This window comes from Mesoplodon densirostris, chromosome 8, assembly GCF_025265405.1.
Source record: "Mesoplodon densirostris isolate mMesDen1 chromosome 8, mMesDen1 primary haplotype, whole genome shotgun sequence".
NCBI lineage: Eukaryota > Metazoa > Chordata > Mammalia > Artiodactyla > Ziphiidae > Mesoplodon > Mesoplodon densirostris.
In genome coordinates this window covers 105,937,602-106,009,690 of record NC_082668.1, presented here as the reverse complement: position 1 = coordinate 106,009,690, position 72,089 = coordinate 105,937,602, and positions in this window count along the sequence as shown.

Genomic DNA, 72,089 nt, shown 5'->3' with positions numbered 1-72,089 from the left:
TTCCCTTAAGGATTCCACTGAGGTTTCTGTGCTCAGTGTTTGTTAGGTCGGAGATGCAACCCAACCAATTGTACAGTGAAGAAGATGAACTTTTTGAATACTGCTATTATTTATTCAAGCAGGAAAACCATTCCCTCAGATATGGACCTGCAGTTAACCTTACACTGTGCATTTTCTTGTAAAGAGATGAAACAATTCAAGAAAATGGCTAGGAGGGAGCTTCCAGCAATTCTGACACCTAAATCTTTCAGTTGAAAAGTCGTTGAAGTCTATTATACACATCTGTTAAGTCAAACACATTTTGTGAAATTTAGAAAAAGAACAAAGAGTTTGCATTACTTATGATGTGGGAAACTTTTCTTTCAATTTGCTTTTTCTCTTAACTTTCTTATATTTTAGTTAATTCTCCTCTTGTAGCAAGATTGTAAGTCTGAGCTCCTGAATGCTGTCTCTAACCTCCGATCTCCCAAGAAATGCTTTCTGTTTCTGTTCTGAATAACAATCATTTTCCTACATATGTTCTCTTTAGAGCATGGAATTGTGCAGTGGTTAAGGAATTTCTACGTACATAAAAATCACTTTGAACCTATAATTACAATGCAACTTCCCAGACTTCACTCTTCTTTTCTGAGTCAGGTCCTCAGGATGGTGCCCAAGGACGTTTTAACTCAGATGACTTTCATATACTGTTTATGGGAAACACACCAAATCAACAGTCTAAAACTGGCGTTGACAAAATATGGCTAGTGAGTGAAATCTAGCCTGATGCTTGTTTTTTTAAGCAAAGTTTTATGGAAACACAGCCAAGTTTACTTGTTTACATGTTGTCTATGGCTTCATTCATACTCCAGGCAGAGAGAAGAGTACTTTCAACAAAATCCTTATGATTGCAAAGCTTAACATTTTTGCTCTCTGGCACTTTCTAGAAAAATTTGCTGACTCCTGTTTTAAAATCCTGAAATATATTTGCATTATGCCTTTAGGCTCTTGTACAGAATGCCATCAAATACTACCCCTATCAAAAAATGAAATACTTACCCTCTCAGAGATATTTGTTTCCATGTGGGTCTTCACATTCTTCCAGGGAAGCTTCCCTTGCCATGAAAACTGATCTAAAGGAACTAACATGAGCACAAATATAGCTTCTCCTCATTTAATGGCAAAATAATTGACCAGGTAAGTCTGTGTACATATTCTCTTCCACTCTTCCACTCTAACTGCAATTTGGAAGTTGGTCTGACTCTGAAGGGATTTAGTTGTTCCTGGTCCTATCCAGAGATAAAAGTAAGTAGTTTTAGGGTTGGTAGTAGACTGTCTTTGTGCTTGTCTCCTGGAGTAATCTTGACACTGAAAGGTAATAAACTTTAGAGTGAAGATGTTTTAGCCTATAACTAACCATGGGCTGGGATATATGATGTTATATAATCAGCTGTCTGTGATAACTACATGTTGTTGATTATTCTAATGATCACCTCAATTTCTCAAAGTTTTTAATCATTTAATTTAAAAGTTCTTCTTGACATTCAACCATACCATTTTTAAAAATCATTTATTTATTTATTTATTTATTTATTTATTTATTTATTTACATTTGGTTGTGCTGGGTCTTAGTTGCAGCTTGCAGGCTCCTTAGTTGTGGCATGCAAATTTTTAGTTGAAGCATGCATGTGGGATCTAGTACCCTGACCAGAGATCGAACCCTGCATTGGGATCATGGAGTCTTAACCACTGTGCCACCAGGGAAGTCCCAAACATACCAATCTTTAAGTTATAATTTCAAATCTCATCCACTGCACACTGCTTACCTTACAACCATCCTAAAAATCTATATCAATCAGGACCTTATGTTTGAAATTTAAGTATCTATCTATCCCTATAATTTTATAATTACCCTGACAGGACAACTTAATACTTAGCACAATTAAAAATGCATATATTTTTTAGTCAGAAAAATGGTGAACCAAGCTCCATGTTCTTGTTCCTCCACAGAAACATTGAAAAAACCCGAAGATGTCTGAACTAACTTTGAGCTCTGAAAAATAGTCAGAATTTTACAACAACAAATCAAATATCGAATCAAGATTCTTCTTCAAAATGGCAGGAAACTATTGTGGTATTAGTATTTGTCCTTGCATCAGCTCCTGCATAGCACAGCAGTGGTCTTCATCTTGGGCAGGTGCCAGCCCAGTCCTAAGTCCTAACTTGACCCAAACCTCCTAAAACTACAAAGAGCAGAGCAGAGCATTACTTACAAATTATTGTGTACAGTTGTCATAACTTGCCTGAGGGACACTTGAAAGACTGATACAATATATGTATCTGTTTTGCACAACATGGAAGGCAAGGGAGGAAAGTGACAGGCACTGCTTTTAAAAACTACAAGAGGACTACAAACCAAGAAAAGCTTGGGGCAAGAGAATATGGGTGGAAAAATACAATAGACCATATAAGGCCTGAAGGAAAAGAAAGGATGAGACTTCTGTGGGAAATTAAAACATTCAAAATCAATTGTATATACAGCCACACACATGCCCAAGGAAGTTGCATGCTCATCAAAGCCCTGAGAGGGTCTTTGGCTTTCATCTTGGCCAATCCAGAGGCCCAGAGGAAGCTTAGCTAAGTGAAGAACCAATACAGTGTCCATCTGTAAACACTGGGAGTAGTTGTTCTCCCTTTTAAAAATATATATTGGGTACTTCATCTATGTGTTTGTTTGTTTCATCTCTTGGCAGTCCAGGAAATCACTGTTAAGCCTTAACTGAACACACACAAAAGTAACAGAATTAAGAAATCATATATGACGAGGAAAGTCTCTGTAAAAATAATTTGGAAAAGTCTGAAAAAGAAAGGATTACTACAGCCTTCAAAAACCAAAACCAAATCAAAACTAAAACCAACCAGCAAACCCCAAGGAAGAAGGAAAATCTTATATCCAGAGTAGTCATGTTATAATAGTCAAATACCCAAATCTCAACAAGAATAAAAAATTACAATGCATGCAACAGGAAGAATTACTTAATTCAGAGGAACAACTAAATTGACACACACACACACGTGTGTGTGTGTGTGAGTGTGTGTGTGTGTATTAATATTTATTAAGCAAGCCTAGATATTGGGCCTACTAGTCAAATACTTGAAAACACTTGTCTTAAATATACTCAAAGAGCTAAGGGAAAAAATGGACAAAGAGCACACACACACAAAGAAACAAACAATAAAAAATATATGGAAAAAAGGGGAATATCAACAGAAAGAAAGATATTACAAAAAGTATCCAAACAGCAGTTCTGGAGTGGATATCTACAATAATAAATAAAAACAAACAAACAAAATTACTATATAAACCTGACAACAGGTTTCAACTGGCAGAAGAAAGAATTCGCAAACTTGAAGATAAGACAACTGAAGACACCAAGTCTGAAGAAAAAAAAAAAAATGAAGGTAAAGTACCTAGTGGAGTTATGGGACACCATCAAAGAGACCAATATAAATATTATGGGAGTTATAGAAGAAGAGAGAGAATGAGGCAAAAGATTGTTTGAGGAATAATAGACACAACCTACTGAATTGGATAAAAGAGTTGAATTTACAAATCTAAGCCATGCAACAAATTCTAAGTGGGAAAAACCCAAACAGAACAGATGGAGACACAAATGGCCAAAGACCAAAATAAAGGACACATTCTTAAAAGCAGCAAGAGAGGAGCAATTTATCATATACAAGAGTTTCTCAGTAAGATTATAAGCTGATTTCTCTTGAGAAACCATAGAGGTAAGAAGGTAGTGAGACGATCTATTTAAAGTACAGAGAAAAAAGAATATTGAAGAAAAACAAAGAATTATTCATCCAGTAAAATTGTCCTTCAAAGTTGAGGGAGAATTTAAGATATTCTAAGATTTTAAAAAAGCTGAGGGAGTTTACTACCATTAGGACTGCCCTAAAAAAATAAAAAAAGAATCCATTATAAAAGGATGTTAAAAAGTAACTCCAAAACATATGAAGATATAAAATTTCCAGTGAAGGTAAATACATGGACAAATATAAAAACCAGTATTATTCTAATTATGATTTGTCACTCCACATTCTTTCTATAGGATTTAAAAGACAAATGCAAATATATATATATATATATATATATATATATATATATATATATATATATATATATATATCTGTGGCATCAATAACAGAAAAAGGGAAATGGAGCTATATCAGTTTTGGTTTGAGGTTGAACTTAAGTTAATATCAATTCAAATTAGATAGTTTTAACTTTAGGATTTTATATGTAATCCTTATGTTAGCCACAATTAAAATATCTGTAAAATACTCATGAAAGGAGATGAGACTGGAATTAAAATGTGTCACTACAGGACATCAGCAAAATTAAACTAGGAAGCTCCAGGACCCCATTCCTTATTTCCCCATAAAAATGCCAAACAACAACATAAAGACAAAAGTAGCTTTGTGGAACACTGAAAACAAATCAGGGATCTGCAGCCACCAAGTGAATGCGTAACTGAGACAAAGCCACATTCAAAATGATAGAAAATTTTGTAACATTTTTGCTTACCTTTAGCCCAGCCCCATACCCAAGACAATGTGACATGGTCAGGAAAAAGCCACCTAGTTCCTATCTTCTCCCTCAGGATGGAAGAGAAAAAAGAAACTTGCTTTCAAGTTCCATCTTAAGAACTGGTCAAGAGACTGCTTGAGGGTGTCTGTCTCTCCTATCCCAGAGTGCTAACAGGAAAGGTGGCATAGTATGACTATCATGATAGAGCCCAATGAAAGGGACTGAGACATAAGATTGCTGCAGAGGGAATGCATTACCATAAGTGCCTGAGGTCAAGAGGTTAACCACCCAGGAATACAATAGAACAAATAGCTAAGGCTCTCAGAAGAAGCAAGGATAAGATTGTTAGAAAATTAAGACATTTAAAAATAGCAATGTATACAGTGGAACTGGAACCTAAATACAGGCTCAGATTCAGGGAAGACACATTCCCAAAAAACACTTGAGAAGACCCTGAGCTTTTATAACAGGCTGATTAGCAAAGTCCAGATCACAAAGAATGGGAGAAGTAGCTGTTTTTTCAAATGACCAATTTTCAACAAAATATCACAGGACATCAGAAAGACACACACAAAAATAACACAGAAGGAAAAAAAAGGGAAGATGGTGGAAGAGTAAGATGTGGAGATCACCATCCTCCCCACAAAGACATCAGAAATACATCTACACGTGGAACAACCCCTACAGAACACCTACTGAACGCTGGCAGAAGACCTCAGGCCTCCCAAAAGGCAAGAAACTCCCCACGTACCAGGGTAGGGCAAAAGAAAAAAGAATAAACGGAGACAAAAGGATAAGAACGGGACCTGCGCCAGTGGGAGGGAGCCGTGAAGGAGGAAAGGTTTCCACACACTAGGACCCCCTTCGTGGGCGGAGACTGTGGGTGGCAGAGGGGGGAAGCTTCGGAGCCGCAGAGGAGAGCACAGCAACAGGGGTGTGGAGGGCAAAGCAGAGAGATTCCCGCACAGAGGATCGGTGCTGACCGGCACTCACCAGCCCGAGAGGCTTGTCTGCTCAGCCGCCGGGGCAGGCGGGGCTGGGAGCTGAGGCTCGGGCTCCCGAGTTCAGATCACAGGGAGAGGACTGGGGTTGGCTGCATGAACACAGCCTGAAGGGGGTTAGTGCGCCACGGCTAGCCGGGAGGGAGTCCGGGAAAAAAGTCTGGAGCTGCCAAAGAGACAAGAGACTTTTTCTTGCCTCTTTGTTTTCTGGTGCGCAAGGAGAGGGGATTAAGAGCACTGCTTAAAGGAGCTCCAGAGACAGGCGAGACAGGCTCTCTGCGCGGACCCCAGAGACGGGAATGAGATGCCAAGGATGCTGCTGCTATAGCCACCAAGAAGCCTGTGTGCAAGCACAGGTCACTATCCACACCTCCCCTCCCAAGAGCCTGTGCAGCACACCGCTGCCAGGGTGTCATGATCCAGAGACAACTTCCCTGGGAGAATGCACAGCATGCCTCAGGTTGTTGCAACATCATGGGGGCCTCTGCTGCCGCAGGCTTGACCCACATCCATACCCCTCCATTCCCTGGCCTGAGTGAGCCAGATCCACCGAATTAGCGGGTCCTGTAACCTTGTCCTGTCTGAGCGAAGAACAGACGCCCTCTGGCGACCTACATGCAGAGGCGGGACCAAATCCAAAGCTGGACCCCGGGAGCTGTGTGAACAAAGAAGAGAAAGGGAAATCTCTCCCAGTAGCCTCAGGAGCAGCTGATTAAATCTCCACAATCAACTTGATGTACCCTGCATCGGTGGAATATCTGAATAGACAATGAATCATCCCAAATTGAGGAGGTGGACTTTGGGGGCAAATATATATATTTCCCCCTTTCCCTTTTAGTGTGTATGTGTATGCTTCTGTGTGTGATTTTGTCTGCATAGCTTTGGTTTTACCATTTGTCCTAGGGCTCTGTCTGCCCTTTTATTTATTACTTAAAACATTTTTTTCTGAATAATTATGTTTTTATTTTAGTAACTTTATTATATTTTACTTTTTATTTTATTTTATAATCTTCTTTCTTTCTTTCTTTCTTTCTTTCTTTCTTTCTTTTCTCCCTTTTATTCAGAGCCATGTGGAGGACAGGCTCTTGGTGCTCCAGTCAGACGTCAGGGCATGCCACTGAGGTAGGAGAGCCAAGTTCAGGACACTGGTCCACAAGAGACCTCCCAGCTCCATGTAATATCAAACAGTGAAAATCTCCCAGAAATCTCCATCTCAAGACCAAGACCCAGCACCACTCAATGACCAACAACCTACACTGCAGGACACCCTATGTGAAACAACTATCAAGACAAGAACACAACCCCATCCATTAGCACAGAGGCTGTCTAAAATCATAATAAGGCCCCAGACACCCCAAAACACACCACCAGATTCAGACTTGCCTACCAGAAAGACAAGATCCAGCCTTATCCACCAGAACACAGGTACTAGTCCCCTTCACCAGGAAGCCTACACAATGCACTGAAACAATTTTAGCCACTGGAGACACACACCAAAAACAATGGAAACTACGAACCTGCAGCCTATGAAAAGGAGACCCAAAACACAGTAAGTTAAGCAAAATAAGAAGACAGAGAAACACACAGCAGATGAAGTAGCAAGTCAGAAACCCACCAGACCTAACAAATGAAGAGGAAATAGGCAGTCTACCTGAAAAAGAATTCAGAATAATGACAGTAAAGATGATCCAAAATCTTGGAAATAGAAAGGAGAAAACAAAAGAAACGTTTAACAAAGACATAGAAGAACTAAAGAGCAAACAACCAATGATGAACAACACAGTAAATGAAATAAAAAATTCTCTAGAAGGGATCAATAGCAGAATAACTGAGGCAGAAGAATGGATAAGTGACCTGGAAGATAAAATAATGGAAATAACTACTGCAGAGCAGAAGAAAAAAGAAAATAACAAGAATTGAGGACAGTCTCAGAGACCTCTGGGACAACATTAAACACACCAACATTAGAATTACAGGGGTCCCAGAAGAAGAAGAGAAAAGAAAAGGGGGACTGAGAAAATATTTGAAGAGATTATAGATGGAAACTTTCTTATTATGGGAAAGGAAATAGTTAATCAAGTTCAGGAAGCACAGAGAGTCCCATACAGCATAAATCCAAGGAGAAACACGCCAAGACACATATTAATCAAACTGTCAAAAATTAAACACAAATAAATCATATTAAAAGCAGCAAGGGAAAAACAACAAATAACACATAAGGGTATCCCCATAAGGTTAAGAGCTGATCTTTCAGCAGAAACTCTGCAAGCCAGAAGGGAGTGGCAGGACATATTTAAAGTGATGAAGGAGAAAAACCTACAACCAAGTTTACTCTATCCAGCAAGGATCTCATTCAGATTTGATGGAGAAATTAAAAGCTTTACAGACAAGCAAAAGCTAAGAGAATTCAGCGCCACCAAGCCAGCTTTACAACAAATGCTAAAAGAACTTCTCTAGGAAGGAAACACAAGAGAAGGAAACGACCTACAATAACGAACCCAAAACAATTAAGAAAATGGGAATAGGAACATACATATCGATAATTACCTTACATGTAAATGGATTAAATGCTCAAACCAAAAGACATAGACTGGCTGAATGGATACAAAAACAAGACCCATATATATTCTATCTATAAGAGACACACTTCAGACCTAGGGACTCATACAGACTGAAAGTGAGGGGATGGAAAAAGATATTCTATGCAAATGGAAATCAAAAGAAAGCTGAAGTAGCAATTCTCATAACAGACAAAATAGACTTTAAAGTAAAGACTATTACAAGAGACAAAGAAGGACACTACATAATGATCAAGGGATCAATCCAAGAAGAAGATATAACAATTGTAAATATTTATACACCCAACATAGGAGCACCTCAATACATAAGGCAAATACTAACAGCCATAAGAGGGGAAATTGACAGTAACACAATCATAGTAGGGGACTTTAACACCCCACTTTCATCAATGGACATATCATCCAAAATGAGAATAAATAAGGAAACACAAGCTTTAAATGATACATTAAACAAAATAGACTTAATTAATATTTATAGGACATTCCATCCATAAGCAACAGAATACACATTCTTCTCAAGTGCTCATGGAACACTCTCCAAAATATATCATATCTTGGGTAACAAGTCAAGCCTCAGTAAATTAAAGAAAACTGAAATCGTATCAAGTACCTTTTGTGACCACAATGATATGAGACTAGATATCAATTACAGGAGAAACTCTGTAAGAAATACAAACACATGGGGGCTAAACAACACGCTACTTAATAACCAAGAGATAACTGAAGAAATCAATGATGAAATCAAACAATACCTAGAAACAAATGACAATGAAAAGACAATGACCCAAATCCTGTGGGATGCAGCAAAAGCAGTTCTAAGAGGGAAGTTTACAGCAATACAATCCTACCTTAAGAAAGAAGAAACATCTCAAATGAACAACCTAACTATACACCTAAAGCAATTAGAGAAAGAACAACAACAACAACAAAAAAAAAAACAGAGTTAGCAGAAGTAAAGAAATCATAAAGATCAGATAAGAAATAAATGAAAAAGAAATGAAGGAAATGATAGCAAAGATCAATAAAACTAAAAGCTGGTTCTTTGAGAAGACAAACAAAATTGATAAACCATTAGCCAGACTTACCAAGAAAAAAAGGGAGGAGACTCAAATCAATAGAATTAGAAATGAAAAAGAAGTAAAAACTGACACTGCAGATACATGAGAGATTACTACAAGCAACTCTATGCCAATAAAATGGACAACATGGAAGATATGGAACAAATTCATAGAAATACACAAGCTTCCGAGACTGAACCAGGAAGAAATAGAAAATATGAACAGACCAATCACAAACACTGAAATTGAAACTGTGATTAAAAATCTTCTAACAACAAAAAAAGCCCAGGACCAGATGGCTTCATAGGCAAATTCTATCAAACATTTAGAGAATATCTAACACTTATCCTTCTCAAACTCTTCCAAAATGTAGCAGAGGGAGGAACACTCCCAAACCCATTCTATAAGGCTGCCATCACTCTGATACCAAAACAGAAAAAAGTGTCACAAAGAAAGAAAACTAGAGGCCAATATAGATATTTGAACATAGATTTGAAATATAGATACAAAAATCCTCAACAAAATACTAACAAACAGAAACCAACAGCACATTAAAAGGATCATACACTATGATCAAGTGAGGTTTATCCCAGGAATGCAAGGATTCTTCAATATATGCAAATCAATCAATGTGATATACCATATTAAAAATTTGAAGAAGGAAAACCCTATGATCATCTCATAGATGCAAGGAAAGTTTTCAACAAAATTCAAAACGATTTATGAAAAAATTCTCCAGAGTGTAGGCATAGAGGGAACTTTCCCCAATATAATAAAGGCCATATATATGACAAACCCACAGACAACATCATCCTCAATGGTGAAAAACTGAAACCATTTCCACTAAGATCAGGAACAAGACAAGGTTGCCCACTCTCAGCACTATTATTCAACATAGTTTTGGAAGTTTTAGCCACAGCAATCAGAGAAGAAAAAGAAATAAAAGGAATCCAAATTGGAAAAGAAGAAGTAAAGCTGTCACTGTTTGCAGATGACATGATACTATACATAAAGAATCCTAAAGATGGTACCAGAAAACTACTAGAGCTAATCAATGAATTTGGTAAAGTAGCAGTATAGAAAATTAATGCACAGAAATCTCTAGCATTCCTATATACTAATGATGAAAAATCTGAAATTGAAACTAAGAAAACACTCCCATTTACCATTGCAACAAAAAGAATAAAATATCTAGGAAGAAACTACCTAAGGAGACAAAAGACCTGTGAGCAGAAAATTATAAGACACTAATGAAAGAAATTAAAGATGATACAAATAGATGGAGAGATATACCATGTTCTAGGATTGGAAGAATCAACACTGTGAATATGACTCTACTACACAAAGCAGTCTACAGATTCAATGCAATGCCTATCAAACAACCACTGGCATTTGTCACAGAACTGGACCAAAAAAAATTCACAATTTGTATGGTAACACAAAAGACCCCGAATAGCCAAAGCAATCTTGAGAAAGAAAAACGGAGGTGGAGGAATCAGGCTCCCTGACTTCAGACTATATTACAAAGCTACAATAATCAAGACAGTACGTTACTGGCACAAAAACAGAAATATAGATCAATGGAACAGGATAGAAAGCCCAGTGCATGCACATATGGTCACCTTATATTTGATAAAGTAGGCAAGAATATACAATGGAGAAAAGACAGCCTCTTCAATAAGTGGTGCTGGGAAACCTGGACAGCTACATGCAAAAGAATGAAATTAGAACACTCCATAACACCATTCACAAAAATAAACTCAAAATGGATTAAAGACCTAAATGTAAGGCCAGACACCATCAAACTCTTAGATGAAAACATAGGCAGAACACTCTGTGACATAAATTACAGCAAGATCTTTTTTGACCTACCTCCTAGAGAAATGGAAATAAAAACAAAAATAAACAAATTGGACCTAATGAAACTTAAAAGCTTTTGCACAGCAAAGGAAACCATAAACAAGATGAAAACCCAACCCTCAGAATGGGAGAAAATATTTGCAAATGAAGCAACTGACAAAGGATTAATCTCCAAAACATACAAGCAACACATGCAGCTCAATAACAGAGAAACAAACAACCCAATCCAAAAATGAGCAGAAGATCTAAACAGACATTTCTCCAAAGAATATATATAGATTGCCAACAAACACATGAAAGAGTGTTCAACACCATTAATCTTTAGAGAAATGCAAATCAAAACTACAATGAGATATCATCTCACACCGGTCAGAATGGCCATCATCAAAAAATCTAAAAACAATAAATGTTGGAGAGGGTATGGAGGGAAGGGAACGCTCTTGCACTGTTGGTGGGAATGTAAATTGATACAACCACTATGGAGAACAGTATGGAGGTTCCTTAAAAACTACAAATAGAACTACCATATTACCCAGAAATCCCACTACTGGGCATATACCTTGAGAAAACCATAATTCAAAAAGAGTCATGTACCAAAATGTTCATTGCAGCTTTATTTACAATAACCAGGACATGGAAGCAACCTAAGTGTCCAACAACAGATGAATGGATAAAGAAGATGTGGCACATATATACAATGGAATATTACTCAGGCATAAAGAAGTACGAATCTCAGTTATTTGTTGTGAGGTGGATGGACCTAGAGACTGTCATACAGAGTGAAGTAAGTCAGAAAGAGAAAAACAAATACCATATGCTAACAGATATGTATGGAATATACAAAAAAGAAAAGAAAAGAAAAAAAATGTTCAGAAGAATGTAGGGGCAAGATGGGAATAAAGATGCAGACCTACTAGAGAATGGACATGAGGATATGGGGAGTGGGAAGGGTAAGTTGGGACAAAGTGAGAGAGTGGCATGGACATACTTACACTACTGAATGTAAAATAGATAGCTAGTGGGAAGCAGCTGCATAACACAGGGAGATCAGCTCTGTGCTTTGTGACCACCTAAATGGGTGAGATAGGGAGGGTGGGAGGGAGGGAGATGCAGGAGGGAAGAGATATGGGGACATATGTCTATGTATAACTGATTCACTTTGTTATAAAGCAGAAACTAACACATCATTGAAAAACAATTACACTCCAATAAAGATGTTAAAAAAAGTAAAAAATAAAAATTATCTGCAACTAATATTATATTTTTAATGTATAGCAACTATTTAGACTTTCCAGCTGACCCATGTGAAGAAAGCACTGTAAAAATTAATAAATCTAGATAGTATTAAAAAAATAAATAAGGAATAAAGACCCATTCAAATAAATAAAATAAATCTCCAATACATAAACAAAATGAGAATATAAACAAGAGGTAGAAATTAATTTAAAAAGAACTAAGCCCAAAATCCTAAAGTTGAAAAACACAATAACTGAATTGAAAATTTTAATTCAGGGGGTTAAACAGCAGACTAGAAGTCTCAGAAGTAACACTCAGGGAATTGAACTCAAGTCATTTGAAATTATTGAATCTGAAGAGAAAAAAATAACAATAGTTTAACAGAGACTAAGGGACTTATGAGACACCACTATGCAGAACAACATATGTATATAGGCATTCCAGAAGGAGGATAGAGTGTGAAAACTGAAGAGCTTATTTAAAGAACTAATGGCTTAGAATTTCTCAAATTTGGGAAAGACAAGTAAAAAATACAAATGCAAGAAGCTAGCACAATGCAAGAAGGAAAAAAATATTCCAAAAGGACTCACAATGAAATATATTATGATCAAACTGTTTAAAGTCAATGACAGAGAGTAAATCTTGAAAGCGCAAAAGTGACTTGTCATATACATGGGAGCCTCTGTATACTTATCAACTGATTTCTCAACAGAAACTTTGCTGAGCAGAATGCAATGGAATGAAATATTTAAAGTGCTGAAGGAGAAAGGTAACATAAAACAACTAATTCTACATGTAGCAAAACTGCCCTTCAAAAATGATGGATAATTTAAGAATTTCCCAGATAAGTAAAAGCTGAGGGAATACATTACATGGTTTCTGTTCATGGGAGTCCTTTCAGTTAAAACAAAAGACAGTAGACAGCACTTAGAATGCATAAGAAAATATAAAGTTCTCTGATAAAGGTAAATATAAAGACGAATATAAAAACCTGCATTAGTGTAAATTTATTGTTAACTATACTTTTTATTCTTTTATAGAATTTAAATGACAATAGTATACATAATAATTTTAGATCTATGTTAACTGATACACAATATATAAAGATGTAACTTGTGATATAAATGACAAAATAGGGAAGGGACAAGACTGTGAAAGGGTAGAGAATTTTTATGTCATTGAAGTTAAGTTGCAGAGTGGTTGTTTAACGAGTACCATTTCCGCCTGAGATGATGAAACATTTCTGGGAATGGTTAGTGGTGACAGTTATACAACATTGTAAATGAACTTAACGCCAGGGAATTTGACACTTAAAATGATACAATGGTAAAATTTATATTATGTATATCTTACTAGTAAATTAAAGTAAAACACTTCATTAACAGGATGAAGAAAAACACATACATGATTGATATAGTGAAAGCATTTGAAAAAAATTCAATAAGCTTTCTTGACAAAAGCAATCAATAAACTAGTAATAGAAGTAAACAACCTCAACCTAGTAATGGCCATACATGTAAAGCCCACAGCCAGTATCATATTCAATGATGAAAGACTGAAAACTTTTCCTCTAGAATTGGGAACAAGATAAGGGTGCCCATTTTCACCATTTCAACACAACATATTACTGAAAGTCCTAGCCAGTACAAATGCACAAGAAAAATAAATAAAAGCTATCCAAGTTGGAAAAAAAAAAGTAAAATTATCTGTTCATAGACCACATGATCTTATATGTAGAAAAATGTTCCACAAAATAAAATTAGAACTAATTAAAAAATGCAAGTAACTTATAAGATACAAAATAAGAAAAAAAATAATGCCTATATACATGAACAATATAACAATTAAAAAATACAATGTAATACCACCTCACACACATTAGAATGGCTACTCTCAGGAAAGAAAAAAAAAAGTGTGGTGGTTCCTCAAATAATTAAAAATAAATTCACCACATGATTCAGCAATTCTACTTCTCTGTATATACATAACAGATATAAAAACAGAGTATTGAAAAGATATATGTACCACCACATCTATAGCATTATTACTCATAATAGCCAAAAGGTGGAAACAACTGGAGTGTTTACCAACAGATGAATAGATTTTTAATATACAGTACATACATACAATGAAATATTATTCGGCTTTAAAGGAATGGAAATTCTGACACATGCCACAATATAAATTTGAGGACATTATGTTAATTGAAATGAGCCAGAACAAAAAGACAAATACTGATGACTCCATTTATATGAGGTACCTAGTGTAGTCAAAATCAGATATGGTAGGTAAAAGGGTAGGGGGAGGTAAAAGGAATGGAGTGTGGTTGTTTAATGAGTACAGTTTCTGCTTGAGATGATGAAAAATTTCTGGGAATGGTTAGTGATAACAGCTGTACAACATTGTGAATGAACTTAATGCCAGTGAATTTGATATTAACTTCACTGGCATTAATAAATTACATATTATGTATATGAAATTTCATATTATGTATATCTTACCATAATAAGAAATTAAATGAAGGAGAGAAAAAAGGAAAGTAAAGGAAAGAATGAAGGAAGCAAGGGGTAGAATAAGGGGGGGCAGAGGGAAAGAGCAGAGAAAGATAGAAAGGAGAGAGAATTCCTTGGCTTGAATCCTAGTTAGGCTACATATTATATGTAAGTTTTTAGAAAGTTACTTGACCTTTCCCAGTCTCATTTTCTGCTTTTTAAAAATATCTAGTTTTTAAGTTTATTTAAATTTTGTATTAAATATGTATGTAATTTATCAGTCATCATACTAACGAACAAAATCAGTTGTTTCAAGATTTTGTGGTAACTTACAAACATAAAATGCACAGTTAAATTAAACCTATATTTTAATGTGTTTGTAAGATTGTACACAGCTTGATATAGAGAACACATTTCATAATTTCTTTCATAACACTTAAACACTTAGTTCACTAGGTGTTTTGAATTTTATTTGATCCAGAGTGGCTTACTCAATTTTACTAACTGAAACAAAAAGAGGTTTAGGAATAACTTAGAGAATTCAAACTATTGCAACATTATCTGTTTCTAGGTTTTAGTTTAATAAATGGAATCCGTTTACTTAAAAAAAAAGTCTTCAAGAAGATTATGATCTCCACAAAGTTATGTAAGAACTAAAATGGGAGACTCCCAAGGATGAACAGAGAAAGAATTTGAATATTCCTAGGACAAATATAGTACTGTGGTACTGTGCCTGTCATTGAAAATACACAGAAAAAAAATATGACTGTATCTTCCAAAACTCGAAAACACTGAACCAACTGGGAACCCGAAGAAGTGAAATAATGTTGTTAGCAGCCTCCAAAATATCAGATTCACCAAGATTAACAGGAATCTCTACAGGATGACTGTGGGGAATAACTTGCCAGTGACACTCAGAGCCAAAAATGTATTGAACATGTCAGTGTTGTCTTAAAGTTATTATTTATTTTAATTCAGGCACAAGTGCCAAATTCTTATTGAAGAAGACCCATTTGTAATATTTGCATCTTATTCCTGGAACAATTTAGCTTTTTATTGCCACTGTTTACATGAAATGTACTATGATAAAAATGGCTTTCATAAAAGTTTCAAACTTCCAACCACCTGCTGTGTGCTGACAGCAGTAGCAGCAATTCTGCTCCTATAAAATAAAATTCAATTGCAATATCTACTGTCAGATCCACAAATTGTTTTCTTAGGTTATGTGGTTTTGTTGGAATAAGACCATACTTACTAATTCTCCTTTGCCATCTCTCAGTCTTCCCAGCATTATTCTCCTTGATTGATTCCACCGAGGTATGGGGTAAGCAGAAATGAGATCCTGTTTGGAAACCTCATTTTTCTGCAGTTCACATGGGGAGCAGCAACTGGAAATTGTAAGGTTGGAGAATCTGCAGATGGAAATAGGCCCAATGATAGAACGTTCACTTTAATATGGAAATGTCCTCCTGCCAGTTCAACTGTTTCTGTGCCATTCTGCAGGCAATGTTTCATTACAAAACTTGGAGTTGATGGACTGAGATGTCAGAAAGAAAGGGCTTAAGAAGCCCCCAAATTAATTTGGTGGGAGGAAGTACTTGTGTGGATAACAAATATTTTCTCCATATACCAATGCATCTTATTATTTAGAGGAAATAAAGAGGAAAAAGAAAGGGAGGGGTAGATTATCTTCAGTGAAATTTCTAAAGCACAAATCCTCCATTGGTGATCACGGAGCAGCAGTTAAAGTGGCATATGTCCAAAGGGGTCCTGAAGCCAATAAAAATGGTTTAAGCAATCCAAGAATATGTGCCTAGATGCATATGGGGAGACCACTGGGAATGGTATTTGCCCCATTGAAAGGATGCAATTGCTTCTCAGCTCCTGCCCATCATTGCCAAATTAGTATGTGTCCACATTCCAGGTGCTCAGATATTTTTTCTTCTTTTATAAAAGTCAGGAATTTTTAATTTTATGTAAAGTATTCCAAAATTCCAAGCCAAAGGTCAAGGCAGCCTGGGTGCTACAGCCGGAGAATAGAGTCTTCATGGGCACAGAATAGAGAAGAGTAAAGAATATATTTGCTGCTTCCATGTCCTGGCTACTGTAAATAGTACTGCAATGAACATTGTGGTACATGACTCTTTTTGAATTATGTTTTTTTCAGGGTATATGCCCAGTAGTGGGATTGCTGGGTCATATGGTAGTTCTATTTTTAGTTTTTTGAGGAATGTCCATACTGTTCTCCATAGTGGCGGTATCAATTTACATTCCCACCAACAGTGTAAGAGGGTTCCCTTTTCTCTACACACTCTCTAGCATTTATTGTTTGTAGATATTTTGATGATGGCCAATCTGACTGGTGTGAGGTGACACCTCATTGTAATTTTGATCTGCATTTCTTTAATTATTAGTGAAGTTGAGCATCCTGTCATGTTTTTGCTGGCAATCTATACATCTTCTTCAGAGAAATGTCTGCTTAGGTCTTCAGCCCGTTTTTAGATTGGGTTGTTTGTTTTTTTGATATTGAGCTGCTTGTAAATTTTGGAGATTACTCCTTTGTCAGTTGCTTTGTTTGCAAATATTTTCTCCCATTCTGAGGGTTCTCCATCAACAGATGAGTAGATAAAGAAGATGTGGCACATATATATAATGGAATATTACTCAGCCATAAAAAGAAATGTGATTGAGTTTTCTGTAGAGAGGTGGATGGACCTAGCCTGTCATACAAAGTGAAGTTGGAAAGAGAAAAACAAATACTGTATGCTAATAATGTATATATATGGAATCTAAAACAAACAAAAAAATGGTTCTGAAGAACATAGGGGCAGGAGAGGAATAAAGATGCAGGCATAGAGAATGGACTTGAGGACACGAGGAGGGGGAAGGGTAAGCTGGGACAAAGTGAGAGACTGGCATGGACATATATACACTACCAAATGTAAAATAGATAGCTAGTGATAAGCAACCACATAGCACAGGGAGATCATCTAGGTGTTTTGTGACCACCTAGAGGGGTGGGATAGGGAGAGTGGGAGGGAGATGCAAGAGGGAGGGGATATGGAGATCTATGTATAAATATAGCCAATTCACTTTGTTATACAGAAGCAACTAACACAATAATGTAAAGCAATTATACTCCAATAAAGATGTTAAAAAAATAAAGAATATACTTGCTGGATTGGAGGGTTGTGTATGGGGGGGGTGTGACAGGAAACAAATAATGAGGAAAACACATACTAATTTCTCATTCCTTTAAATGTTAAGGTGTACTTTCTATCTCCACCTTCCTGGAGGAAAAAAGGAAGCCATTTATAAAGAAATTCAGTCAATATTTGAGGAAGTAGATATTACAAACCCAGTGAACAACATATCTTAAGGCATGGGTATTTAACGACCATAATAAGTTCCATAAAGTATAAATATTTCAATATGGCTAGAGAATAGAAGGAACTTATAAAATAATTCACAAAGAAGGAAAGACCAGGTCATGATTAGGAATCTGGGTTCCATCTTGTAGGGGATTCATAGCAATAAAGTTATGTTTTAGAAAAGAGCTAAATCTGTGCATTATATGTGCAAAATATCCCAAGGTGAGCATGCTAATGCAGATGGACTCGTTTAGATCTGAATGAAAAAACACCTTCAATACCCTTCAAGGATACACAAATTAGTCTAGGGTCCCAGCCTCTTGTCTGTGATTTCTATAGGAAATATGACAAATAGCATACTGATGTCAACAGAATCTGTTCACTCAAAGTGTCCTGATCTTTGTCATCTCAATATGTCCTAGTTCTGAGTGAGTCCTGTGATATGCAACCAAATCTTAGTCCTTTTCAAGATGATTTTCTTTACATACACACACATACACACACACACACACACACATACATAGAGCACAGAGTGCATTATTCAAAGTATGACAGTGTGTTTGTGTGGTAAAATAATAAAATGTATAAGTGAGCGACATGTGCTCTTGGTATAGTAGGACAAAAAAAGAGATGTAGGTTGGCATGGCTCGAGAAATCTTTTCAGAGGAAGTCAGAAGTGAAACAGAGCTTAAAGAATAAGAAAAAATTAATTAAATGAGAGAGAAATAATTTTCAGGCAAAGAAAATTTCATGAAGAAAGATTTGGAATGAGGGTTGAGTAGGCAGAGGGAGGAGTTGTGTAAGGTTCTTAGGAGAGTGACCAGAGCATTGAAAGGGTTCAAAAAGTATTAGTTGTAGAATCAAAATCAATTATGTTGAGGTTTTTGGGTAGTAAAGTGTGCTGGGACATCCTGAATAGTGCAACATGAGGAGATTGATAAAATGCAGATCTGGGCCCTCCAACCTAAACTTGCATCTCTTGGGGTGAAGTCTAGGGATTTGAATTTTTAAAAAGATATACATAATTATAGTATATCTGCTGAAGTTTAATAATTAATCTATTATGAAAAGCCTTGAACTAATTAGTGATTAAAGACTAATGCCTGAAAATAAATCACCTTGTTTCTATAAAAAAGAAGTTGATGTTAGCAGAGTAATCAAGTGAAATAATGTGGTTTTGGTGTTAGGCAAACCAAGGCAATTGGATTAATTTTTATATTTTGGTTCCCTCATAAGATGAAATAAAACAGATAAAATTATTGTTTAAATTGTATTAAAGAATATAATAATATTTTCCTGTAACTTCTGAATGAAGGTGAAATGAGATATGTCTCTTGCATATAAGTGGGTATTAAATAGGGGTTCATTATTATTTGGGGATATTTTGTGTGAAATAAATGATAAACAATATTTAGGAAAAATTAATTTAGTATTAATATTTTAATATTTAGGGAAAATGTTCAATGATTAGACTATTTAATGAGCTACTTTTTTTTCTTTTTGCCACACCATGTGGCTTGTGGGATTTTAGTTCCTTGACCAGGGTTGGAACCCAGGCCCCAGCAGTGAGAGCACTGAGTCCTAACCACTGAACTGCCAGGGAAGCCCTAATGGGCTACTCTTTTAAAGTTACACCCCCTCCATACCATCTTGCTATTTAGAAATTAGACAGTAGTTGAGTTAGAGCCTAAAATCAAAAAAATTTCTCAACTTTTAAGGTGGAAAGGATTAGTTTCCATTCTTTTTCAGCAAAATTTAATGTTGGGAGTATTTGAAGTACTATTATTTCCATAAAGTATGGGGCCATTTTACGATATAAATCATATTTTACCCAGAAAAGTTCAGATCCACTTTAAACCTAGAGTGCCAGTTTTCTTTGTTAGATTTAATTCTAAAGATAAAAATGAATATGTGAAGGCTCTGAATATTAAGCAATATAAAAAATAGTCCTATTAAATTTTCATCCCTATCCCATTGTCTGTTAGAAAATTCTCCATCCTGGACTAAACCATCTCTGTTAAGTGTTTATATATTTTCTATTTCCTTTTGCACTTCCCCAGGCTTCATCTTTATAAGGCCAAAACAAATGTTCAATTCTGTTTAAAAATAATGAGAACCAAGGTTGACAAAGTAAAATCTGACTGGTTTTAAAGATTGAAGTCAGTAAAAATTCTAGTTACTTTGAGTACATTTTAGTGACAGATTAGCCAAAAATCATTAGCCAGTTAACTTGTCTATTGATTGAATAGAATGCTATTAATTCTTATTAATAGAGAAATAAACCAGCTTTTTTAAAAAGAAAGTTTGGACAAAGGGAGTAAATGTGGCAATATTGTAGGTTTTCCTAATTTCCACTTAAAATGTACTGGACCAATAAAGGGGGTTGATTGTATTTCAAGTACCATGAATATTATCTAGTTCCCATAATTTCCTGAGTACTGTTAAGCCATAGACTCCAGAGGAAATTCAAGACACTTCAAATTTTCACAGAAATCCAGGAAGATTAATTCAAGTCAGGTAGGCTGGTCAGCACCTTGTACATGACCAGGAAATAAGAATGCATTCAATTGATATGACTCTATGAACTCCACTGGGAGAAGAGAGATATCACCTGAAGGGGGGAGGGGGGCATATATTGCTTGCAATTAACTGTTGAGCTTTTCTATATCATGGCTTTTTATAGTCTTTTGGGTCCACAAAAAGACTAAAAGTCATGATTATTAATAACAAAATAATTATAATAACCTGGTTCAGTATTTCATGTAAACATTTCATTGGATTATTTAAAACTTACAACAAACTATATCACTGATTACTATGTTTTAGGGGAAAAGTAAAATATTAATAGTCAGCATGCAATGGGTTAATGGCACGGATGGAAGAAAACTGTAGAGAAGATTCAGAATGTGTCTTTGACTTTTGTGACTCCTCTGGATCCCCAAACCATATTTGACTTGTTTTGTTATACAGCAAACATCAGTTTGCTTATTTTAAAAAATACTGCAATGGTTACTTCAGGATGTTACATCAAGATTAATAAAACAAAGTACCTAGAAGAACACCTGATTCATAGTATATGATGAATAATTTAATTACCAGTTCTAGTCCTTTCTCTTCTGAGGAGAGTTATGTCATGCTCTCTTGCTGCATTTTAGTTTGCCTTGTACTTCTCATGGCATTAACATTGTCAAAATTTTATTCAGCATAGATTGGAGCCCAGTCCTTGTGTTAACTCTTAGCTCAGCCACATAGCAAGTTAATACCAGACATGTTATATAACATGAGACTCTTATTTTAATTGTCAGCAAAACAGCAGTAAATGAAAGAACATGAATAAAAGCAGAATTAGCAGCATCTTAATAACTCTTTATAGCCAGCCTCACCTTGCAACCTTCCACTGTTACCATCTGTCACATCTGTGAGTAGTCCCATACACAAAGGAATTGAGTATTAACTAATAAATAAGATAATTAGTTTTCTTTTTATATGTTAGCTACTAACTCATTTTTTCAGATGCTATGTTATTATTTCTTTACTAAAATGTAAAGGTTACAGGCTAATTATTCAAATGGTAAGAATTTCGGACTCCAATCTGGGGTGCTGCAAAGGGTAAAAGAGGGTTTATTAGGAAACACACTATGTGATTGGTGATTAGTTGGTGTTGCCTCCTGGTGAATTTGAGCTTTGGAGTGGAAATATCACTGGATAGAAAGAGGGATGACTGTGTAAGAATTGATCTTCAGGGAAAGATAGTGAAAAGCAAAGACTCCTTTTCAGTGCTTTCTGGTTCCTAGAGTGATTAGGAATGGTAAGTGCCTGGGTTTCCATTAAGGAACTGAAGAAAGAGGCAGGGAAGACAGCCACAATTTGACCATATTCTCAAGAAAACAAAAACAAAAACATTGTTATTCATCCTTTGCAAATCATTTGATATGATATGATTGAAAGAGCAAGTTCTTGAGCATCACAGAGAATGTGCTTGAAACCATGCTTCACTATTGTATGGCCTTGGTGAACATACTCTTCCTGCGTAAGACTCCTCATTTAGGAAGACTCAATCCTGGATGTGTGTGGAAGGGGGAGCGGGGAGGGGATGATGTCAGCAATATGGCAGAATAGAAAGCCAATATTCAAATTTTTGAAAATTTGATTAAAATGTGTCCTAGTGTATACTTTTTAAAATTCATTTTATTTGGAATCAACTGGGTTTTTAAAGTCTGGATATCCATTTTCTTCACCAGATTTGGAAAAAAAATTTGGTCATTATTTATATAAAAACCTTCTATCCCTTTCTCTGTCTCTTCTTCTGAGACTCTCAGAATGCATATATTGGTTCTTTTAATGGTATCCCATAAATACCTTATTGTTTCTTCACTCTTCTTCATTGGACACATACTCTACTCTTCTCTTTCCACTGAGGGAGAGTATGACAAGTTATATTGGCCTTTGTAATACGTACCCAAGGTCCCGTGGAGCAATAGCATTCTGCAAAACCTACTTTATTCTCAGCAACTTCCCAGGCCTCTAGTTGTTCCTACCAGGGCTCTTAACAAAATGGAAGTAGCAAAATTTTTCATTTTAATTATTAGGAAGGTTCAGCCCGAATATAAGGATACACCCTACACAATGCCTGAGACATAAATACTCATAGATTTTGGACTATCTCACCTAACTTTTCTTTATTTACATGTTCCAAGAAAGGGGACTGAACTTAATTTTCTTTTAACTTTGTATTTATTTATTATTAGTTTATTTATTTATTTTACTGAGGTAGATTTGATTTACAATATAGTGTTAGTTTCAGTTTACAGCATAGTAAATTCATTTTTTAATGAATTCATAGTGGTTCATTTAAAATTTTTTTAAATGAATTCATAGTGGTTCATTTTTATTTGAATTATTTTGGCAGATTATATTCCATTATAGGTTATTAAAAGGTATTTAGTTAATGGGTATAATTCCCTATGATATATAGTAAATCCTTGTTACTTATCTATTTTATGTATAATAGTTTGTATCTATCAGTCTCATATTCCTAATTTGTCTCTCCCCTGCCATCCCTTTGGTAACCATAAGTTCATTTTCTATGTTTGTGATTCTGTTTCTGTTTTGGTATATATAGTCTTTTTTAAAATTATTTTTGGATTCCACATATAAGTGATATCATATAAGGTTTGTCTTTCTCTGACTGACTTATTTCACCAAACACACTATTCTTTAGTTTTATCCATGTTGCTGCAAATGGCAATATTCTATTCTTTTTTATGGCTGAGTAATATTCCACTGTATATACATATATCACATCTTCTTAAGTCAATCATCTGGTGATAGGCACTTGGGTTACTTTTATATCTTAGCTCTCATAAATAGTGCTGCCATGAACACTGGGGTGCATGTATATTTTCAAGTCAGAGTTTTGGGGTTTTTTTCTGGATTTTAACCAGGAGTGGAATTGCTGGATCATATAGTAATCCAGTTTTTAATTTGAGGAACCTCCATACTGTTTCCCATAGAGGCTGCACTGATTAACATTCCCACAAACAATGTAGGAGTGTTCCCTTCTCTCCAAGTCCTCTCCAGCATTTATTATTTGTAGACTTTTTGATGATAGCTATTCTGATCGGTGTGAGGTGATACCTCATTTTGGTTTTGATTCGTATTTCTCTTATAATTAGAGATGTTGAGCATCTTTTCATGTGCCTGTTAACCATCTATATGTCTTCTTTGGAAAAATGTCTATTTAGATCTTCTGGTCATTTTTTGAGTGGGCTGTTGGTTTCTTTGAGATTGAGTTGTATGAACTGTTTGTATATTTTGGATAATAACCCCTTGTTGGTTGCATCACATTGCAAATATTTTCTCCCATTCCATAGGTTTTCCTTTTGTTTTGTTGATGGTTTTCTTTATATCTGAAGCATCTGGAACAATCTCTAGTACTTATAAAAGATCTCTTAACTAAAATTTGTAAAAATTCTCATTTATTAAAATCAACACTCTCAGATATGGGTTAATTTTGGCCATGATTGTGAAAGGAAATGGAATCAACTTTGCAAATTCATTTCCTTTGTTGACTTGTCTGTTTGAATGCTCTACAAACAATACGTCATTTAGTCCTTACAATAAACAGATGTGGTTGATATTAAAGTTTTTGTTTTTCTTATGAATGCTCAGAAAAGTTTTGATAATTCCTTAATTTCACTTAAAATTTGCATACTCTATACTTTAATATCTTAGAAGTTTTGATCAATATACCACTAAAAACTTAGTTCCAATATTTGGGAAATAATTTGAAATAAAATTTTTATTCATAGTGAATGCTCCTCTCGATGTTTTTCCTCTTCATATTCTCAAGTTCATTCGGTCAACCCCTCTTGAGCATTTTCCTCTAAATATTTTACAAACTCATTCCCTTTTCTCCCATTTTATTATCAGTAAGCTGATTCAGACTCTGTCATCTTTCTCCCACACTTCTTATGTAGCCCTCAAATCTTGACCTCTTTACAGACAGCCTCACTCTCTCTAATTCATCTTCAATACTTTGCCCAGTGTGTCTTACATAATAAAAATCATGAATAAAACCACTAAATGATCCTCTTCCTTTGGAAATAAGTACTCTTATTTTTAGAAATCACCTCTTCTGGATTAGACTGTTTGAGAAGGGATTTTTTTAAATTGAGGATATGGTATTGAAGGTTATATTTGGGATCTGGAAGCAGATAAAATATATTTGTACTTGAATTCAAATACTCAACCCTACACTAGCTGTGTGCTCTTGAACAAATTGCAAAATTTTATTGTCCTCACTCCCCCACCCATTATAAATAGAGACAATAATAGAATCTACCTGTCCAGAGTTTAACTATGCTACTCCATTATATTGTTGACTTGGCATTCATATTGCTTGGCTAAGCAGTCTACTGGGGCCTTAAAATTACATAGCCCCTCATATAAGTTCATGATCTAGATAGAAGCTCACAGAGATACAAGTAAATGTAAGTTCCCAATGTGACTTCCCTACAGCCTTTGGGATAAAAACTCTTCCCTACCTTCCAGGGCCCACCCCTCTGTGCTTGTTAGATAGGACCCCCATGGAGCTTATCATAACCTGCACTTTTTCGTTTGAATTGACCAATCCAAACTTAGACTGAGAATTCCATGGCACTCCACCCACAGAGCTTAATAAAGACATGTGCCCTGGGCCCTGCCATTGTCTCTGACTGTACCTTTGTTTTGACCTCCCTGTGTGGCCCCTCAAGGCATGGCATGTACTTTCTCCAGAACCAGTGAGTAGTAAATTCTCTATTTCATTTCCTTGTGGTCTTTTTTGAACCAAAACACACCGTCTGGCACCCTGGAGCTCTACTTAACTTAAATGTTAATTTAACAAAGATCACAGCAGTACTTAATAAAAGTTTTGTAATAATTAAGATTATTCACATATCACCATAGAAGACTGTCTGACACCCCAAAAATTTAAATAGGTATTAGCTGTTATACTGTAATTCTGGCTATTAGAATAGTGAGTCACAATATGGTAATGAGTGGCACAGTTTTGGGATACAACAAGTAATAGAAATAATAAATATAGATATAGTAGCCTTCATAATTGAAAAAATAATAATAATCATGTCTACTTCTTTAAAGTACTTGAGTATCCAAGCATATAATTGTTCTATGATCTTAGAAAAGTTGTCCCCATTTACCCTCTCTATTCCAATTCTTTTATGTGAACCTTTATTCTATGGAAATAAGCTCCAGTGGCTGGCTCAGAATTAGGATAAGAAATTGAATCTCGGGACATTGCATTACTACATACTCTTCAAGAGTGGTATTCACTAAGTTCAAGCTTTACAAAGAATTATCTCTTAAGTGATTAGATATATGTTTACTAAACTTAAGGAAGCATATTAAAAAAAAATTCTCCAGGAAAAATAAGAAATAATAAAAACAAAAGCAAGAAGGTTAAGAATTGAAGCATAATGGTGTAGATAGTGGAAATACACCGCAGTAAGAACGAGCCACATAAATCACCAAAATTACATGTTGATTTCTGTTAAGTCTCCAAACTATGATAATTATTAGTCTTCTTAAAAAATCATGCCATTCTCATTGTGTGATTGTTTTTGTTCCTGTTCCATAACTATTATCTCTCTACTCTTTGGCAAGTAATTCAAACCTTTGAGGTTTGACTTTGTAATCATACTCTCTAGAATTTCATTAGATTCAGTTTTGTGCCTGTCCTAAAAATGGTACTTTTTAAAAGTGTTGCTTCCCATCTACTGAAGATCAAATGCAGCAAAACCCTCTGACCTTTGAAAATGTGGGTGTAATAGTCAGATTGAAGGACAGAAATCAAACAGGAGATGGATGAAGTAAAATCTGTTTTATGACAAGCATTGATATTTTCTGTAGCTGCAAATTCCCAGGAAAGTTTTCCTTGATTTCCAAGGTCATTAAGCAACAGAACAGAAACAAAGTCAAACTGACTCTATCTTCCATTCTGAGTGAAGATTTTCCATTAGTCTGGCAGCTCAACTACATATCAGGTGTGTGACTTTGGGAGAACTTCTCTTTCCTCTTTAGGAAGTGTGCGACTGTTCAGTTTGATAATTTTTTTCAAAGGGATTTCTATTTCTAGGATTACATTTTAGGAGCTGGTCTATGACAAGGGTTCTAGGAGTGATTAACAACCTTTTGGATACCATGTCCCTATTGGAGAAGAGGAGAAGAGGGCATGTAGTAGGCAGAAGGAGGCTGATCTATAAACATGAATAGATTGGTCTATGTCTCCAATTCCTCCCTCCAATCTTATAAGTTGGTTTTATGGCTTGTGCATGTTGCTTTTTCAAAGCATTTATAACTACATGAGCAGAAACATGTGAAGGATGTTCTTTTTTTTTTAATTTTTGGATGTGTTGGTTCTTCATTGCTGCACGCAGTTTTTCTCTAGTTGTGGCTCGTGGGCTCTAGAGCACAGGCTCAGTAGTTGTGGTGCATTGGCTTAGTAGCTCCACAGCATGTGGGATCCTCCCAGACCAGGGCTCGAACCCATGTCCCCTGCATTGGCAGGCAGATTCTTAACCACTGTACCACCAGGGAAGCCCTGAAGGATGTTCTTGAGAGTTTCAGAATTATTGTCATAAAGAAGAAAGTGTTAAATGACTCCCTCCTGTGCCAAACTCCTCTCTCCTGGGTACAAGTCTTCATGGGGCAGGCCATGACTCAGAGTATGTGGAAAGGATTGTGGAGATCTGGGTCACTAGTGTGTGTTGAGGGGAGGGTGTGCTAGGTAGTGCTGAGGTTAAATTAACATAGATGATAGTAGGGAAAGGGAAACAGATGTGGGCTTCATTGCCTAGAAGCAGAGCCAGATGGGTGTTGGAAACCTCAAAAAAGATGAAATCCAAAAATTGTATGTAAGATTGGGGTCTCAACTATTAGCTCTTAGCTGTATGATTGCTTTAGTGGGTAAAGCAGTTGGATGGATACTAACTATAGTTTTATTGATATAAAGTTATCTGGTAATTAACTATAAAATATCTCTTCACTTGTGCATTGTCTGAGAGGCAACCTAGTTCCCAGCAGATCCTCATTTAAAATGCAAATGCTTTAGCTTATCCCATCATTTTTATCCATTTCTCTTTATGAGTTCAAAACACAGAATAACTATTATTATGGAAACACTAACAGACTTGGGGCCCAAAAAAGAGATCTACCAGGTACTAGCTATTTGACATTGAGCAAGTTAATTCACCTCTATTACTTTATGTAATAATTGGTGTTATAATGTCTTTTTCACAATAATATATATTAAAAGCTACTATTATGTTTACTACTACAGAATTGGTATATTCAACATATTAGGTGAAACTTTGAAAGAAAGCAGATATGATTGTACAGGACAAGGCATTAGTTGGGTGAGAAAGAGGGTGTGTTACTCTAGCCAAGAGCTAGAGAAGAAAAGATGGCCACAGAAAGACCAGGAATGTGCCAAGAGGGAGCAACAAAGGTGGTCTTGAAACCAAGCAGGAACCTGTGAGGCTCCTGGGCATGAAAGCCTTTCTGTGTCCCCCATTTCTTGTTTGTAGGAAATAGGCTTCAGCTTCTATGATTTTCCCTGAGTTCCAAAGGGCAGGTTTAAACAGTTGCTAATCAGGGAAGGAAGGGGATGCAGAGACAAGGAAGGAGCAGCCAAGAAACAATAGTGCAGCCTTGGGGCAGGGTCCTGGTTCCCCCTCAAGGGATACACATAACAATATCTTTGAGCTCTTCTGCAAAACAAACCCCCCCACCTAATAGAAGTTAACTAGTTGATAAAGCATTCTTCATTCCAGAAAAGGTCACAGCTTGATAACCTCGAGAACCAGAGACATTCATCAGGAGACCATCTGAGGTCAGATTAAAGAAGTGCAGGCCCTGCACACACCCTGATCCTTATCAGCAACCCCACCCTTGAACTAGGTCCCCATGGGTTGGGACACACAGTTTTGAGGGCACGACCCTGCTGTATCCCCCTTTGCCTGGCAAAGCAATAAAGGTATTCTTTTCTACACTCAAAACGCTGACTCCAACATTCAATTCAGCACTGGTGCACAGAGGCCAAATTTTCAGCATCAGTCTTACAATGAATACAATGCAACTTCCAAACTCATGGGCATTCTGTCACATATTTCTTGCAGTTTGACCTTGGACCACAACTGTCTCATAGAGTGACTGAAGAATTGAGTTTGCCATATTTTGGCTAATATGCAGCTCTAGTCTTTGACATTATGGTAAGAAGTTTCCTGTATGATAGACTAATAGTTTTACTTGAAAAAACTGGAATCCAATTTCTATCTCTGCATTGACCTTCAGGATGTCCATTAGGAGTTAAGTTGTATATTGTTTTGGAGAGTTGGCAATAAATTAGGAGATAAGAGTAAGGTACTATAGTTAAAAGAGAAAATAGTGAGTGAGCAATAGAGTAATTTCATTCTGTGGTTCACTCCTCCATATATCCTTCAAACACTAATTAACAAAAGCCATAGATTTACCTTGCTTGATGGAACAGTTCAATTAAAGTTCAGCTATAGTTTAAGACTAATGAGTGGTTTAAGACTGGAGATTTTGTGACAGGACACCATTTTAATATTCGAGGGAGATGAAATAAAGTGCAACCAATTCTCTGTCATAATGGGCTTATTTATAATAAATCCTTAGGAAACCTCATTTCAGTTTACCTGCACTCTTAATGAATAGTGAGCAAGTATAGTTTCCTAAAAGATAGTATTGGAGTCACTCAATTTCTTCCAATGATATTTGGCACTTCACACTATCTGAACTTAGAATGTTCACTAGAAATATCTAGTGATAATAATCATTCAATACTCATGTAAAAATATCTAGTATTTAGCAGTTCTCTTTCTTTCATTGTGGATCCAGGTAATAAGGACTCTCCCTCAAGAGTTAGTGATAGTGAGGAAAGCAGGAAGTCATAAAGAATTAATAGTGAGGAAAAGTTGTTGTTGTTGTTTAATATTGTATATGCATAGAATAGAAAAGTCATGGAGGAAGAAACACCTGTGTTGGAGTTTGGAAGATGAAGTATAAACAGAACTTTATGAACATTATGGAGAGCAGGGAATAGGAGGGCAGGAGAGAGAAGTAGGAAAGAAAATTTCAACAAATGTAAAGGTGGATTAGATAAGACAACACAGAACATAGCAGCAGACTCCATTAACTCTTATTCATAAAGAATTATTCACTTTTTGATAATTTTACTGATACTTTGCAAGATCTATGTAAGGCATTTATAAATCGTATTTATTTGTTAGGTTTTGTGATGTGTAACAGTGCATCATAACATGATATCATGAAAATAAATTTGATTTATCAAATCCTTGAAAATTGAATAACTATTGAATAGCTCCAATAATTGGCATCATATACAAAATCATTAAAATTGTATGTTATTGGAAAAGCTTCATGAAATAAAGGTTCAGAAAACTAAGGTCTAGTCATACCTTAAAAAGCTGGTAAATGCGATGACAGTAATTCACTCTTCTAGTAGGATCACTGTGTGGAGAGAGAGAAAAGAGAAAGAAGGAAATAATGCTTGTTTGGGTAGGTATAAAGCAAAGTGGTTTCAGAAAAGCACCCATATTGCTCTGGCCTTCATTCTTATAAGCAGGGAGTAACTGCTACACTTTAGGAAACTTCTAGGTAGAAATTAACAAAGCTGATTTATCTTTGGGTCCATAAATCTCAGTAGACATGGCATTGAGCCTGGTTAGTCAGAAGGTATGCTCACCCATCCCATCTGTGCTTTGGATATATTTCCAGTCCTTAATGCACTTTGATCATCTTATATCAATATAAAGTTCTTATTTATTATGAAATATAGCTTCTATGAATACTATTTTAATTTCTGTTTTAAATTTTAAATATTTATCATTTCATGGGCTCTGATCTAGGAACACAGAACTGTAAAATGGCCAACCCAATCAGCTATTTAGTTACTGAAAATTTACATATTAAGGAAAAGAAAGATTTGGGGGAAGCCATTAAATGACTTTTAGGTGTCTATATTTGGAAGACGTCAGAAAAGGAAGTTTTCTTTATTTGCTCCCACTATATCCCACCCTTTTTCCTCCACTATGTCAATACCTTTTATCACAAAGATAATGCCAAATATTCTTAATGTATTACAATTAAAGTATTTAAAATAATGTCAAATAAAATATTTTTTAAAACCTTGATCTAATGAACAGTCCATTTATCCTTCAGAGAGGTTCTATAACTCTTTGTAGGTAGCAGACAGTGATACTCTCTTTTCTTCAGTAACCAATGAAGGCTAATGGTTGCATTTAAACTAGAATTTAGATTCGCTCAGTGAATTGTCCTGAATTGTCCTGACATTGTGCTGAAGGATATTTAACTGACCTTTGAGGGTCATAAAATAATTACTAGTGAGAGATCGTACAACAGAACTGCCTGCATGAGGCTCAGAAGGCAAAAGAAATGCTTTTTTATAGACCCTCAGTTATGTTAATTAAAGACTAATATATTCTTTAAACTTCTTGAGGTAATACTTCTTACTATTTTGGATGCTGGTGATGGTGTTGTTTTAATACCTGAATACTGAAAAATTTTGTGGCATTTAGAAAGTGATGTCTGTATCTTAAATTGTAAGTGTGATTTTTGTTAAATTTAAACTTTTTTAATGAGGACTATTTCCTCTGCATTATCCTCAAAGAGATTATAGAAAATTGGTAATAATTCTTCTTTAAATATTTGGTAGATTCACCACGAACACATCTGGGCCTGGTGTTTTTGTTTTCAATAATTAATTACAGATTTAATTTCTTTAATAGATATCAGTCTATTCAGATTGTCTATTCCTTCCTGTATAAATTAAGGCAGATTATGTCTTTCAAGTAATTGGTCCATTTCATTTTAGGTAATCTAATGTATGAGCATAGAATTGTTCATAGTATTCCTTTATTACTGTTTTAATTTACATGGGGACTGTAGTGATGTCATTTCATTTCTGATATTAGTAATTTGTTTTCTCTCTCTCTCCTTAGTATGGCTAGAAGCTTATTGATTTCATTGATCTCTGCAAAGAAACAGTTTTTGGTTTTGTTGATTTTCTCTACTGATTTCCTGTTTTATTTTCATTTATTTCTTCTTTCATTTTTATTACTTTCTTCAACTTACTTTGGATTTAATTTTTTTTATCAAAGGTATAAGCTTTGATGACTGATTTTAGATCTTTCTTCTTTTCTAATATATGCATTCAAAGCTATAAATTTCCCTTTAAGCACTGTTTTCACTGTATCTCACAAATTTTACTAAATGTGTTTTCATTTTAATTTAGTCCAAAGCATTTTACAATTTTTCTTGAGAGGTCTTAACTGATCCATATGTTATTTAGAATTTTGCTGTTTAGTCTCTATGTATTATAAGATTTTCTTGTTATCTTTTTGTTATTGATTTCTAGTTTAACATTATTTTGGTCTGAAAGCAGATGTTGTATGATTTTCCCTTGCCAAAAGCCTGAAGAAAATTTTCTACAATATTTATTGTGGGAACCTTATTGAGCTCTTGTTGGTAAATCTCACAGAATTGTGGGGCCCCCTTCATGACTGGGTCCCTCTGGGGTTTTTAACTCATTGTCTTCCACACTGCAGCTCCAGCAATTTGTCAGTTGCAGTTCAGGTTTTCCTAACCTGCTGCAAGTTCCTGAGGTGGTTTCTCCTGGTGATTCTCTGCTCCAGTAAGCTGTGATTCCCTGTATTCATCTGTCTCTCCAATCTTGGGAATAGTCTTTCCCCTATTTCCTCTCTTCCTTCATAGTTCCAGAAAGAGCTGTTGATCTTTTTGTCTGTTCAACTTTTTATTTGTTAGACTAGAGCAGTGCCTTCCAAGCTCCTTTCCTGTGGAACCAGAAAGTGGTCGTTTCCTCCTGTCATTTCTTTGTCCTTTCTTTTGTCTTCTATTTTTTGAAGCCGTGTGTGTGTGTGTGTGTGTGTGTGTGTGTGTTGTGAACAATTATTGCTAGATCATTTTTCACTGACTCTCTTTTTTTTTTTACCTACTTTTCATTGGACATACAGAATTCTCTTTTGTTGGTTAATATTATAATTATATTTTCATTCTACTAATTAACCCTACTTATGTCTATTTTTCTCTGTCAAATTCTAAATGTAGCAATAGGTGTGTCTTCCTCTTAAGAGGAAAAATATCTTAGCATTTGTCACCGCCTTTATTTCACACCTTGTGGGTATCATCTAGAGTTTTAGTTTAAGATTGTTATAAACCTATTCTTTTATTTTTTTTTTGCCATTTTGCAGTGTGCATTCTTAAATTCTTTACTTACTATTTATTTTGACATATCCTTCTGAATTATTTTTCTAATGAGTGAAGCTATTCTTCCAGACCATTTTTCAGGATATAAAATTGTGCTTTATGATTCTGAGTCCTTATATTATGGTTTATATTTGCACTCAAAAATGTTTTTAAAGTATTATTTCTTTTAAAAAAAGTGTAGTTGTGTGTATAATAGTGGTTTTATTTAGGAGTGTTTTTTATCATTTATCCATTTTTAAGTTTACAGTATAATAGTGTTAACTGTATGCATGTTACTTTTAGGGAGGCTTATTCCAATTTTATTCTTATTCCAATGTAGAATGTTTGTGGTTTCTTTGAATACTCTCTTTTTTCGTGATTATCCTTAATTTTCACTCATGTGATATTTCCTTTTCCCATATTTATCATTTAGTACTCTGTGTGCCCAGAGATTTTTGGATTTTCATGTCTTAACAGTCATTTCATTTTTTAAAAAGTCCCCTTTGTTTACTTTTTTCTATGTGCTTTGGTGATTTTATTGTAAAAATATCAATGTTTCTACCTCTGTGACATAATGTTCCTTTAAATTTTCACCTCTTTCAGCCTTCCTGATGCCTCCTGGCAGACTGCTTTGGCCTCTTCCTCCAGTTCATCAATTTTAATATTTTGTCACAGATCATCTTTTGCACGATTTGAGATAATCCTTTATTGTACCATTTAAAAATTTTACCTTAATTTCTACCTTTTCTGGTTTTGATATTGATTTTTTTATGTTTTTACTGGGAAGGGTGAAGGAGAGTTCATTTTCCTTATGTCTTAGTTCATCCTATTTATTAAATTTTTTTAGTCTCATTGTTTTGAGGACAAATGCTTGGATTTATTCTTAAGTGAGACTCAAAATGTTTGTTTTTTGATGAAATAATTTCATTGATTTGCATTTTTGAACTTACATGTTTTACGCATTTATGCTTTAAATTTACAGTTTTTCTGCATTTGAGAATTGATTTATCTTTCCCCCCACTCCCCACTTTGTCTAACTTTCACTGGGTTGTCCATGCCTTTCTATATTTCTCATTCTCATCTATGTCCTCATCTGGAAGTTTGGCAGTTCTACTATGATTTTCAGTTCAGCTAGCGTTTGCCATCTTCTCTTTAACTGGTATATACAAATTGCTATTTCCTTGGTCATATATTTACACTACATAATATTTCTGCCTCCAATCAAACAACTTAATTGCCTAAATTTTTCCTTCACCCAACAGTTATGATTTTCTGAAAATCTATATTTCTATTTTTCTCTCTACCAGATTATGGGTTTCTTTTCCCCTGATATATTTAGACCATTATTCAATTTTCCTTTTTAATATATATTCTCTGTTCCAACAGAAATTACTAATGTCTTATAAATTCCCAATTATATTGTTATCTATCATTTTAAAATACTCTATATATTGTAAGATTAAGTCTTTACTTCTGTTTATCTACTCCTTTTATTTATTTAGTTTTTTACCTTGAGATCCGTCTTCTAGTTTGTTTTCATTTGGTTCTAATAGCTGAGCAATTATTTTGCCATTTTGGGTACAAAGTTCATGTATTTTCTGTTTTGTGGAAATATGATTCTAAAATTCTAGAGTGATGCCCTGTTTACTGTTGTTCTATTCAAGCAAGCTGTATTTCTATCTGGGAGTTTGTAAACTTTAATATGTATCTTGGTCTTTCAAAAATTTCATCAGAAACCTTTATATATATAAATAAGAGAGGTGACAAATACTAACTTTTATACATATATATACAATCTCCTCCCTGGAGCCAGTTGCCCTCCTTCAGTATGAAGAGAGAAACCACAAAAGTTCTTTAAAAATATAGTCCACTTCTGCCATTTCTTCTGTTAGAAGGGCTATTACATTATATTATGTCTCAATATCAGCTATTCAAGTCTCCCATTCATTCTCTCAGTTTTTCCATATCTGTGGGGTTTTGCCTGCATTGTAAGATTCTTCCAGTTAATCTTTTCGACTACTAATTCAAGTCTCAACAGTGCCTATTCTTTTTGTTTTAGTTCATCTCATGTTATGAACCTTTGGAAAAGAACTTCTATATCTGGACAGATTTTTTTCTGTATTTGTGTGCAAATATACTCTAAATAATTATTGTTCCCAATAATGTTGCTTACTTTTTTATTGCTGTTTTTGTTGAAATTCTCTTTATTCTTGTCCAAATTTTTGTAAATTTGGCCCTCTTTTCTCAGTTTACTAATTCTCATTAATCTTGATTTATGTTCTTATTATGTCAAGCTACTTGAACATCCCAAGAAATGCCAAATAAACCTTTAGTGGAAAGCACTAAAGGTTTTGGTTCTGGCTGTTCTGAGGTGAACAAGCTGCATAACTAAGACCACACTCCCTGTCAACCCATTTACCCCTCTACGGAAAGTTGAACTGTCTGCTTTCAGGCCTCTCTGAACACACACATTGGGGAGCAGTCCCCAGCACCTCCACAGTCTGTGGGAAATCTTTCCCCAGTACTATTCTACACTACAGGCCACTGATAATACCATCTCTTAATTACAGTAGCAGTTCACTTGGACTTATGATGGCTAGAGCAAGTCTTCCCATGTTTCCTCTTCTTTAATCTTTCTTGGTTATATCCATATACATATCAAAATAATTTTGTTAATACTACCAAAAATATATAAATAAAAGAAAATAAACACACTTTGTTTTTGTTGTTACTCTTAAGCTATTTGAAAATTTAAAAAATCATCCTCAGCTGGAATCACCATATTGCCATGTTTTTGTGGATATAATTGTGGTGCTGGCACACAAGCACTTAATCTGTTTGCCAAATCAGTTTATTTATCACCTTAATTATATTGCTTACCACATGTTGAATGCATGTATATATGTATGCATGTGGTATGTATTTATCTACCTAATAATATCTATTAATATCAGATCAATCTATATAAATCTACAGCTTATTTTTTTTAGATTGAGATATAATTGATATAAAATAGTCTATTGGTTTTAGGTGTAAAACATAATGATTTGATATATGTATATATTGCAAGATGAATACCACAGTAAGTTTAATTAACATCCATCACCACACATAGTTACTTCTTTCCTTGTGATGAGAACTTTCAAAAGTTAGTCTCTTAGTAACTTGTAAATATACAATATTGTTAACTATCTTCATCATGATGTACATTACATCCTCAGGACTTATTCATCTTATAACTGGAATTTTGTACCTTTTGACCACATTCACCCAATTTGCCAACCTCTCTTCCCCCGTTGCCCACTCCCTGCAACCACTAATCTGTTCTCTGTAGCTATGAGTTTGGTTTTTGTTTGTTTGTTTTCTAAATTACACATATAAGTGAGATCATGCACTACTTGTTTTTCCCTGTCTGACTTATTTCACTTAGCATAATGCCCACAAGGTCCATCCATGTACTTACAAATGGCAATATTTCTTTTTTTTAATGACTGAATTATATATATATATATATATATATATATATATATATATATATATATATATATTAGAGGTTTCTTATCCATTCATTCATTCATCAGTAAACACTTGGGTTTCTTCCCAATCTTGGGTGTTTCAATGAATATGAGGGTAAGCATATTTTTTAGAGATAGTGATTTTTGTTTCCTTCAGACAGATATCCAGTTATGGAATTGCTTAATATGATAGTTCTATTTTTAATTTTTTGAGAAAATTCAATACATTTTTCCATAGTGTATGCACCAATTTATATTCCCACCAACCATTTAAGAGTGTTCCCTTTTCTCCACATCCTCCCCAAAACGTGTCATTTTGATAATATCCATTCTAACAAATGTGAGGTGATATCACATTAGGTTTTTGATATGCATTTACCTGATGATTACTGATATTGAGCATCTTTTTATGTACTTGACCATCTGTATGTTTTCTTTGTAAAAATGTCTATTCAGATTCTTTGCCAATTTTTAATCAGATTGTTTATGTGTTTTTACGCTATTGAGTTTCATGAGTTCTTTATATATTTTAGGTATTAACCCCCGATAAAACAAATGGTTTGCAAATATTTGCTCCCAATATGTAAGTTGTCTTTCCATTTCATCGATAGTTTTCTTTGTTGTGCAGAGCTTTTAAAATTTGATATAGTTACACTTAAAACAATTTTTTGCTATTGTTGCCTTTGCTTTTGGTGTCAACTCCCTAAAACCATTACAAGGACCAATATCAAGAAGATTAGTACTTATGTTTTCCTCTAGTTTTATTATTTCAAGTCTTACATTCAAGTCTTTAATTTATTTTGAGTTAATTTCTGTGTATAATGTAAGACTGTGGTCCATTTTCATTCTTTTGCATGTGACTATATAGTTTTCCCTTTATCAACTACTGAAGAGACTGTCATTTTCCCTAACATATTTTTGTCATAAATTGATTACCAAATATGCTTGAGTTTAGTTCTAGGCTCCATATTATGTTCCATTGATCTACATGACTGTTTTTATGCCAATACCATACTCTTTTGATTACTATACCTTTGTAATATAGTTTGAAGTCAGGAAGTGTGATATTTCCAACTTTGTTCTTTCTCAAGATTTCTCTGGCTATTTGGAACCTTTTGTGGTTCCACGCACATTTTAAAATTTTTGATTTTATCTTTGTGAAAAATTCCATTAGAATTTTGATAGAGATTTCATTGAACCTGTAGGTTGCTTAGGTTAGTATGGACACTTTAACTGTTTTAATCCTTCTACTCCATGAGAAAAAAAATGTCTTTCCATTTATTTGTGTCTTCAATTTATTTAACCAAAGTCTTATGGCTTTCAATGTAAAGCTCTTTCACCTCATTGGTTAATGTTATTCTTAGGTAATTTATTCTTTTTGATGCAATTATAAATGGGGCTGTTTACTTACATTTGGGATTTTTGATTAAAAAAATTAAATCTTTAGATCAATCTGTATACAGTTATATATTTACAAGATTGAATCTTCAACTTTATTTAGTCACACTTTTAAAATTTCTCTTAGTTGTGTTTTAAACTTTCCTACTTAAATTCTAGAAGAGGGTTTTTGTTTCTGTTTGTTTTTATCTATTAATCTTTAACATTTTTATACTATAGGACTACTTTATATATATTTTTAAATTTCTAACTAATGCTGGGTATAAAACATTATTTTGCATCAATTTTTAATTCAGCAACCTTATTAAAATATCTTCTTGATGCAAATAATTTTACTGTATCTCTTAGGTTCTCTTTTCTTTGCACTTAATTATATCAGCCAAAAAATAGTAAAAATTTTGCTTCTTCTTTCCAATTTTCTCTCTTTTTTTGCTGCTTTTTCCTGCATTGGTGCATTGCTTAGGGACTTCTGTCCAATAATCAATAGAAGCAGTGAGAGTAGCCTCCTTGTTTTCTTCCCAATAAACCAGTGCAAATTTTAATGTTTTACCAACAATAGTAATGTTTGCTGTAGATAAAAGTTAGATGCCTTTTCAGATGAAGAAAGTCCACTTCTATCCAAAGTTTGCTTTCCTTTTAATGAATGTATATTAATTCTTATTGATAATTTTGGCATATGTTAAGAAATTCTATGATTTTTCCCTCTATTGTGTTAATATTTTAAGTTATATTAATTGAATTTGAATGGTAACACATTTTTCAACTTAATTTTTTCATATTTTATTATATAATTTTTATTTATTTATTGATGAATTAATTTTGTTCATATTTTCTTTATGATTTTACTTTAATCTGAGTACATGTGGCTTGTAATTTGATTTTGTTAAAATATCCTTGCTCATGCTTCGGTATCAAGGTTTTACTGGTTTTATAAATTGAGTTGGAAATATTATTTCTTCCTTAAATATTTGGTGAAAAATTTTCTGGTAATTCATTTTGGAACTGAAAGTGTGAGAACATTTTTAAATCCATGTTTTTTACTAGAACTAAGACTAAACCTTTTTTCTTTTTCATTCTATATCCATTTCATCTAAATACTTAAATTTGTCTGCACAATGTTGTTCATAATATTCTCATGATAATTTTAATGTTAATGAGGAAAGTAATTTATTTCTGATTTCTTATCAATTATATTTTGTCTGCTTGTTTTGTTATTCACTGAGAGTGATGCTTTCAAGTCTCTGACTATGATGGTGAGTACCATTGTTGCTGACTGAGTCCCTCCCCACTGCACAGCCCAGCTTATTGCAACAGTGCTCACAGTAAATACCTCCAAGTCTCTGGTTTTAGTTTTACTTTACCCTGCATGAGTGGCAAGCTCTAAGAACCAAGTATTTAAAGCCAAGAGGAGAAATCTTTCTCTCATAAAAAATAAGTATTAAAGCTTCTTACACCTCAGATGGAATTGTTTTAAGCTAAATTGACTATTGGAGTTCAACAGTAGCACAGAGCCTCAGAAACCCATAGTGGGAACTCACACAAAATTTTCTGGCTTTTTATTTTCCTGGTCTCACTTTCCCACTTCTTAAGATCTCTTCAACTCATCTCTCAAAAGACTACTTGTACCTAAATATATTTGACATTTTCTAAAGAAATCTAAATTAAAACAATTCTTCCAGCACTTTTCAAATTGTATCCATTGTGTGACAATATGCAAGGGTGTGCATATTTCAAACCATTATACCTCTAGATAAACTGAAACATTTGATATTTATGAAGCTGAATATCTATAGTAATACTTTGTGCCTTAGAATCTCTTTGCTCTGGATGGATACAACTTCACCAGTTGTATATGTTTATTTAGACTCTTATTATTTTTATATTTTTGATCTTCTTGTAAATTTATACTCAGATGTCTTTTGATAGCAGCATATACAAGTAATTCCCCTACATACAATAGAGTTCCACACCAAGAGCACGTTCATAAGTCCAATTTATTCATTAAGTCCAGCAAAGTTACCCTGGTACCCAACTAACACAGTTGGGTATATAGTACTCTACTGTAATAGGCTTATAATACTTTTCATACAATACATAAAAAACAAGCACAAAATATAAACAAAACATTTTTAATCTTATAGTACAGTACCTTGAAAAGTACAGTAGTCCAGTACAACAGCTGGCATCCAGGGGCTGGCATCGAGTGAACAGGCAGGAGAGTTACTGACTGGAGGAGGGAGAGGAGGTGGGAGATGGTAGAGCTGAAGGATTGTCAGCAATAGGAGACAGAGGGCAAGCTGCAATTTCACCCACACCTGATGTTGATGGTACAGGCTCTGATTCCTTGCTAGATTCAATTCTACCTACCCTGTTGAAAAAATAATCCAGTGATATCTGGGTAGTAGCTCTTTTTTTCTCGTCATAGATGACAGGATAGCACTGGATTGCATTCTGAACGGCTGCTGCAAACTTCGTGCACCGTTCTATGTTCAGGTCCTTTGCCTCAAAAACTGTGTCTCCTCAAAGAAGGAAAATCTCCTTCCCACTTCCTGCATCGTGAATCTCTTCATTCTGCAGTTACTTCTTCCTCTTGTCCCTCTTCATCCTTTCTCTCGGTATGTTCACATCTTTGGAAGTTTGCAACTTGAAGGTTCATATGTAAGGGATTTAACTGTTTTTCAAAGTCTAAACTCAAAACATTTGTCTTTTAGCTACAGTATTTATTCAAATTATATTAAATATAATACTGATATATAGAGATTTAAATATACGATTGTATCCTAAGCTTTCTACATGGCAGCTTCTATGACATTTTCCCCCTTCATCATTTTTTGAATAGATTATTTTATTAAACTATTTTCTTTCCATAAATTTAGAAAGTATGCCCTCAGTTATGTAATCTTTTATAGATTATTCTAAGAGTTAAAACATAAAACCTTGTTAAAGCCTTATCAACATACAAAATTATCTGGCAATTTTTTCCTCTTTTCAGCAAATGTGAAAACAAAATATTTAGTTTCATTAAAGTACCTTCAGAATTATATCACATACTTATGTTCAGAAACATGACCCAGAGGTCAAGAAATTAAAGTGAGGATTTATCTAAGCAATAGTACACTCTCAAGGGGAAAGTTGGCAGGCTCAGGTGAGTAGCTCTACCCTGAGTTTCTTTGGCAAACTGGTTATGTGGGGTGTAGAAATGAAAGGGTAGAGGCCTCACTGGGGAAGGAGGGGCTTGAGGGTTGTATTCCCTGATTTTCACCCCAGCTCCATCTTCCTGAGGGGAATTTCTGTCCTTAGTTAGCCTTAATGGGAAGTGTCATGGCCTCAGTGTATGACGGGAACTTCTTATCTCCAAGGTCATTTAATTGTAATAAGAGCATAATGAGCAGAAAGTTACATTCAGATGCTGGAGATTCTCCACTTGTCCCACCTTTCTTTGTCTAGCTTTAGAATACTTATCACCTCAAAATGTGTGGTTTTCTGTCACCCTGGAAGTTTCTGCTTTTCTTTGTTTGACCAAGGACCCCTGTTGTTTACAAGATGTGTGGTTTCATGTCATCTGGCTGGTACCCCCCTTCCTCTTCTCCTACATAGCTACCTGCCTGCTGTTAACACTTATAATTTTGTTCTTCTCAGACACATAAATTTCAGAAAGCAATATTATTATTATTACTATTTTAATGTTCATTTAAATTTGCCTATATATTTATTATTTGTTTATTGTGTGCTTCAGTTATGACCTTTGATCTGAAATTATGTTGTTTCTTCCAGAAGACTGTCTTTTAGATTGTTTTTTAATGTAAATCTACTTGTGTTAAATTCTTATTTGGATATTCTTTGATGTTTTAGATTGTATTCTTATGAAATAATTTTGCTAAATAGAATTAATAATATTAGAACTTTAACATGTTAAGACTTTTGGTTGTTATTATTTTGTTTTTGTCTGAGTCAAATATTAGTGTTGAGAAATAATTTTCTGGTCAAACTATTTCTACTTTGAAAATCATGTCTATTGTCTTTAACTGCTTTTAATATTTTATCTTTGTTATGTTTCTCTAATTTCACCCTAATGCTTTAGGTATGGATTTCTTTATAGTTTTCTGCTTAGGATTTACTGGACTAGTGGACTATATTTTTTTTTCATTTGTTATGAAAACATTTCAGCCATTATATCTTCAAATATTACTAACTTACTCTTTCTCTATTTTCCTCTGTGACTTTAATTCAACCCATAATAGGCTTTTAAATGTTTTTTTTATTTTTCCAGTTTTATTGAGATATAATTGACATATAACATTTGTGAATTTAAGGTGTACAACATGACGATTTGATAGATGTGTGTACTGCGAAATCGTCACCACAATAAGTTTAGTTAGCATACATAACCACACAGTTACATGTTTTCCTGTGATGTGAACTTTAATATTTGCTCCTAACAACTTTCAAATGTACCATATTGTTAAGTGTAGTCACCATGCTGTACATCACATCCTCAGAACTTAATTGTCTTACATGTGGATGAAGAATGTCACCTGCCATATGGGTAAACAAATGATGTTGTGGCCATCAAGCCATCAGCTGCTGTATCCACCCTCAGCTGTGCACACTGAGGGGATTCAGGATGGAGGAAAACAGGACACTGGCCCTAGATAGTTAAGGTACACATCAAAGGAATGATTTCAATGAGCCCAGACTGTTACATTTTCCCATACAAAGAAACGTGCTAAATTAATTAACTTGACAGATCTGGTTTTCTGTAATTAATGGTAATCTTTTGATGTTCTGACTACCTGGTTTGTGTTACAAAAACTCCTATAGATCCTGACATCTCCCTGATCTCTTCAGAGCAGCACCTCTGAGCTAACTGGAGGCTGTCTTCCAGGCTTAAATCCTCAGAAAGTCTGCTGAATAAAAACATAATTCTCAACTTTTAGATTGTGCTTTTTTTTTTTTTTAGTCGACTTAAAACTGGACATTTGTACTCCCTACACCTCCCATCTCTGGCAACCACAAACATGTTCTCTGTTTCTATAAATTTAGCTTTATTAGATACCACACATAAGTTAGATCAAATGGTATTTGTCTTTCCCTGTCTGATTTATTTCACTTTATCCTGTGTGTTTCTATCTTATATCCCATATTTTATATATTTATGTCTTTCCTTGATTTATTACACATGCTTTCTGCTCATTTATATTAGGTTGCTAACTCTCTTTTGAATTGTGACTAAGCAGTTAAAAATTTGTTCATTAAGTTTTAAATTTTGGTTATTTTATATATTTAGTTCTAAAATATTGATTTTAAATTTCAAAATATAATAGTGATATGTTTACTGATAATATTACAATGTTGTTAGATTTTGAATAATGACTCCAAGATCCCCACTTCCTGGTATACACATACTTCATACTCCCCAGAACTGTGAATATAATGGATTTTGCTATGTGAGAAACAATTGATGTGACTTTCCTAGTTTTCAAGATGGAGGAGAAGAACTGTGAGACAAGGAATGTGGGTAACCTCTGCATGATGAAAAAGGAAAGAAAATGATTTTCCCCCTAGAGCCTACTGAAAAGAATGCATCACTGTCAATGCCTTGACCCTCTCTCACATTCATGGTAGTCTTAAAAATCAGCAGCCTTGTAACCAGCAGAAGAGTTAATGAGGTTTGGGACTCCTCAAAATGTCAGCATGTTTTGCAGCTCCCTGGAAAAGCTTTATTCTCAGAGCATTGTGATTTTTTGACGTGACTTAGAGCTCATTCCATGGGAAAAGTGCTGTCTCTAGGGTTTTTTCAGAACAATCAGAAAAAATTAGTAACTGTTAAAGGCAGTTACTAATATTGCAAATTTCTGAGACCATGATATTGGGTTAGGAAATATTTTAAAAGCCTGGTCAAAAAATTAAAAGAAATACCTGAGCTATTAGATGTCTATAGAGGGCTTCAAAAAAGTTCTGACGTACCTGGGGTTTCTAGGACGTCATGCATTTTTGCAAGGCAGTGTGCACGTCCAGGAGAGAACTGATATAACTCAATCTCACACTTCTGCCTGACTTTTCTTGCTCACTTTGAGGATCTGCATAAGCAAGAAGTGAATGCTAAAGCAGAACTGTAAACATCCAGAGTGTTGAAGATGCGCCTCATCACAGTGCCCCTCATGAAAAGGTGGAACTTATTGGTTCAAGATGATTAAGGATAGTTGTGAACAATCTTTTGTTTATAAGTAAGCTAACCAAGCAGAGACATCAGTGGTAGCATACTACAGGGAATATAGATAGAATAGAACACAGAAAAATGGATTCCAGAAAAGTAACTAAACAAGCAATTAGCAAACACAACAACAACAGACTCTGGCAATTGTATCTTATTTCCAGAGTCACCATATTTATATTTCTTTAAATATCCAGTTTGCAAGCAAATCATGTATGAGACACAAAACAAACCAACTGTAAAATAAAAAAAAGGAAAAAAAAGTAATAAAATTGTGCAAAGTCACTAAATTGTGAACAAAAGAATATATATTTAAAAAGTAAGGAAAAAAGAACTCTTTAATTAATGAAGAAACTTATGTTGCTTCTAAGCAGAAAAAACTTTACAATAGAAAGATGTTATTGCTCTAAAAACGGATTTAAAACTTTAACACAATCTCAGTTATAACAATATTGGAAGTCCTAAAGTAACCTAACTTATTGCAAAAGTAGTCTGAAGGAGAAACAAATAAATGGGACGGGGGAAAAATAATTAAGAACAATGTGAATTATTGTATCAGAAATGAAAACCTACCATTAAATCAGAGTGATTAAAACAGTATAGTGTTCACCTAGAATTTGAAAGTAGATCAAAACAGTACTGTGGTCAAGAAATCAAACTGAACATACAGTGATGTACCATGTGTTAAATGTTGCATTTTAAAATGGTAAATATAAGATAGACCAGTCAATAAATATTGTGGGAATTGAATAGTATGGATTTGGAAAAAAACATGTCAGGTGCATAAATTAATTATATGTTAAAAATTGAGATGTAGTAAAGAGCAATTTATTTTTAATTATAAGAAACTATTATATACAGAGATTATATTATAAAGAATGGCTTAAAGAAGGACACCATGAGAACAATACATTTTTAAAAACATAAAGAAAAAATACATGTGAGTTCCCAAATTTAAAAAAAAATTGACTGGCAAAAATATTAAATAGAAAATAAATAAATGGGAAGATAGTCCATGTTCATGAATAGGAAGACAACATTGTTAAGATGCCAATACTCTCCAAAGTTATATACAGATTCAGTTAATCCCAATTAAAATTCCAGCACCTTTTTTTCTTGAAAACATGGCAAAGATGATTTTCAAATTGATATGGAATTGTAAGGACCCCAAATAGTCAAACTATTCTTGAGAAAGAGGAACAAACTTGGAGGACTCACACTTCCTGACTTCAAAAGTTACTATAACAATTAAAACAGTATGATACTCACATAAGGACACACACACATATAGACCAATGGAATAGAATAAATATCCTGGAAATAAATCCTCACATATATGGTCAATAGATTATTGACAAGAGTGCTAAGACTGTTCAATGGGTAAAGGGAATTATTTTCATCAAATGGTGCTGAAAAAACTGAATATCCATTTGGAAAAGAATGAAGTTGGACCGTTACTTCATACCATATATAAAAATGTACCCCAAATGGATCAAAACTTAAAAGTTGAAGTTATAAAACTTATGCAATAAAGAAATGGGGGAAAATTCAGGACATTGTACCTGACAACAATTTCACAGATGTGACACCAAAATCTCAAGCAGCAAAATAGAAAGTAAATAAATTAGACTTCAACAAAAATAAAAACTTTTGTGCATCAAAGGAAACTATCAAGAAAATTAAAAGACATTCTACAAACTAGGAAAAATATTTACAAATCATATATATGAAAAGGATTTAAAATCCAGAGTATATAAAAATCCTCAAACTCAACAATGACAACAAAAATAAAACTAAACAAGCAAAAGAAAACAATAAAAATAGGCAGTGTTTGAGCAGACCTTTCTCTATAGAAGATATACAAATAATAACCACTTGAAAAGATGCTCAACATCATTAGTCATCAGGGAAATGTAAATGAAAATCACAATGAGGGGGACTTCCCTGGTGGTCCAATTGTTAGGTCTCTGCACTTCCACTGCAGGGGGTGTGGTTTCAATCCCTGGTTGGGGAACTAGGATCCCACATGCCGTGGAGCATGGCCAAAAACAATCACAATGAAATGCCATGTTATATGCATTAGAATGCTATTAAAAATAAATAATATTTTTTGGCACGGACATGAAGAAATAGGAGCATGTGCATTTAAGATGGGAATGTAAAATGATGCAGGTGCTGTGAAAAACTGTCATTTACTAAAAAGTTGTACATAGAATTACCATTAATTTGGCAATGCCAGTCTTGGGTAGTCATTAATTATAACCAGAATTATATAATCAGAATTAAAAGCAGAGATGCAAACACATATTTTCATAACAGTGTTTATAATAACATTATTCACAACAGCCAAAAGGTAGAAACAATCCAAATGTTCATCAATAGATGAATGGATAAACAAAATATAGTATATAAGACAATAGAATATTATTACTCAGCCATAAAAAGGAATGGATTTTTGGTATATGTTACAGCATGGTTAAATCTTGAAAACATGCTAAGTAAAATAAGTCAGACACATACAATAAGGACACACATTATGTGACTCCACCTATATGGGATAGGTAGGATAAGCAAATTCATAGGGACAGAAAGTAGTGTAGAGTTTGGGAGAAGGGGAAAGAGAGATGGGATGTTATTGTTTAGTGGATAGTATTTATATAGAGAATGATGAAGTTTGGGTATAGATAATGATGATGGTTACACAACGTTGTGAATGTACATAATGGAGCTGAATTATATACTTAGAAATTATTTAAATGATAATATAAATATAATTATGTATACACCAAAATGGAAGAATATATCTTAGGGAACATTTTTTAAAAAGATAAGTGACAAGTTACAAGAAAATATTTTAGACATATATACAAGGTAATAACTATAATAAAATATATAAACAGTTTTCTTATATGAATAAGAATTAAACATCCATATAAAAATATTAAAATTATATGAATAGTAAATTTAAATTAGAAGAAATATCAGTGACCAATAAATATACGAATATTTGCCCATCTCATCAGTAGTTGACTCAATAAGAATCAAAACAATGACCTGATTAAAGAAAAATAAATAAAAGAATCAATCCAGTATTTTTTTAATGTAGGAAAAATAGTTAATTATAAATAGCTCATGGTAGCATACATTGGAATAGCACTTTTGAATGCAGTTCAGCAGCTGTTCTAAAAATAAACAAATACATATTAAAGGTAGAGAAAAAAGAAATCAATCTGATACTCTGACCCAACAGTTCTAGATAATTATCTTACAAACATATGTCCACATGAGAAAATGGTACATAATGAAAAATGTTTCTTGCAGCATTCTTTACAATGACAAATATACTGAATACAATCTAAAATTACATTAGCAGAAAAAACTGTGAAAGACTGAAATTGGCATAAAAGATAACTTGTGGCCTGTCAAGAACACCCTCTAAGTTTTCTCTGTCTGTCATGGTCTTTGAACAATTCTGTAAATTGAAGTAAACTATAGTAGGTTCATTTACATATAAATGTAAATGAATTGAATCTATTGGATCTATAAATATTGGCTAATTTTGTATGTATCTATAAATTTATTTTGGTGCATGAATCTAAAAATTCATTTTGATGGTGTTTGTACAAGTGTGTGTGTGTGTGCATGTGTGAGTGTGTTGGATTCTCCTTTGAACCAGTTCCAATATCTTACTGGTTTAAATAATTGAGGGACTAAAGAAAGTCTTTGAAATGTTTTAACTTTATGGTTGTGTAAGAGTCTTTATATTACCCTTTAAAAGTTATCCTTTAACATCATAATTAGGAAATTATTATTCATCTATATTAATAGAATTTTGTTCATCTATATTCAGAAATACCAAGAAGTTAAAGGAATGATTCTGAGCTATATATTCTATTTTGGAAATTTCTTTAAGGAATATCATTATTAAGTAAGTTGCTACAATATATACAATAACTTCTTTATTAAAATTTACATATGTGGAAGTTATATAAATTTAAATATATAGAAGAAATACATTTACACTACAAACTGTTAACTAAGGTTGATTATATGATTTATCATCGAATTGGTACATTTCTATGAATGGGAAATGTTGCCATTACTTTAACAATCACAGTTACCCCAGATCAGCAGGTATAAATTGGCATGTATGGCCACTCAATTCCTAAGAATTGTTACTTCTGAGAAAGATAGTGTAATTTTTTTCTAGTCATCTTATTATTAACAAAATTAAGAATGTAGTCATTTATTCTTCTACATATTTAAATAAAGTAAAATAGAAAACCATTTCTAAATGGCTGAGCTTAAAAGTACTGTTTGAAATACAAGTTTGATTACATTATGGTTAATAAGTCAAATCTTTAGCAATAGGGACTATTAAATGTATTGTGTCACAACTGTAAAATAAACTATTATATGGCTTTAAACATACCAGTTGTGGGCTTCCCTTGTGGTGCAGTGGTTGAGAGTCGGCCTGCCGATGCAGCGGACACGGGTTCGTGCCCTTGTCTGGGAAGATCCCACATGCCGTGGAACGGCTAGGCCCATGAGCCATGGCCGCTGTGCGTCCAGAGCCTATGCTCTGCAATGGGAAAGGCCACAACAGTGAGAGGCCCGTGTACTGCAAAAAAAAAAAAAAAAAAAAGAAACATCCTTTATAGAAAATATAAAGTCATATGCTGTCCTCTATCCATTGTAGAAATATAAGTATTATTTGGCTGGTTGGAGGAATTTCAATCTGTACCAATGCCTAACTTTTATAACTGAGGAAACTGAGGCCTTAAGTTATAAATAGACTTGGCAAGCCAATGGCAGAACCAATTCCAGTATACATGTTTTTCTGACATCTAAAAATAAGTAATTATTTTTAATTATTAAATTAATAACATTTTTGTAGGCATAGAGTTATTCTAGTTACTTATCAAGAATTTTTAGGAGCTAGCCAAGATGGTAGCATAGAAAGGTCCTGAACTCAAATCCTCCCAAAGACATATCAAACTTACAACTACTGGGCCTCCCTGGTGGCGCAGTGGTTGAGAGTCCGCCTGCCGATGCAGGGGATACGGGTTCGTGCCCCGATCTGGGAGGATCCCATATGCCGCAGAGCGGCTGGGCCCGTGAGCCATGGCCGCTGGGCCTGCGCGTCCGGAGCCTGTGCTCCGCAACGGGAGAGGCCACAACAGTGAGAGGCCCGCATACCGCAAAAAGGAAGAAAAAAAAAAAAAAACTTACAACTACTTACAGAGCAACTACTTTTGAGAATAACCTGAAGACTAGATGAAAATAATTTCCACAACTAACGAAGATACCACAAGGAGATGGGTAAGAGGGGTGGAGGTATGGTATTGTCAGAACCTACACTCCTGAGTCAGCAAACCCCAAACAGGAAGAATATCACAATCATAGAGGTTTCCCCCAAGGAGTGAAGAAACTGAGTCCAACATGAAGCTCTTCAGCTCATAGGTCCTACTCTGGGAAGATGAGTCCCCAGGATGTCTGACATTGAACCATTGGAGTTTTTGTTCAGGAGAGCTGGAGAGCTATAGGAAACAGAGATTTCATGCTTACAGGGTACCTGCAAAAATCTCACATGCTCTGAGTCACAGCACAGAGGCAGTAGTGAAAGGAGCCTAGGTCAGGCCCACCTGTGTATCTTGAAGAGCCTCCTGAAGAGGAAGAAGACAACTGGGACTCCCCCAGGGACATAGATGTTCGTGGCTGCCATGTTTGGGAACTTGTTCTACTGCAGTAACACTGATGCTGGCAAGTGCCATTATGTAATCCTCCCTGTAGCCCATTAGCACTAGGGATAAAGCCCTGCCCATCAAGAGTTTGGCACCAACCCCAAATATGCCGTGGCCATGCAGACAGTGGAGGAAGGGTCAGGTCCCTCCCTTCAGAGGGCCAAGACCAGCCCCAATGTTCCCTGGGTTGTAAAGCATAGCTGTACTGAGAATCAGCCCCACCCTCCAGCAGGACAGCACCAGACCCAAGACTCCCCACCTTGAGGAGCACACAGACAGTCATGCACGAAGCCAACATTGTGATCCAGCTGGCCTAAAGCCACCACATGATGCACAGCCTCAAAGACAACTTGGCCAGGGTCTAGCCCCACCTACCAATGTGCCCACAGTGGTCAGCCCCACCAGAAGAGAAGACACACAGAGTGGGAAACCCTAGAGCACATATCTCTGGTGATTGGAGAGGACCATACTGCTAGGCCACATAGAACATCTCCTACATAAGGCCACTTCTCCAAGATTGGGAAATGTAACTGACCTACCTAACACATATAAATAAACACAGAGAACTGGGCAAAATGAGGAGGAAGAGGAATACATTCCAAACAAAAACCAGACATAACCTTAGAAAAAGAACTAGAATAAGTGGAGATAAGCAATCTACACAATAAAGAGTTCAAGGTATAATTATAAAGACTTTCACCAAACTTGGGAGAAGAATGGATGAATATTGTAAGAATTTCAACAGAATTAGAAAATATAAAGAAGAACCAAATAGAGCTAAAAAAAAAATCACAATAACTGAAATTAAAGAAATACACTAGTAGGAATCAAAAGTAGATTAGACGATACAGAGAAATGGGAATCACCAAGCTGAACATAAAAAAGGAAATTAAAGATGAGGATACATTAAGAGATCTGTAGGGCAACATCTAGTATACTAACATTTTCATTATAGTGGTCCCAGAAGGAGAAGAGAGAGAGAAAGGGGAACAGAAGTTATCTGAAGAAACAATAGCTGAAAACTTCCATAAGCTGGGAAAGGAAACTGACATCCAGGTCCAGGAAGCACAGAGAGTCCCAAACAAGATTAAACCAAAGAGATCTACACCAATCACATCATAATTAAAGTGGCAAAAATTAAAGATCAAAAGAGAATCATAAGTGTAACAAAAGAAAAACAACTGGTTATGTTAAAACACACACACACATACACAAAACATCCATAAGAATATGAACTGACTTTTCTGCAGAAATATTGCATGTCAGAGTGGCAAGATATATTCAAAGTGATGAAAGAAAAAAAAAATTCAACAAAGTATACTTTACCCAGTCAAGGTTATCATTCAGAATTGAAGGAGAGATAAAGAGTTTTATAGACAAGCTAAAGCTAAGAATTCAACTCTAGGCAGAAAAGAAAAGGTTACAGTTAGAAATATGAAAATTCAGAAAGAAAACTCTCATTGGCAAAGTCAAATATGAATAAAGTTAGACCAACCACTTATTAAGCTATTCAGAAGCTTAAAAGACAAAAAGGACAAAATCATCTACATCTGCAATAAGTAGTTAGAGACAAGCACAAAAAATATAAAATATCATACCAAAAACATGAAATGTGGAGTAAAAGGGTTAAAATTGTAGGGCTGTTAGAATGCTTTCAAACATAAGAACACATCAACTAAAAATAATCACATTTGCATATAGGTTACTATATATAACCAGCATGGTAACCACAAGTCAAAAAACTATAGTAAATACTCACATCAAAAAAGAGAATGGAATACAAACATAACACTAAAGATAGTCATCAAATCACATGGGAAGAGAGAGAAAGAAGAAGAAAAAAAGGAAAAAGAACTACAAAAACAATCAGAAGAAAATTGGCAAAATGGCAATAAATACACATCTATCAATAATTTATTTAAATGTAAATGGACTAAATGCTCCATTTAAAAGACATAGAGTGCCTGAATGAATAAAAAAACAAACAAGCAAACAAAAAGACCCTTATATATACTACCCACAAGAGACTCACTTCAGATATAAAGACACTCACAGACTGAAAATGAGGGGATGGAGAAAGGTAATCCATCCAAATGGAAACAAAAAATAGAGTAGCAATAAGTATATCAGAAACTATACATAAAAACAAAGACTATAACAAGACACAAAGAGGGACATTACATGATGATTAAGAGATCAATGTCAGAAGAATTTATAACAATTGTAAATATATATGCACTCAACATAGGAGCAACTAAATATGTAAAGGAAATATTAATAAACATTTAAAAAGAAATTGACAGTAGCACAATAGTAGGGGACTCTAACATGCCATTTACATTCATGGAGAGATCATCCAGACAGAAAAAATCAATAAGGAAATGTTGGCCTTAAATGACATATTAGATGAACTGAATATATATATATATACATATATATATATATATATATATATATATATATATATATATATATATATATATATATATATATATATATATAATGAACAACCTAGAATAAATTGATAAATTCCTAGAAAAGTATAATTTCCAAGACAGAATCAGGAAAAAATAGAGAATATGAACAGACCAATTACCAGTAATGAAATTGAACCAGTATTAAGAAAAATTCCCAAGAAACAAAAGTCCAGGACCAGATGGTTTCACAGGTGAATTCTGCCAAATATTTGAAGAAAAGTTAACATCTATCTTTCTCCAACTCTTCCTAAAAATTTAAGAGAAAAGAATACTTTGGAACTTATTCTTTGAGGCCAGCATCACCCTGATACCAAAACTAGACAAAGACATCAAGGAAAAAGAAAATTACAAGCTGATATTACTAATGAACATAGATGCAAAAACTCTCAATAAAATATTAGTAAATCAACTTCAACAATGCTTTCTAAGGATCATATATGATGGTCAAGTAGGATCTATCCCAGATATGCAAAGATAGTTCAATGTCTGCAAATCAATCAGTGTGGTATACCACATTAACAAATAGAAGAATAAAAATCATAAGGTCATCTCGATAGATGCAGAAAAAAACTTTTGACAAAATTCAACATCCATTTATAATAAAAACTCTCAACAAAGAGAGTATAAAGGGAACATATTTCAATGTAATAAAGACCATATATAACAAACTCACAGCTAACTTCATACTCAATGGTAAAAAGATGAAAGCATTTCCCCTTAGACTATGATAAGGCAAGTATGCTCACTCTGGCCCCCTTCCACTCAACACAGAAAGCACAACAATCAGACAAATAAATAAATAAAAGGAATCCAATTTGGAAAGGAAGAATTAAAATTGTCAGTGTTTGCAGATGACATGATACTATATACAGAAAATCCTAAATATACTACCAAAAAACTATTTAGAACTGATCAATGAATTAAGTAAAGCTGTAGGATACAAAGTTAATACATAGAAGTCTGTTGTATTTCTCTACATTGACAATGAAATATCAGAAAGAGAAATTAAGAAAATCATTTACAGTTGCATCAAAAATAATGAAATACCTAGGAATAAATCTAACTGAAGAGATAAAAACTTGTATTTTGAAAGCTCTAATACACTGACTAAAAAAATTAAAGTTGAGGGATACACATGAAAACATATACTGTCTCATGGACTGGAAGAATTAATGTTGTGAAAATGACCATACTACTGAAGGCAATCTACAGATTTAAAACAATCCTTATGGTTTTAAAGCCAAAGGAATTTTTCACAGAACTGGAGCAAATAATTCTAAAATTTGTATGGAAACCCAAAAGACCCTGAATGGCCCAAGAAATCTTGAGAAAGAAGTACAAAGCTGAAGATGTCATTCTCCCAGAGATCAAACTATACTAAAAAGCTACAGTAATTAAAACAGTATGGTACTGATCCAAAAGCAGACACAGAGATCAAACGAACAGAATAGGGAGCCAAGAAGTAAACCCATGCTTATATGGTCCATTAATCTATTGTAATAAAGGAGGCAAGAATATACAATGGGGAACAGACAACCACTTCCACAACCTCTTCAACAAATGACATTGGGAAAACTGGGCAGCTACATGAAAAAGAATGAAACTGGACTACTTTTTCACACAATATATGAAAATAAATCAAAATGGATTAAAGACTTAAATGTAAGACCTGCAACCATAAAACTCCTAGAAGAAACATAGGCAGCACATACTTTGACATTGGTCTTAGCAATATTTTTTTTGGATCTGTTTCTTCAGGGAAGTGAAACGAAAGCAGAAAGAAAAAAGATACTTTGTTTAGTCAAACATCAGACTAAAAAGCTTTTGCACAGTGAGGGGAAGTATTGACAAAATAATAAAGTAGTCTACTGAATGGGAGAAGAAATTTCAAACAATATATCCAATAAGGGGTTAATATCCAAAACATGCGAAGAACCCATACAATGCAATATCAAAAAAGCAAACAACCCTATTAAAAAATGTGCAGAGGATCTTAATAGACATTTTTCCAAAAAAGACACACAGGTGGCCAACAGATGCATGAAAATATTCTCAACATCAGTAATCATCAGGGAAATCAAAACTACAATGAGAAACCACCTTACACTTGTCAGAATGTCTATTGCCAAAAAGACAAGAAATAACGACTGTTGGAGAGGATGTGAAGAAAAGAGAACCCTGTTGCATTTTTAATAGGAATCTAAATTTGTACAGACAACTATGGAAAACAGTATGGAGTTTCCTGAAAAAATTTAAAAATAGAACTACCACATGATCCAGCAATTTTACTTCTTGGTATTTACTTAAAGAAAATAAAAAAAACTATTTCAAAGAGATATATGCACAGCAATGTTCATTGCAGCATTATTTACAGTTGCCAAGATAAGGAAGCAACTTAACTGTCCATAGATAGATGAACAGGTAAAGAAGAGATATATATATATATATATATATATATATATATATATATATATATATATATATATATATATATATCTCCACAATGGACTATAACTAAGCCATAAAATATGAGATCTTGTCCTTTTTGACAACATTGATGGATCTAGAGGGTATATGATAAATGAAATAAGTCAGAGAAAGAAAACTGAAGTATGATCTCACTTATACATTTAATCTAAAAAAAACAAAATAAAAACAGGCCCATAAATAGCGCAAATAAATAAGTGGTAGTTAGAGGTGGGTGGGGGGAGAAATAGGTGAAGGAGATTAAGAGGCACAAACCACCAGTTATAAAATAAATAATCACACTGATGTCATATGCAGCATAAATAAAATAAATAACCACACTGATGTCATATGCAGCTTAAGGAATGTGGTTAATAATACTATAATACTTTTATATATGGGGTCAGTAGGTTACTTAACTTATTATGGTGAAAATTTTATAATGTATGCAAATATCAAATCAGTATACCTGAAAGCAACATAATATGCATCAACTATATTTTAATTTACAAAAGGAAAAAAATAACAATCTTAGTTAGTTACTTTAGGATTACTCATGGGTCCCAGCAGTTGGTAGAGATGTTTTCCCTGCCTTCCATTGGTAACTAGTTTGGATGGTGATTTTGATGATTCATACCTAAGCCACCATGACAGTATCAGAAATGATGAGTAATTGCTGGTATTTAGTTGGTAGGCAGAAAATTACCTTGTTTTGACAGTTTTGCACAATTAAATACCTGTGTTTCCCTTGGTGTTTTCCCACTAGTAACCAAGACCTTGTTTATATATCTCCTTTAACCTGCCTTGACCAAGATTATTTAAACATCTTTGAGTTTCCATCTCTTCAACTGCACCTTTAAAACAGACTTAGCCTAATTTCATCAGGTGGTTGATAAGAGTTTCTTTCTAATGATGTGTTTGAAAATCCTACTGCTTGGTATAGAGCACTGAAATTGCTCAGTTGATGGTCTTCTTCTTCCTCTCTTGCAAGCCTTATTACACTGGATAGATTCCTGTCATTAGAGAAAGATTGGCAGAAGAATTAAGGGATGAGCTGCAAAGTAATTGTAACTCAAGGATCCATTCCCTAAATAGTCTCAAAAAAAGTATTTTTTCAGGGCTAGATATTATCTGTAGCATATGCACACACCTGAGCTGAATGTAATTTTATACTGGATATTTTCCCTTATCCATTATTAAAAAGAAAGGGGAAAAATTCACAACTAACCTTAGGGTAATGGGTTAATTTTGTAAAGTCAGGAATAAAATATTGATTTATATAGTAAATAAACTAAAAGAGACAATTACATTATTGAAATCAAAGGATGAGGAAATCTCTTCATTCTAGGGTGGTCTTTGTCAATTTTACAGAAAAGTTTTTAGATCTGGCTTAAAGAATGGATACACAACTTACAGAGCCTTGGCTGAAACAATATAAAGCCCTACACTTCCACACTTATGAATCAAAAACTTTCACCTGCCAAAATAAAACACTTAACACATATCAATGTCTATTTTATGAATGAATATATTCTATCACTGCACCTTAATTGTAAAAGTGTCATAGATCTGCTTATCAATGTCCCATGCTGAAGAGTGACTTCATGTTGTCTGTCAAAGGTTTGGCAAGGGCTTCCCTGGTGGCGCAGTGGTTGAGAGTCTGCCTGCCGATGCAGGGGACACGAGTTTGTGCCCTGGTCTGGGGAGATCCCACATGCCGCAGAGCAGCTGGGCCCGTGAGCCATGGCCGCTGAGCCTGCGCGTCCGGAGCCTGTGCTCCACAACAGGAGAGGCCACAACAGTGACAGGCCCGTGTACCGAAAAAAAAAAAAAAAAAAAGGTTTGGCTGGTAGGATAATGAATATGAAATGGTTATGGTATATTATATGCTGTAAAGAGTCTATGGTGACTCCTGAGGGGACTGGAGGTGAACAGGTCCACGCTTCACCAATGAAAATCAATGTAGAACTGTTCAGTGTCTGCAACTCATGAAAATCCCATAATTGACTTTTAAAGGATAATATTATTAAACTTTGAATTTCTCTTTCTTACACAGTTCTATTTCACTCTGCCAAATATTTAGTAGACAATATTATTTTTATAATGTGCACATTGAAATCTTGGGGAAATACTTAAATATCTTATAAAAAGGTAGCAACAAATCAAAATCATGGCATACCCACTCAAATGTTTGTTATAAACCATTGGAAAAGGTTTAGATAAGGACAACACCACGCAATGGAAAAAAATACCAATATGAAATGAAAGTAAGGAGTATCAGTTGTTTATGCAAAATGATTAGTTAAGTGTATAAAGAGAACATATCTAAATTGGCAATAGCAACAGGAAGATTTTTAAAAGATTTTTCCTTCTTCATACTCACTTTTTAGTATTTTCCAACCATGTTTATAAGTGTTTGTTAACTTAGAATTGAGAAATGATTGTTTTCATCCAAAATATAAAAAACATGGTTCTGATTTTTAAAGAAAATCTACAATTCATTTTTCTTATGATTTACCCCACTCCACTCTTGAGTTCAAATTTCCTACTTTTATTTTTAACAATGTTTTCATGTTTGTGTACGTTTGGTTTGGTTTGGTTTCCTTTTTCTTTTGTTTTTTGGATCCAATGTTATTGTTGTTGTTTGTGGTGGGAGTATGTTATTAATAACCACCAACTTTCACAAACCACCAAATAGCCCTTATAAGCAAATGCTCTTAGTTGAGCTTTACTTATGAATTAGATGTTAAAACAAATTTTTCCATGCAAAACAACTTTTTGTTCTACCAAATTTCTCCACAAAGAGCAATAATACAAGAATTGAGACCCTGATATGTTGCTCAACCCTCTCCTTTCTTTCTCATTTCTAGATTCATCTAGGTCTTGTTTTTTATCAAGGCCAAAAGGTACAGAGAGATGAAGAAAACATAATAAGGTTGATAATGTAATGATAGCAGCTAACATTATTTGTGCAATCTCTCTATGCTAGACATTATTCCAAGTACTTTATAGGTGTTATATCATTTATTGCTCTCTTTTAAAATAAAAAGGAAGAAACACTACTCTCTTTTCTTGGGCTTCATACCTGCATGTTTAGCAGCATAGAGATCTTGAGAGACAACTCCACTTATAAGTCTCTGACCTCACTTCTAGAAAGTTCAGGAAGACACTTCACTGTCTTGTTTGTAACTCACTGCTTTATTCTCCTACTATTTCTCATTTCTTCAGCCAATTAATCATTTATTAAATGTATACTATATAGGCACTGAAGGTACAGGAAATAATAATTTAAAAAAAGAAAATGGCTGCCCCCTTGGCATTTATGTTGTTAAGGGAGGAAAAATAAGTGAAATATTTAATATGTCAGAGAGTGATGATGGCTTTACCCTAAGAAAAATACAGCAGGGTATTGGGGAGAGAGAATGATGATGTGCAGGTTTTTAAATAGAGTAATTTGGACCAGTCATGCTGAGAAAGTGAAGTGTAACAAAGACCTGAAAGAGGTGAGCGAACGAGCCTGAGCCATATTACCTGGGGGAAGGTCATTATATTCAGTGAAACAGCAAACTCAAATGCCCTGAGGCAAAGCACACCCAGTAGAAGCCAGCTTTTCCTAGTGAAACCTTGAAAGAAGTGATGCTGGATATAGACAGAGTGGGCCAGACATGAAGGCACAGATGTTTCAGGGGCCAGATTAGAGACACAGAGGCCATCAGAAGGACTTTGGTTTTTATGAATATTTGGGGGAAACTGTTAGTAGATTTCATCCAGAGAAGTAGCATAATTTTACATGTGTTTTAAAATAGAGTCTCTATTATGGAAGGAATAGATCACATGGGGAAGTGACAGAAGCAGGAATCCCAGTGGTAATCAAGTGAGTAGGTGATTTTAGGAGACTACGGTAAAAATCCAATAGAGAGATTATGGTGACTTGTTTCAGGAGAGTAGCAGAGAAGTGGTAGCTTCTGGATATATTTTGAAGGAGGAGTCAAAAGGATTACTGAGAAATCAGATGTGGGGTATGATAGAAAGCAGAGAGTACAGAAAGACTAAGCTTTTTGTCCTGAGCACCTGTAACAATGGAGTTGTCGATTATTTAGTGATTTTTATGAATTACCTATCATTGTTTAAAATATCCCCAAACTTAGTGGCTTAAAACAGCACGTTTATTATCTCATAGTTGTTCCTGGGATCACTTATCTGGGTGCGGCTTAGCTGGATCCTCGACTTCAAGTCTCTGACAGGCTGCAGTCATGGTATCAGACAGATCCATGATCTCAGCACCAAGCTCAAATGGGGAAGGATCTGCTTCTAAGCCATATATGTGGTTGTTAGCAAGATTCAGTTTCTTGCAGTTGGATTGGAGATCTCTGTTGCTTGCTGGCTGTTGACTGAAAGCCACCTTTACTTCCTTCTAACGTGGATCTGTCCAACATGACACTCTACTTTATCAAAGCAAGCAATGGAATGAGCGTCAGTTAGTAGACAACATTTTTGTTTATAACCTAATCACAAAGGGATCCTTCTATGCATACTTTCTTAGCTAGAACCAAATTACTCAATATGAAGGAATTATTCATGGTCATAAATACCAGGGGAATATTTTGGGGGAAGGAATATTTAGATGCCTTCTCACTAACAGGATATTTTTTCATAAATCACTTTTTTTGCATGTTACTCATAATAACCCTCTGTATTGATCACCATTTCAATTGTTTTAAAGATGAAGAAGATGAGGTCCCTAGACTTAAGTGATTTATCCAGAGTTACAAAACCAGTAAAAGACAGAATTTGGATTCAACTACAAAGCCTAATTCTTTTCCTCTGCAAGGATACCTCATTTTCCAAGTTTGGTTGGCTGACTATCCAAGAAATTACATTTCTTGGATAGTCAGCCCAAGAAATAAGGTAGTCCCAAGAGCCTTAAGGAATACAGACAAGTTATATTTATCTAAATCTTGACCTGTGAAATTCTTGAGTTTTATTCTTTAAGATATCAGACATTCATAGATCCTTCTTGGATCTGATTAAAGAAGTCAATTCAATTAAATTTAATCAACATTTACTCAGATCTACTTTATGACAGGTCCTGTGCTGGACATTAAAAATACAAAATGAGTGAGAAAAAAGAAATCCTGTCCATGTGAAGCTCAATATCATAAGAGAGAGTTTAAAGAAAGGGACATTCAGTACCCCCTTTACAGAGTCCTTTATGAACACTTAATTTCTTCTGAAGTTAATACTAGTTGTCACTGGAAGCAAAGGGAGTCCAGAAAAAAATCTTATCTGTCTAACTATGGATGTTCTCAGCCAAACAGTCCTGCTTAAGTCCTTCCAATATGCCTTCTCCCTCCTGCTTCATCTTAGAAAGCAATTTATATTATCTCTTCTCTTTTGCACCCTTCATGAGAATAATGAAGAGATCTTAACACTTGATTTCACAAAGACCTCTTAAAGGAAACAGTAAAGAAAAGGGTCTAGGAAAATCTCTAGAGAAACCCCCAAATTACAGCTTAGTGCACATGCACTTGGCATTATCTAAACCTCTTCTGATCATAATTGTGGAATAATTAAAGTTGAATGTGTTTGCTGAGGGCTACTTCTCAACTGTAATTCTTCACTTAAATAAAAGAAAGAAAATTAAAGACCAGTTGCATTATTGCTGTAGGAATGCTCTTTAAATTCATGTGTATATATATACACACACACACACACACACACACACACACACACTGTCTACCATCTGAATTAGCAAAGATAAATATGAAGAAAGGGGAAAGATAAATATGATATAAATAATTTAATAACAATCCTTAACTGAAAGACTTTTGAAGGTGAGTTGTACAATTTGATCTAAAAAAGTACTTTCCCAAATGACACATTTCTTTCTAAAGATGCCCCTAAGAGGGCATAAGAAGTTAAATTAATAATATTTATTGTCATGACATTGAGATGCCAAAATTAATTAGAAAATGTGTTTGATCACAAAAACACTACCAATTTTCTCCCTGTTTTCCATGATGAATTTAAATATGTACTTGATAAAGGACAGCAAAAAGGGAGAAAAAATTATGCATGACATTTTTTTGAGAATGTTACAAGGACAAGCATAATTAACAGCATATTTATTAAGAAATCCATTATATTTTCTTATTTCTTCTGTATGACCAGTATGATTTTGTGTTTATAAAACAAAGCCATTGTTAAAGTTATATAATTAAACAAGATAATACAGTTCTATTTATTAAATGAAACAGGCAAGTTTACTCATCTTTTGATACTCACCTGGTTCTAAGTTCCATATGTATAAATCTAAGTCATTTACTTTGGGCTGGGGAGAGATAGAGGTTGGTGGGAGAAGTGAATGAATATAGATATTCACTAGGAAGTTGACCATGAAGCCATCATCACTGGGGAAATATTTACTAAACACCTCATCTACTCTGATAGCTTCCAAGCACAGAACAAAATGTAATAGTTAGTTCACATAGGTTTGGTGTAGATTATCATGGTGCAGTGGCTGCTGGTAATAGTGTTATTGTTGAAAAAACTAATATGATTCTTTAAAGACACAGTCAATTCCTCATAGTTATTTATAGAACCATATAAACATAACAGGCCAGAACAAGAGAAGTTCTGATGTTATAGACTAGTGCATTCATTTGATTAAAGACCTCAATGTATTAAGAACTTACCCAAAGGCATAAGGTAGTTATTGTCAATGATGTTGGTTATGCATTCAGATATCTTCCTCCTGACTCTGCCAAGTGATGATGTCTTTTTCTTAGCTCATCTTTATGGGAGAGCACACTGTCTTCTCTATTCAACACTATATATGAAATCAATGAATCTTCATGAACAAGTGGAAATTGAAATAAAAAACTTTGCAACACCATTTACATTAGCACCCAAGACATGAAATATTAAGGTATAAATATATCAAGTTATATGCAATATTTATATGAGGAAAACTATAAAACTCAAAGGAAGTATATTAAAGAAGTAAATAAATGAAGTAATGTTCCACGTTCATGTATAGAAATACCAGATATTGTCAGGATACCAGTTCTTCCTAACTTGGTCTATAAATACTACATGATCTCAATCAAAAGTTATCTTGTGGATATTGAAAAACTAATGCTAAATGTCATATGGAAAGCAAAAGCCCAAAATACCCAATGCAATACTGAAAAGAATAACAAAGTTGGAGGACTAACTCTACCCAACATTAAAACTTCCTCTAAAGCTCAGTATCAAGACAATGTAGGTTTGACCAAGACAAAAACATAGCAAACAAACAAACAAACAAAAACAACTCAATGTGACAGAATATAGACCCATAAAAATGTAGTCAATTATCACTGACAAAGAGGAAAAGGTAATACAATGAAGAAACTATAGTTTTTTCAAGAAATGGTACTGGAACAACTGGATATTACATGCAAAACAAATTTAAAAGGAACCTAGACACAGACTTTACACACTTAAAAAAAAAAATAAACTGAAAATGACTCACAGACCTAACGTAAAATGTGAAACTAAAAAACTACTAGAAGATAACAGAGAAGAAAACCTAGATGACCTTGATTTTGGTGATGAGTTTTTAGATATGACACCAAATGTGCAATACATGAAAGAAATCTAGATAAACTGGGTTTCATTAAAATTAAAAATTTCTACCCTGCAAAAGATACGGTCAAGAAAGTGAAAAGACAAGCCACAGACAGGGAGAAAATATTTGCAAAGCACATATCCAATAAAGGATCATTTTCAAAAATATACAAAGAACATATAAATCTCAACATTAAGAAAACAATCTATTAACAAACTGAATTCAACAATACATTAAAAGAATTATATATCATAATCAAGTGAGATTTATTCCAGGGATGCAAGGATAATTCAACATCCACAAATCAATCAATGAGATACATCACAATACCAAAATGAAAGATAAAAACTATATAATCATCTCAATAGATAAAAAAAGAATTACACAATTTAACATACATTTATGATAAAGAAACTCAACAAAATGAGTATAGAGAGAAGTACCTCAACATAATAAAGACCATATATGACAAGGCAAGCTAACACCAAACTCAATAGTAAAAAGCTGAAACTTTTCCTCTAAGATGAGGGACAAAAGAAGGGTGCCCACTTTCACCACTTTTATTCAAAATAGTATTAGAAATCCTAGTCAGAGCAATTAGACAATAAAAATAAATATAAAGGCATCCAAATTGGAAAGTAAGAAGTAAAACTGTTACTATATGCAGTTGTCATAATATTATTTATAGAAAACCCTAAATAATCCATTAAAAATTGTTAGAAATAATAAATGAATTCAGTACAGTTGTAGAATACAAAATTAGTATACAGAATTCTGCTACATTTCTATACATTAATAACAAACTACTAGGAAGATAAATTAAGAAAGCAATCCCATTTACAATTGCATTAAAAAGAATAAAATGCCTAAGAATAAATTTAACCAAGAAGTTGAAAGACTTATACAATGAAAGCTGTAAGATGTTGATGAAAGAAATTGAAAAAGATGTAAACAAATGGAAAGATATTCCATGTTCACTGATTGGAAAGTTATGAGCATTAAAAAGCCCATACTACCCAAAGCAATCTATAGATTAACTGCAATCTCTGTTAAAATTCCAATGGCATTTTAATGGAATAGAACAAACAATTTAAAAATTTGTATGGAATCACAAAAGACTGCAAATATCTCAAGCGATCTTGAGAGAGAACAAAGCTGGAGGCATCAAACTTTCTGATTTCAAATTATATTACAAAGCATTAGCAATCAAAACAGTATGGTATTGGCATGAAACATACACACAGATCAATGTACCATAATAGAGAGTCCAGAAATAAACCCAAGCATATATGATCAGTTAATTTATGACAAAGGAAAAGGATGGTCTCCTCAATAAATTATGTTGGGAAACCTGGACTGCCATAAGCAAAAGAATAAATCTTGACCACTAACACCATACACAAAACTAACTCAAAATGAATTAAAGACATAAGACCTGAAAACCATAAAAATTCTAGAAGAAAACACAGGCAGTAAGCTCTTTGGAATCAGTCTTGGCAAAGATTTTTTTGGATCTGACACCAAAATCAAAGGCAATAAAAGCAAGAATAGGCAAGTGGGATTACATCAAACTAAAGAGCTTCTGCACAGCAAAGGTAACCATCAACAAAATAAAAAGACAACCTACCAAATGGGAGAAAATATTTGCAAATCATATATCTGAAAAGGGGTTAATACCCCAAAATAAAAAGAACTCATAAAATCTAATTTTAAAAAAATCCAATTAAATAATGGGCAGAGGATTCAAATAGACATGTTTCCAAAGAATACATACAGATGGCCAACAGGTATATGAAAAGGTGCTCAACATCACTTATCATCAGGGAAATGCAAATCAAAACCTGAGATATCACTTCACATCTGTTAGAATGGCTGTTATCAAAAAGACAAGAAATAACAAGTATTAACAAAGGTGTGAAGAATAGGAAAACCTCATGCAGTATTTGTGGGAATGTAAATTGATGCTGCCATCCATGTAAAACAGTGTGAATGTTTCTCAAAAAATTAAAAAATAGAAGTACCATATGATCCAGTAATTCCACTTTCAGGTATTTATACAAATAAAATGAAAACACGCTAATTTGAAAAGGAATATGTACCCTCACATTAACAGAAGCATTGTTTACAATTGTCAAGATATGGAAACAACCTAAGTGCCCATCAATGGATGGATGAATAAAGAAAATGTGGTGCATATATGCAATGGAATATTATTCAGCCATAAAAAATAATGAAATCTTGCCATTTTTAGTAGCATAGGTGGATTGTGACGACATTATGGTAAGTGAAGTTAGTCAAATCAGACAGAGAACAATAAATACCATATGGTGTTATGAATATGTGGAACTTCAAAAAAGTAAAAAAGGAAGCTTGTAGGTACAGAGAGTAGATTAACAGATTAGTGGTTGCCAAAGTGTGATGGAGTGGGCAAAATGGGTAAAGGGGGTTAAAAATACAAACTGGAAGTTATAAAATAAATAAGTCATGGAGATGCAATATACAAAAATAATAACAATACTGTATTGTATATGTAAATATTTTCAAAAGAGTTGACCTTAAATATTCTCATTACAAGGAAAAAAATATAACTATGCGTGGTTACGTATGTTAACTAGTCCTATTGTGGTGATCATTTTGCAGTATATACATATATCAAATCCTTATATTGTACCCTTAAAACTAATATAATGTCTTATGTCAATTATTTATCAATTAAAATAATGATAGCCTGACTTCTAACTGGACTTAAATATTCAAAAATGGGCATCTCTATACTCCTAAGTAAGAATAGATTTATTAATTTATTAAACATTCTACCAAAATTTGACAGCAGCTAAATGCCTGACAAATTTTCAAATTTTATGTTTCAAACCAATATTTGTCATGGCTATCAGACACAAATTTACATGGGTCCAGAGTAATGCTCTTTATGACTCATTGGTAAAGTTGGCAGGTAAAAGAATATTAGTTTACTTATAGCTTTAGTTAATCTTTTCTTAGCATTTGTTCTATATGCAGGACATGGTTTCCACAGAGTCTCAAGGTAACCTAAAAAATGTTAACAGCCCATTCATAGAAACTTGAGAAACTATCCTTTAGAAGTCAAGCTATATCATGGGTATAATGACTCAAGATTATTTTAAATGAGTACACTTTGTCCTAGATTTATAAAGCTCCAGAAACTCAGTTCCTCAATCAAGGGGAGAGTGTAAAGTGTTGCTTTTAATGTCAGTCTTTTCAGTCATGACAAACACATCTTGACATTTTCAAGCTACCTCAGAATTTATGGAATCATGAGTAACATTTCATTTTTGAGGATTCCAAGTTAGCTAGTTTTTAAAATAATAGTGAAATCTATCATGGCTTTAAAAAGGCACTAGTGAGAATAATATCGAGTGTCTTATAAAGAAATGTCTTACAAACACATGAGATATGAATATATAGAACAAAACAAAGTCTATGTGCAAATATATGACCTTTGGGCAAGTTTACCTTAACAAAACTGTCAAATCCCTAGCAAAGATGGTGGACAGGGAAGTATTTACAATTGCCCCTATTTTTCTATAGGTGTTACTCCATTATAGATTAATATTTAATGTTATGGATGAGTTATTGGGCAAGGATTACAAGCTCAAAATAGATTTTCAATTATATACTCCTCATCTCATAAGAATGATGTTCTGATTTTAAAAAAATAATAAAAAGAAAACAAACAACCTTATTAAAAAATGGGCCAAAGACCTGAATGGATACCACATCAAAGATACAGAGATAACAAATAAACATATAAAAAGATGGCCCACATCAGATATCATTAGGGAAATGCAGATTAAAACAACATTGTGATACCAATACACACCTATTAGAATGGCCAAAATTCAGAGCACTGACTTTGCCAAATGCTGGCATAAATGTGGAAAAATAGGAATTCTCATTAATTGCTGGTAAAAATGCAAAATATTATATCGCCTTTGAAGACAGTTCAGTAGTTTCTTACAAAATGAAACACACTTTTACTATAATATCCAGCAATAACACTCCTTGGTAAAAGCACTCCTTTTAACTCCAAAGGAGTTAAAAACTTATGTCCACATAAAAAACTACACACAGATGTTTACAGCAGCTTTATTCATAATTGCCAATAGTTGGAAGTAACTAAGATGCCCTTTAGTAGGTGAATAATAAACAAACTGTGGTACAAACAGTGAAATATTATTCAACACCCAAAATAATTGATCTATCATACAATGAAAATACATAGAGGGAATTAAACGTGTATTACTAAGTAAAAGAAACAAACCTGAGAAAGCTTCATGTGACATTCTGGAAAAAGCAAAACTATGAAGACAGTAAAAAGATAGGTGGTTGCAAAGGGTAAGAGGAGGAAGGGGTGAATTGGCAGAGCACAGAGGATTTTAGGGCAGTGAAACTACTCTATACGATACTATTATAATGGTGGATACATATCACTATAAATTTGTTAAGCCCATAGAATGTACAACATCAAAAGTGAACCCTAATGTAAACTCTGGATTTAGAGTGATAAGGATATGTCAATGTAGGCTCAATAATTTTAACAAATGTACTACTCTGATGGGGGATGTTGAAAATGGGGGAGACTATGTATGTGTGAGGGTAGAAAATTTATGGGACATCTGTAAATTTCTGCCCAATTTTGCTGTGAACCTAATACTGCTCAAAAAATAAAGTCTATTTTTTTAACAAAAGACATATCTCATAAATACTAAAGCAATAAAGAAGACCACTAGAGACATCATAGATTTTCTTTTGTTCTATTTGTATCTCTTGTGTGTTTATAAGACATCCTTGATAGTATTATTGCTAATTCCATTTTATAACCATAAGATATTTAGAGGACTGGTTTAGGAAGTCCAACAGCCTAAAAACATCAACTCCAGAGAGAAAGAGAAAGTGAGAGACAGAGAGAGGAAGGGGAGAGAGAGAGAGACAGAGACAGAGAGAATAAAAGATGTGGTGGGAAGAAATTAACAAACTATCCAGAACTTAGGGACATGAGTTTTAGGAATGCAAGAATTCACTGAATTTTCATCATTATAGTAAAATATTAAACATAAAAAAATGAAACTTCACATGAAATCTCATCACAGAATAATTGTAGACAATTAGCAGTAGGGAAAAATGGTAAAAACATATAGTAAAAAGAATAAAATGCTGTTAAAAATCATGTGTATCAGGGTGGAAATGACTTTCTCAACAGCACTGGAAGGCAGAAGACAATGGACAATGCTTCAAGTATTTATTTGAAGAAAACAAATGTGAGCTCAATACCAAACAAAACTTTCAGTAAATTGTGGAGGAATTTTGAGACTACAAGATTTTTAAAATTTACATTCCATGTATATTTTTTCAGGAAGTATGTGAGGTAGGTTTTATAAAAATAGGGAGTACACAAAATAAGAAGATATTGAAACTAGAAATGGATTTCTCATCTCAGAAAAATAAGGTGAAGTTTTCATGTCAATGTGTAAAAGAATGTCTTAAGAGTAAAGCTGTGTCACAGGACTAGAGACCAAATAGTTGAGATTGGAATGATTCTTGCAGTTGGCATCAAAGATGCCTCCAAGGTTTCCTAATGTGTTCAAGAGTGCTCGAAGGAAGCTCTAGTCTTTATGAGTAAAGTAGCAGTGAACACATAAAAATTAAGTAAATAAGAATAAAGTTAATGATTCCAGGGCATTAAACATTATACAATAATGTCATCAAACTATGTCTTATGACAAGATTCACCTGAGACAAATTTTATGCCTAGAATTGCATCATTTCATGTAGTACAGTATTCTAGTAGTCCCCAAAGTTTACCAGTTCAGATTAGTAAAAAATAATTAATCTAAATTTTATTGTCACCCTGTCCACAGAATACATAGGAGTGTAGTTAGCAAAAGATTAGCCAAGATCATTATGGAGAATATGATCGCAATTTTGTTCAAATTAATTAAGAAGGCCTAAGTATATGTGTAATAGGCCATAACTATGCATCAGAAGAAACAGGACTATAAACAATAATTTTCTTCCAAATATCTTTTAATGTAATTTCAATTCAAATCTCAACAAGATTTAATCACAGAACTTGATATTGTGATCCTAGAATTCACATGGATGTTCAAAGGCCAAGAATTGCCAAGACAGTTTGGGAAGGGAAGAGAGGGAGCTGAGTCTTAGTCAATGAGATATTAGGACTTCTCCAGAAGCTGTATTTCTTAAGAAAATAAGCTGTTCTGAGTAGTGACTGGGAAGAATTTAGAATATATTAGCATTACAGTAGAGAGCTGAGAATCAAACTCACCAATATATGGGGAGTTGATATATCACTGTTATACCAGTGTAGATCAAATAGTTGTAGACAGAAATAACTATTCAATAATTGGTGTTTGGAAAGTTGGTTATAAATATGTAAAGTATGAATTAAGGCTTCTGTCCCATACTATAATGAACAATCAAATTCAGGTAGATTAAGTATCTTCATATGAAGTAATTAGTATTAAACTTTGACTAAAATGTAAAAAAAATAAATATCAATATTGTAGACATAGTGAAGTATTACTTAAGCAAGACAGAAAAAGCATACATCTGAAAGGAAAGGATTCAAGTACTTGATTATTTTCAATTTCAAAACTTCTTTGATATAAACCACAGTATAAAACATCTGAAGATAAGCCACTGACTAAAAAAGATGTATATAATCAAAACAAATTATGTTTTATAGTATAATATAATGAACATTAAAATAATGTATATAATAAAATGATTTAAAATTAAATAATTTAAATATCCTATAAATCAATAGGAAGAATATAGAGACCAACGGTTATAAATAATTCATTCACAAAGAGGAAATCTAATCACAACCAATAAAAAATGATTTTCATTAGTTCACCCCTTAGTTTCTATTGCGTGATACTTCTCTTTTGTCATTTAGCCCTTAAAACACAAAACAAAAATCACACGTTTCGCTCTGTAAGGACTACTATGTATCACAATGGTACCTAAATGTTCCTGAATTTAGAATCACCTGAAACTTTTGGTAAAAAGTCAAAGTTTCCCTTCATTATTTACAACATCAATGATTCTCTGGTAGCACTCAAATAAGCACCTCAGGCAATTCTTTTTGACTGTTCTTTGATTACTTTGTACCTTATCTTTATTCTATGGGCATCAAGCCTAGATGGTGGATATTCTATGAAAGCCAGTCAGTTAATTTTCTGGATCACAAGACACACTCCTCCTTGATACCATACAGGCTCACAGAGTTACAATGATAAAGTCAAAGCATGACACACCTTCAAACACAAACAGGGAAGTGACACCAATGTGTTAGAACCCCACTCTTTGATCTTGACCAAGAAAAAAAAAAGGAAATAACCCCAAAATCAATTAATGGGAGCAAGGAGGATGGAGCTGGGAAAGTAGGGCTTGGAAAACATATAATGCTGAAAGCACAGTTGAAGAAGCTACCCTCCTGTATCATTTTGTAGGAGTGGTCTATATTTTTCCCCTTTCAAAGGCAATTTGATAGTTCTTCTTCTTTTTTTTTTTTTTCTGCATGCATGAAGCAATTATTTTCCTACTCATCTCTACTCCTTTCTTTATACTATTATTCCAAAAGACAAGACTGTTCATTATCTTTGTAAATTATGGTGATTAATACTTTAGATATTATGTCTAAAGCCGAGGGCTTTCAAGCCTAGTTTACTGTTTCTGTGTAATCTCCTTCATTCCATCAGGATGAGGACTCCACAAAAATCATGCACCCCAGAACTGAGCATAATTGAGGGGTAATGTCATCCGTGGCCAAATCACACAGGCACATACAGACACACACACACGGTGCTCTTTCATGTAATGTGTAAGCTCATTTATATCTTATGTGACAGGAAATAGTTTTATATCCCTAAGTGAAATAATGTATTTAGTAATTTGAGGGTGGGGTTAGGGAAATATTATGTTTAATTGGAGTTGTCAGGTATGAGTCCCTTCCCTCAGAAATTAAAATTCTTTTCTGTTTTAAAAGAGATCTGATTTATAGTGCTTCAAACCATTGTTACTTAAATTTCCAATAGTGATTAAAATTCTTTTCTTTTAGGGCTTCCCTGGTGGTGTAGTTGTTGAGAGTCTGCCTGCCAATGCAGGGGACACAGGTTCGTGCCACGGTCTGGGAAGATCCCACATGCTGCAGAGTGGCTGGGCCTGTGAGCCATGGTGGCTGAGCTTGCGTGTTTGGAGCCTGCCACAACAGTGAGAAGCCCAAGTACAGCAAAAAAAAAAAAAAAAAAAAAAAAAAAAAATTCTTTTTCTTTTAAAATTAGAATTATCAATGCCTTGACCTTTGAGAAGGGTTTCTTAGAAATAGGGCCTACATTTAAACTTTCTTCTTTAAAATGTGGTATTGGATGTTAACTTTGACACCATTCTGAGCACTGCTAACAATATCTGGGAAGTATTTTGAGAGATCAGTGGAAAGTTAAACATTCTAAATTTAACATGAATACACTTCTTTTTGATTTAGAAAATAAAATCAGATTTTTCAAAGTAAAAAAAAATGTATCTTATGAGACAGGAAGAATGCTGATCTGTTCAGATGCTTTTTAAAATTACAGGTGTTCTGTAGTAGAAATAGACTTTGCAGTCCTAAAGACAGATGTATGTTCAAGTCCTAGCTTAACCACTCTAGTCTTGGAAAAGACAGTTGAATGCCTCTTCCACGGTTTTTCCATGTGGACAGGTACATTGTAGAGTGGTTATGAAAACCAGAGATAATGCATGTACATTAATCAGCATGATACTAAAAGGTGATCCACAAATAGAAGCTGTTGTTATCAGGGCATGGAAACTATGTCAGTCCAAAAATCAAAAGAATTGAATATTTGTTCTTATAGTATTATATATATGTATATATATATATATATATATATATATATATATATATATATACACATATTACATATATGTGTGTGTGTATATATATATATTAATACCATATTGACCTAGGATATGGTATGTAAGTCAGCTCTGGACAATGACATGTAAGATAAGTCTTCAGACCGAGGGTGGAAGAGAGTTCTGTGAAATATTTTCGTCTCAGAAAAACTGGAGTTTTATGAGGAAAAAGTCTCCTGCCATCTTGTCTTCTTGCCTCAAAAATGGTATTGGTGAGGAAAGATGTTGCCTGGAGCATAGCAGCCACATTAGACTTAGAGATGACAAGGTAAAAGGTTATGGAGGACCGAATTATAAAATAGAGACAATTTGTTACACCAGGTTTGAACACGTCTGTCCTCTCAAACGTTCCATGGTTTCCCATCTCACTCCCCGGAAAAGACAAAGTCTCATGGCCTGCAAGACCCAGGTGAAATGTGCCAACCTTTCCATCTTACCTCTCAGGCTTCTCACTAGCTTCTTCTGCTCCAGACACACAACCCATCTTACTGTTTCTCGAATGTGCCAGGCATGCATTTGCATCAGAACCTTTGCATCTGCTGTTCCCATTGCCTGGAGTACCTTTCCCTCATAGGTATGCAAGATGCTCCCCCACTTGCTTCAGGCCTCTGCTCCAAGGTCACCTTCTCACACACAATCCTGTCTTTTAGGTTCTCAGCTTCTTTGTCCTCTTGCCTCTTGCCACTCT